The sequence below is a fragment of the Neopsephotus bourkii genome, unplaced genomic scaffold (assembly GCF_033783945.1).
Source record: "Neopsephotus bourkii isolate Nb327-2 ecotype Australia unplaced genomic scaffold, CSIRO-AGI_Nbou_v1 NB_42, whole genome shotgun sequence".
Classification (NCBI taxonomy): Eukaryota; Metazoa; Chordata; class Aves; order Psittaciformes; family Psittacidae; genus Neopsephotus; species Neopsephotus bourkii.
In genome coordinates, this window is record NW_026900559.1 from 1,171,592 (window position 1) to 1,243,680 (window position 72,089).

A 72,089-nucleotide genomic window follows, 5' to 3' on the forward strand; every position below is an offset into this window, starting at 1 on the left:
GTCCTTTAAATTTTAATAATGCATGCAGGATCTGGGATATACATCTCCCAAATTCCTCCATGATCATCTGCTCAGCTAGACAGACAGTGTAACCTCGTTCTTCTGCTTCTTGAGCTTGCACCAGGAGACAAGCACACACTGCTTTCACTTCTTCCAAAGATATACATACAGCTGGTTGCCTGACAGGGAAAAAGAAACTGGTGAAATATATGAAAGATATATGAAAGAACATATGAAAGAAATATATAAAGAAACATATGAAATATGAAATATCTCCATTTAAAATACACAAAATAGTTTAAAGGGCAGACTACAAAATTCAGTTAAAAGTTGGAATGCACAGAGCTGGATAAGAGTAGCTGCAGTAGCTGATGGAAGATACATCTTTGTGGGAATTTCACTGTGTGATTCAAGCAAAGGCGTAACTTGGCACCACCTACCCCATCAATACACTACCAGAAAGAGAAATTATTAAAGTATTTTAAAACTGGATCATCAGAAAGTATTTTTTTAAATGGTATTAAATTAAGAATTTCAAGGTGATGGTTAACGTAAAGAAAATTATGTATGAAAACTGACAATTTTAGAGCCTGGAGTAAAGCTCCCCAAAATCAATGACAAGTTGGTTTAATTAATTTTGTCATTAACAGGTGCTTCTATTTATTACATAAATGATTATAAACCAACCAAAAATAGATATCAGGCTACAGCTATGTTAGAAAGCATTAACAACATCAGGCTTTCTTAGAATACTTTACAGTTCGAATTGCCAACACATAAAATTGGCAGGAGATGGACGAAAAGAAGAAGAGATGGGAGAGGAGCAGTGATGTAAGCATGCTTATTAATTGAACATCAGAGAAATATTAACAATTTTCTTAGTACTTCTTTGGTCAAGGTTTTGTTAGAAATGAATGCTTGAACACAGAAAACTTAAGAACAGAGAAACTGAAGGAAAACTAAAGTAGCTAAGGAGGAAAAAAAGTTCAGAAAATTAAACATGTGATAAATACATAAATAACTGCTGTTTTGTAAGCAGACCTAATACATATATCCCCAAACTCTGAATACTGTCTACTTAAAGTTACTATCTACTTAAAACCTCTCCTTTAGATAATGTTTTTATTTGTAGAAACAAGATGGCAAATGTTATGTGATTTTTTTTTTTATATAGGCCATCTGTCACTATTTCTTATATAACAATAAACAATGGCTACACAAAAAATTAATGAAGCCAGACCAATGAATTATGTATTGCTATTTCCAAATAATCACCTGTCTTTCTGCGATCTGGGTAACATTTTGAATGTTGATGTTAAAACTGAGCTATTTTCTTCATTATTTCCAAAGTCCATGTAGTTTAGCACATTTGTCTGGGTTTTTTCATCCAGAGTTTCTTCATGATTTTTGCAACCAATACATTTGCAAATAGAGGAACACATAAATTTAGCCTGGCAAATAAAAATCACTTAGAATAAAAATTACATAAATCTTAACCTAAACACAGATTCAAGCAACTATTGCAGCTATACCACCAGGGACTTATTCTAAATGCTCTGGTCTCAGATACACCCAGAGCAAGACCATCAATATCAATACAGTAAGAAAGCAAGACAGTTCTTTTTCCATGGATTCTCTGCAGAGATTGATGTTATGTACACAGACATATTAGTAATCCAATCAATTTGTGCATAATTCTGCAAGATAACAAAATATAACGGATGCAAAGAAAATACCAGGATTAGCAGAAAACCGTTGCTCATTTCTTTTGGAGCAAGGCATTGATTGAGAGCTCCCTATACTGAAAATTTTAGCTGATCAACTTCAGTGAGATACAATTCTTTAAAGACATGACAAGAAAAAGATGATGCCTCTTATATTCAAAAAATATTGTGATGAAAAATGCAAAGAAATAAATAATTCATTTTAGCAACTGCTAGTTACAGAATACAAAGTTAAGGAAGTAACCGATGAGAGGGAAGTTCACCTGACGCACCTCGAAGCACTCACAGTAATTCTTGAGGCATTCTGAGCGCTTGCAATTGCATCCTTTGTTACGGTGAGGTATTTCTTTCAGTTCCGTTTCCTTAATCTTTGGCAAGAAAGCTGCTGGGTTTCTATCACAATATGCCTGAAACAAAAACTGCTAGACTAAGAAATTCAAAGAAATGTTTTCAGACACCTGAATGACTGTGACACAATGTTTAACAAATATTTCTTGCTTTCCACTCTCATTATTAGTGGTATAAAGCCCTTGGATAAAGGAGTCTTCCATGGCATGTGAGAGCAGGAACCAAAAATTCCAGAACACTAAGCCAGCCTGCTTCTACCACAGGAAGAAACATATTGTTTTTATGGAATAATCTAAATCTACTGGATCAATCTACTGTTCTCTTGGGACTGGTTTTCTTTCACTGCTGATGCCAGTTCTCAGTGAAGAAAGAATCTTTGCATACATAGTTACATGCATCTCAGAAGTTTAAAATACATCTTCTTTTATTAATAACCCAATACAAAGACCGTTCACTCACATCAGCATTGGATTGGAGCAGCAGGTCATGTACCAAGACCTCTCAATGCCATGGACTACTAAAGGACAGGTAAAGAGGTTATATACCCTTTATGTGCAATATTTATGGATGGTACAGATATGCTTTCGTCAGTGACACAGATCTATCATGCTTTACAAGATGACACCTACAGCAGTGAAAGGACTGCTTAGACACCAACAACCCCATCAGCTGAACTACAGACGAGCGTCTGATTTGAAAACTAGTTGTTGCATATTGACAGGAAAAACTGCTGTGGCTTTGACTGGTTGGATGTGGCAAAGTCTAACTCTAATTAGATCAATGTCCTGTACTATCCCCAAATTATGCAAATGATACAAAAACTGTTTGGAGAGTTGTATACAAGAAGCACAAAGCTGTTCATATATTCTTCGAGCATCAGCAGTAAAATAATACTTCTCATTATCACTTTAACATGTACAAAACATAATATACGCATTAGATTAAGTAATTGCCCAGATTGTGCCGTTTGATATACACACAAAAATTAGCCCACATATTATTCTTTGTTCTACTCCACCAGTCTCCAAATGTAGAACCAATCTGCTTCTCACTAGTGCAGGGTTCAGTGTTCCTACCAGCAGAGCCAACTTAACATAGGTCAACCAGAAAGAGTAACATGGACAGCTGTAGAAGATCTACCAATGAGAATAATAATTTGGTTAGTAATAATTTGTTTCCTTACTGTGTGATTTTGGGATACAATAAATTTTCCTTCAAATGAAAAAAAAATCTGAAATTAAATTTGGGCTTGAATAAAAAATATTATTCATCTAATACATCATTAGGTTTAACCCAAAGTATCAGAAGTTCTATTAAAAAAAGGAAAGAAATCCCTAAATTTCTTTATGTAAGAATAATAGAGACAACATTTAGCTTTATTTAGAGTAAAAATAACATATTCCAAATATTGTAACTACTGGAAAAAACAATACCACAGTATGTTTTATACATGAAGCTGATACCAATGTGTACTGTACTCTTTTTTTTCACCTTAATGGTTTTAAATCTCTCAGTTTCATGAAGCTGATTGTTGTAACAGTTCTTGCAGTTGCAGTTGTTGCAAAAATCACCATTGGCAAAGCAATCACAGTATCTATGATTAACATGTAAAATAACATAAGAAATTTAGAATCTTAACTGTTTTAAGTGTAAACATTTAAATTCTACTTCCAGGAAAAATGTTCAGTTTATACTAAAGAAAAATGTTGCTTCCTTTGAACTTTAATCACAACCAAACCTGGACAAAGACCCTCTCTCTCTATCTTAATTTTACATTTTGTAAAATACACCTACTTCGTCTATGAATCAACCTTTAATTATCGTGTGTACATCTCTGTGCATATTATTTATGTCCAAAAGCAGCAGCAAGAAAGAGAAAATCCATTTAATATATAGCATTTGCAGCCTACATAGGATTTTCCAGATATGCTCTGAACAATTCTTCTAGCTTCTCTTTCAATTTTCATAATTTGGATTATAAGCAGTCATCTACACCTCTGCAACAAATTCTGAGCTTGTGTGACCCTAGTTTACATCAAATGGGGATTTTTCTAACTCAGTTTCAAATAACTAATTTTTGGCATGACATTACTGTTCATTTTAAAGAACACATTTCTACATTTGTCCTTTCATCATGCGCTGTTATAAGCATTTATTAAATGCTGATAAATTATTACTTACAATTTAAGACACTGAGATCTTATGCAGTTACATGGTTTCTTAGACTTTGTAACCCCTGAACCAAAAGGTAAGCTAAAGGGGTTGGAAAAGGAAAAAAAATTAGAAAAAAGCTCTAAATAAAACTATAATGAAAACTAGTTATTCTATAGTTTTGAAACAATAAATACTGATTTTATTTTTTACACCAATATTGGTGCTACTTAACAAGTGTGGCCTCAGAGAGTACGTGAGAAAAAAAGAATAAGCAACCCATAATTTCCTGCTATCCACCACAGCTGCCTGCTGTGCAACTGCAAAGCTCTCTCACCTTTCACACTGGACTTGTGTCTTATTTAAAAATGATCCACAATTAAATATTATTAAAAGAAATCCATTAGTGTTAGAAATATAGGCTAAACACGTGCTGATTAGATTTGGAAACGTAACCTAAAACCCTTTTACATAGTCTGGACCACCAGCATCTGGCATCATGACTAACAAGATACATACAGAAAGCACTCTTACAGAACTGCATTTTTGCTACAAGAGAGAAGCAGCTATGTAACATGAAAATGTTATTGCCAGATTAAAATACAAGTCATTACGGATATAAGATGTTTCATGATTCTTACCCCTCTGAAGTCGTTCTCACTAGCCCATGCAGATCTGATTCTAAATTGAATGTGGCAGTGCTAGCTACTGGTTGCAAAGGTACATTTTCAAACTGTTCAAGATAAAATGCATGAATCTTGTTTATGTTATGTAAAAAAAAACACCAACCAACAAACCACTTTTGAAAGTTAACAGAAGAAGTAACACAAAGAAAAGGCTGCAGGGATAATGTGAATGCCAAGGCTCCTAATAAAAACAAGTAGAAGTAAAAAGCCACAAAAATGGCATGCATCTCTTCCTGGAAACCATTCAATATGTTAGGAATCCCAATTCTCCCAATGCAAAGAACCAAGAACAGTTTTCAGTGCTGCAGTATCGGCATGCTAGTTTCAATTTACTGATAATTCTAGTTGCTTTTAATTCCTGTAGTCAGTTGAAACTGGCTAGTGACTTGATGATTTACATTAGGTTAATCTGCAACATGACATCTAATTGGAAGAAGACTGAGCAAAATTAAAAAAATAATCAGCTCACAGACCAAGAAAACACACTAGAGGCCTGTTATCTCTTCACACATATGATTAATAAGGGCCTGGTTATGTAGAAAGACAAGGGAAGAACAATTAGGATTATGCTGGTACTACCAGTAATAGAGGAATAGTAAATAACTGTAAATAGGTGACTAATGTATCTTATCATAAAGAAGAGGAAAATTAATATATCTAAAGCAAAAGAAGATATCTAGGAAACAACTGATTTGGGATAAAGCTAGAGAATTACAAGCTTGACTACATCACTGCTCCAGAATGTTTAGGCACCTGTTTGCAGATACACCACCTCTAGGGATTAAAGACTCCCTAGGTCATTATTCAGCCTGACCCTTGAGCTTTTTCTTCCTTTTTTTTATAATAGTGGCTATCCACAAACCATTTGCTGTGTTTGCACCAATATCGCATCTTCACTTCACACAAATAAAAAGTTAACAAAAAATTGCAGTGATTCTTGCTACCAGCTGTGTTGGAAGTAACACATGAGAAACCAAACATCTGCAAAGACTTTCAGTCTTCTGTTGAATTTACATCAACAGAAATTATAAAGACTTGACTTTATGACTGTTAAATCCTAACCAGGAGAAAAGAGTGTGGAAAAAAAACTACTGGAAGGAAATAGTCCCCTTCTTCTGGTAAAAGTCAATGTGCTTTCCTTCACCCCCAAAGAATCTTAAAAAGTTTATTAGAAATTATATATTCTGTATCATACCAAAATCAAGGTTTCAAAACTGAAATGAATTTATTTTTCTTATGGAAATAATATTTTTAATTCTGATATTCTAGAAAATGTTGAAATCAGAAAACTTTATATGCAGAAATCATACTGAGCACAGAAACAAACTACCTAAACTCTCTTTAGGAAATGCATACAGTTATTACTTCCCAACATAGACTTAACAACCCTTTTCAAGAAAAGGAAAAAGAGTGTATAATGAAATTGACAAGTTTAAAGGACAGATCTTCCTTACCGTTTGCTCATTTGGAACCAGTTCACCCAGAAGAGGAGAAATCTGCCCCAGTACAGCTGTTACAGGATAGTCCACATCTGAAAAGAAGACCCTTACCTGAAGAACTACCCATGGTGTAAATAATTTAATTTAAGCATACAATTTTTTTTAATGAATCATGCATGTAAATTGGTATCTTCAACGTATTTTGTTAATTAAAAAAAATCACCTGAGGCTGTCTGCCTTCTGTTAGCATAGTTCTGAATCCAAACTGACTCTACAATAAACAACGTCAATGAAGGACCTAGAAGTTTTCTCTTCAGAAATGTTTTTTTCATTGCAAAAGAACCCAACCCACAAATAAAAACCTGACCACACAAAAACACCCCTGATAAACCAACCACCAACAATTTTTTGGCTAGGAATTTGACCATAGGCTGTCTTTACTTTATGACATCAAGTAAATTTAAATTCAAATGCCATTGACTTAAAATATTTTGATAAGAAGAACATCAGAAACAATTAAATATATTTATCCTCAGTTCTTATTTTATAAATTTCCAGAGTTCTGAGAGAGCATCTGGAACAGAGGTCTTTAGCTTATGGAAAAAGAAATTACTAAAAACCTATGGAGAAACTATTGCTGTAAGTCTTTGTCCTAGAGGAAGTCCTAGTGAAGACCTGCATGTAAGATACGAACATCCTAGCTTTTGCAGAAAAAAGCATTAGTAAGATTACAAGTTGAACCTTATACCTGTACTTACTTCCTTCCCAACTAAAGAAAGAAAATGCAAAGGTTTTATTTCTGGACCAAATTCTTTTACTTGATGTAAAAACCTAAAAAAAATACGCCAACGCATTCCTCCTCAGCTTTTTCTTCCCTACCATTACAGCAAATGAATGAGAGTTTGGATTTTATAAAGGAACATGAGCTTTAACATGCATGTGCCTGGTTTACTCTTCTGATGGCTTCTGGCAAACATAAATAAATAGGCTCCATACCTAGAACATTTGCTCAGAAATGCTCACACTCAGCACCTATTGATATTGAGAGCAGCAATATCTGTGCTTGTATGGTGCTATTAAAAAACTTCGTTTCTCATTTCCATCAAAGTGCACCACTGTCATAAAGTTATAATAATACATAATGAAATAAACAATGTTATTAATGTGTTTGAGAAAGCTGTATTTGGGGAAAAAATATTTATTTAAATTAAAACTAAACTACACTCAAATACTTTGCTGCTGCTAAGATTAAAATGTGCAACTACATTTAAATATCTTTAAGTACTTTTCATTAAACTACATTCTTTATCTTTAAGTACTTTTCACTAAACTACTTTCTTTAAAAATTGGTGGTATTTCAAGTTCACATCAGTATGTAAATATTAGTGGGACATTTTGAATCCCAAGACTAAAATAGACCCACTGCCCTCAACGTCGCTCCTCTCAACGCTGCTCCCCGTTTATAAAGAGACAGTGACACACGGTGGCAAACTAGGGCAAATGCAAATGTATGTCCGTGTTTATGCTAAATGCGCTTTATATGGGAAGTAATGCCTATATTAACAACTTTCCATAAATTCAGCATATCCTTTACATCATTTTTATTACACTGCAGTGCCTAGCAATTTTTCAGTTGCAAAGTAAAGTAAAATAACAACTGGTGATAGCTACATTATCTTTGACTCACGTCCTGCTGTTCCTGCTTAAGAATATAAACACATTCAGTTGCACATTAACATACTATCTGACAGGCTAGAGATAATTTAATTTTTATTATACCTGATTGAAGATAATTATGTTGGTTGTGAGACTCCGAAATTAGATGGACTGGGTTTAGTTCTTGTGTGCAACAACTGTTTATACAGAGTGTTCGAGTACCTCCTTCCAGCTGGCAGATAACCTGGAATGAATAACTAATGATCAGCTTTCATCTAAAAACTGTAATTCTAAGCTAAAAAGGTTTTCATAAGAGTACCAGCTGTCTTACAAAGCTGCATAATCACAGACTGGAATCAAACTAATAGATCATTATGACATTAGACGCTTGCTTTTTGCCCCTTAATTTCAATTTATTTTTTGAAGCAGCTACTGAGATCTAATGCTGTAGCTCCTCAGCCTAGGTGATACAGATTCCTGATTCTCTAAATTGCTCTACGGGGCTTTATAGACCTGATTCTAGCTATTTACTAGAGCTGGCTGCAGATTCAGTTCCGTAACCAGAACATGCCATTGAAATTGTTCATGTTTCATTTAATTTATTTAGCTGTAATTTTAAATAAAAACTTTTCCTTTGGATGAAGTAAACTTCACATTGGGGTTCTTTGTTTCCAGCTGTCAAATAGAAAATAATATCTATATAAAGTAGCACTATAACAAAATAAAATACAGACTCTGAATCCAAGAAAGGGACTGCCTTATTATTTTTGATACCACATTTAATAAGTGTGATTTCCTGAAGTTAATTTTCTCTAGCATACAGTTTTGCTATCAATTACAGGATATAATTACCACAGGGTTGCAACCATTTCTGTGTGAACATCTGGATTCCTCCGTTACACTATGCAATCCTAATAACTTGCAGCCAGAGTCATCAACATTTGAACTCTGAAAAATTGCTCTGTCTTGTCGATTCTCAGTAAAATTACTAACTGCCTCTCTTATCTCATGCTGAAATATAAGGTTTTAACACTTAACAGGCATGCTTTAAAATTTACTTTAAATTCCAAGCAAATACAAGAAATTTTAAAATTTATCTGCAGAAATAATAAGTTTCAAAGTGAGGATTGTATTCAAATATAATACCAAGAATAGTTAACTTAAATGTCAACAGCAGAATTACTTTTGGCTATATTTCAAGTAAAGATAGTCTTGAAGAATAACAATGAACAGTAGCATGCTTCACAGTAGCAATGGCATTCATTTTCTCCAACATCATAAAGCATCAATCGATTTCTAAACTGCCTTGGAGAAGTTAGGCAATAGTCACAGCAAATTATGCAAAACAAAAATTAATCTTGAATTATGTAACTTGACTGGGGATCATTGGGTATTAGTCTAAGAAGTAGTCATCTGAGACTGGACTGCAAATTCAGTTATACCTACATTCTAAAATTAACTTTTGTTACAATGATCAACTACTGTATGTCATGGCATTTCAGAAATCTCCCTTTCATGAAATACCTGAATTTCTCAAGTTTGTCTTGCATATGTCAATGAAATTACATTTGAAAAATTCAAGCATTTTAAGAGACTAAGTTGCAAAGAGCATTCTGCCCCTCTACTCTGCTCTGGTGAGACCCCACCTGGAGTACTGTGTCCAACTACAGAGTCCTGAGTACAAGAAAGATATGGAGCCTCTAAGTACTTAAAAGGGGCCCGTAAGAAAGATGGGGAGAGACTTTTTAGGAGGGCCTGTTGCGACAGGACAAGGGGTGATGGTTTTAAACTAAAAGAGAGAAGATTCAGGCTGGACATGAGGAAGAACTTTTTTATAATGAGCATGGTAAAATACTGGCACAGATTGCCCAGAGAGGTGCTAGATGCGCCATCCCTGGAGACATTTAAGGCCAGGCTGGATGCGATTATGGGCAACCTGATCTAGCTGAAGATGTTCCTGCTTGTTGCAGGGGCTTGGACTAGATGACCTTTGAAGGTTCCTTACAGTCCAAACTGATCCAAACCATCCTCTGATTCTACCTCTCCATAGGCCAGGAATGTTAATGTAAAAGCCAGATTTTCACCCTTATCTCTGTTCCTTCATATGCACTGCACATGGCATAAAGGCTCAAATACCAATCAGCTGTCCAGTGGTATTTGGCAGAGTCCCACTGTGTTTAGGTGGCCTTAGGAGAAGTCCCATACACACACACCCCCAGCAACTGGCCTGAACTGGAATGAGAATGTGCAGATGGCTAACAGGAGGAGCCAGCAGGAATAGAAAAAGAAAATTCCAGGTGCTATTCTCCCTTCCTCCACAATGTAGCAGTGTAAGGAATCTACAGAGCAACATTTTTCTTTCCCTCTCTTTTCTGAACAGATCAGATAAGACACTATTTGAAAGAACCTTTTACCCTCTGGCACATAGAATAAATCACATTTCAGATATTCAACACTTGGACAGATCCTTCCAATAATAAAATCGTACATGCATACTTACTATTTCATCATAGACAGAAGCACTAGTCTGAGGTAAGCCATAGATATCACTCGCAGATTCTAGTACATAAAATAAAGCATGATTTATTTATAAAAAGATCAGTGTTTTATACCAAGAGCTCCTTTACAGGATCAATAAAAGAGATTCTGGTGTCACTACATTACATTCTTGTAAAAGAAGTATTTAATATTCTTTTGTAACAGGCTTGCTGGGAAAAACAGACTTCATTTGGCATCTTTTTGATGTCTTTAAAAGGTTTATTGTGATTGTTTCGTAGAATTTCTTTAGCTTCAAGATAAACTGCCTTGTAAGATCAAGCCTAGCAGTCAGTTTAACCCTGAGCAGGACAGTGAACAGGTTAAGGGCAGAATATACCAAACACCTGCTCAAAAGCTTAACGTCATCAGCAGCATCAGTACAAACCACCCAACTTTCATAATCTCTGTTCAAACTTCAAAGTGAAATAAAAACAGTGTTCAGCTTAATAAAAAATAAAAAATGTCCTGCAAGAAGGAATATATTCTTCACAGTCACCTGAAGGAATTGGGAAGAAAGAGAAAATTAAAAGGAAGACTGAACTAAGTGGTTGAAGCAACATCAACACACATGATCAAACAGTGGTCCAATCTCCTTTCAAACATCTTAGTCTACATTACCAGAGAGGCTCATACTACGATTTGCCAAATCCCACAATTAATATATTTAGCTGTTTAAATCCTTCCCTAAGCTTATAAGAGGAGGGGAAAAAAGAAAAGAAAAAAAAGTCCTTCCCAGTCACTTTGTGAACTTACCCTTTAAGCAATTTGTCAAGTTTTGTAACTGCATAGTACTGTTTTGGATTCCTTTAAATTGGTCAGAACAAATACCTTCATTCTCACCTGCAACTGGAGGTATGAATGATCTGAACACCTGAAGAAAAGAATGTTTTATTTCTAACTATTTTATGTATGATTCACTTTTGAAAAGCAAAATGAATAAACAAAAATCTGCCTTAAAGTTACCTTGGAAATTGGGAGTTATTTAGATTTTCATTACATAATTAAGCACATAAATGCTGCAGCCCACTGAGCATTACCAGATACCATTTTATACTCAGAATATTATTTCTGCTTTTTCTGTTCAAAATACAGTTATGGTTTAGATCTAATGCATTTATAACTATAATAGCATCATACTTAATACCTACAAGCATATTTTCAAAATCAAACCAAATAAACAGAAAATGGAACAAAACCAGAAATCAACAGTTTTCTAGTTTCAAATAAGAATTGAGATTGTTCAGACTAGAAAATCCGTTCTCTATCTGTGTGTGCTGTGCTTCCTCTTCATATTGACAGCAGTTTAGGAGGGCAAGCAAGCAGCATTGAAACAATCAATCAGCTTGCTTTCTTTCAATAAAATTATTTATAATCTCATAGAATTTTGTCATAATCCTTCAAGAAACAGGGCAGATTAAGGAAACCTGCAGATTTAGTATGATGAACTGTAAGGATACTAGAAAGAGAGCTGGTCAGAAAGATTCTTTCTCTAAATTTCATTTTCAGCTCCTTGTACAGAGATTAACAAATTTTCCCTATCTTCAACTTAACTTTGAAGAAAGCAACTGTTATTTCTTAATCACATCTTTATTTTCTAGAGGATTCCACCAGTCTTTTGTATCTTAATAACATTTCAAAAGATTGAAGGTCTCGATTATTAAACCACTACTAAAAATACTGAGTGCTCTGTGTGTCCTGAGCATTATTGTGTGTAAAAAACCTTCCAAGCCAGAGATACTTCAAAACTATATCGTAACCTGCAATCAAAAAGAAAACCAGAACACATAAGGTAACTATCACAGCAAACCTCAAACACCTCAGGGTGAAATGCCAGTAGGAAACACACTGGGCTGGGTAGCAATGATTTCTGTGACAGAACTCTTCCTGCACAGGCAGCCCCACTGTGTATAGTAGGTTACTGCAAGGAAAAATCAGACCTGATCTTCAACAAAGTGATTTTTGTGAGGTTTTTAGTGCTTTTCATTTTGGAATCTGAGAACAGCACTGTTTGTCAAAATATTTATGTGGTCAATGGGTATGCTTAAATCGCAAGATAGCTTCACAAAGGAAGTTATCTTGAGATCTCACTGCCCCTTTAGAAGCAGCCTGCAATAAGCAGGTGGATTTGGTCCTGTGAGCATCACAAGAAGCTTTATGCTCCGTACCTTTCTAGATAGTAATTGATCAAACATAGAAAATGTAACTTCAAACTATACAGAAAAACTACCAAACATTGAAAGCAATAGGAAACCGCTCTCTTACAAAACTACTTTCCCCATGAAGACTTAACATTACCAGCTACAGTTTACTGCTGCAAAGAAGTTACTTTTTAACTCATTTGGACTATAAATTTTAAGATGACCTGTGGAACTAAAGAACAAAAGTTAATATTCTATTTGTACTTTGTACAACTGTCTAATAGTTGCTAATACAGACAGCAGCATACAAAACCAAAGTGGGTGTATGTGTGACGTGATAAGGTTCTTTTAATGAGCAAAATAACTACCCAAACACTTAAAAATATGGTTCATAACACTGACAAAAAAGAACTGCAGGCAGAACCACATGTTCAGCTGCATGCTACTTCTGGCAATATAAACTAGAAATTTATTTCTGTATTTACTATTAAGTTTGTTCCAGTAAAAAATTTTAACTTTAAACATTATTTGGTTCTTGCGTAAGTTTTAATGTGGCAATTCCTCACATGTAATCACAAACAAGCATGAATGTATGAAAATTCCTATTTCACTTAATCTTACTGGTATCTCTCTGACATTCTGACTGGCTGTTCCTTCAGGAGAGAAAATGCTTGAAGTTGGAACACTGGGATTTTTATTCTGCGTCACTACAGAAGAAAGAAGGGGGACACCATTTGAAGGCAGGTAAGGAGAATGCATATGTTCAGCTTCTTCTGGAGGATTTAAATCCTTGTATTTTTCAAGATTCTCATCACAGCTGTTGTTTCCATGTGGCTGTTCTTCAACTTCTATTACTGTATCTTGCTTTTCACTGGGAAGTGTATACTTGAAGTGATCTAACAAAGCCTCTTCCACATTTACAGTGCATAAATGATTGCCTTGACTAGAGCACAGTCCGTCTTCAATGGGATTATTAATTACTGCAGTTTCTGGATTTACATCTTCAGAACTAACAGGACTATTTTGACTAAATATTACAGTCACAAGCCCACTGTCTATTACATCAAAGGATCTCTCCATACTCATGGACAGACCGTCAATGGCTTCTTTTTTTTTTTCCCATTGAAGATAATTAAATTTTATATTTTTATATTCTTCTGAATAGTTTTTCTATTCTTCTGAATAGTTTTTCTATCTAGAAGTGAACGAAATAGTCTTAATCAAACAACACGTACATATAATAATGAAGATTAACCCAATTAACACAAAACTATGCAATTTATGATCTAGAAGAGGTTGTTGGTGTTCTGAGTCTGTCAGAAAATGCAGGCCACCGTGCCAACACAAACAAACTGCTTTTACCAGAGCACGTTCTTTGTGCATTTCAAACACATTAACAGCATTCAGGCTTAAATCAGAATTCTACTACTTGGCTTTACTAGTCAAAAGAATAAAAAATTTTGATGTAGTACAGTTAAGACAATTTGGCTGGGAAAGCTGGTCTTGTTCAGCCTGGAGAAGAGAAGGCTCTGGGGATACTTCAGAGCAGATTACAGTGCCTAAAGGAGCCAACAAGAAATTTGGAGAGGGGCTTTTGACAAGGAATTGTATCGACATGACAAAGGGGAATGGCTTTAACCTGACAGAGGGGAGACTGAGATGAGACATTTGGAAGAAGTTCTTCCCTGTGAGGGTGGTGAGGCCCTGGCACAGGGTGCCCAGAGAAGCTGTGGCTGCCCCATCCCTGGCAGTGCTCAAGGCCAGATTGGATGGGGCTTGGAGCAACCTGGTCTAGGGGAAAGTGTCCCTGCCCATGGCAGGGGGTTGGAACTGGATGAGCTTTAAGTCCCTTCCAACCAAAACCATTATGCGAATTTATGATAATTATAGTTTTAAGTTTGTATAGTAAGTACCACATTAATACCAAACCTTATCTGTCATATCACCAGTCCAATAAGCAAAGTGAGCCAAAGCACCTCTCCTCACGCATCACGGGGCCCCGTTATGAATACTCCTCTACTGCCACCACCACTGTTCCTAGGTTCGGACCCAGCCAATATGGGGAGGGCGAAGCCGCCCATGTCTCCGGCCCGGCCCGGGGTCTGTCATTGCTGAGGGCTGTTTGACCCACATGCACCGATCACCCCCGCCACCTGGGCTGGACAGGGAGACAACCCCCGGCCGGAAGCTCCGGATGCCCTGCCGCCCCCCCCCCCCCAGGGGATCCTCCGGCGGACAGGAAGGAGGCTCCGGCCGCTCACCCTGCGCCACAGCAGCGCCTCTCGCTTCACGGGCGCCGGCAGCCCAGCACCGCGCGGCGCGACCGTTAACGGCCGCCGTGCGCGCGGCGGCGGCCGGAGGTTTGTTCGTTAGGATGTGAAGTACAGCTGGGCTGGGAAATCACACCGCCCTACAGGGAGGACCCGGCCCCAGGCAGGGGGCTGTGTGTTATCACCCATGTAGTGAGAGCACACCGAAGTACTGTGTCCAGCGCTGAGGAAGGTCGTACTGGTGAGAGTCCGACGAAGGGCCATAAATATGACTGAGGGCGTATGTATAAATATGAGCATCTGTATGAAGAAAGGCTGAGAGGCAGGACTGTTGAGCCTGGAAATACAAAGTAGGAGGGACTGTACAAAGAACAGGAGCCAGGCTCTTTGCCATGGTGCCCGTTGACAAGACCAGAGGCAATGGGCACAAACTGAAACACAGGAGTTTCCTTCTGAACATAAGGAAACCGCTTTTTTACCATGTAGGGGACTGATCACTGGCACAGGTAATCCAAGGAGGCTGTGGAGTCTCCATACCTGGAGATACTCAAAACACCCTTTGGACATGGTCCTGAGCAGCTAGGTGGTTGGACCAGATGACCTCTGGAAGCCTCTTCCAACCTGAACCATTCTGTGATGCTGTGAAATAGCTGACATCCAGCTTCTGTGCTTCGAGCCCTTTCTACAACTCAGTCTGTAAATACAGGAATTGCCACCCCAGTGCCACAAAGATTTCTGAGCTGAGAAAACACTCCACTACCTATGGCCATGTAAGAGAAAAAGTTTCCTTGAAAGGAGAAATTGAACCTCAACTTTTCTTTTTTCTATCAATGTCTTCAGTTTCGGGGGGAGGGGGAGTGGGGTGTAAGGCACAATAAATCTTTCTTTTCTGTGACTAGAAAATTTCCATACAGTCTTTTTGTTCAGATTAAGCACAACAGGGTTTACAACTTCAGTATCCAGCTTTGGTGGGCAATGTGTGAAATAGAAGCAGGAGCTAACAGTATCTAAGAGATGAAGTGTGAAGTTGAAATCACTGTATTCTTTCATGTAGCTAAGGTTGCAACATCCAGAAAAGCAGCAAGCTAAATGGCTGTGAAAATGATCTATCACACAAAAGTGGCAGGCTGTGTAGAGGGCTTGGGGTGGTGTTTTATATACCAATGTCAACTTTCTATGCCAGAACTAGTTCTCCGCTGCTTTACCATTCATACTTTACAGGTTATTCGCTGTAAAGATCAAACTAGTGCTATTCACTAGCTTGTAACCAGGCTGTTTCACATAAACATTTCATCAATTACCTGTGTCATACAAAAAAAAGCTCATGTAAAGCAAGACCTGTGTTGTTTCTTCTTTCTACTGAACCTGAAAAAAAGAGAAGTCCGTTACCACACTCCCTAGTAATTAACAAGACATGTATAGGTTACTTCTAAAATAGACTAAGTAGGCTCCTACTGCCATTCTGAACTGGATTTAATAGCAGTGATTTCACAATTCCAGAAACAGCAGCAAGAGAGCTAGGAAGAAAAGGTACTAGACACTGTACTAGGTAATGTAATTGTGAAATTTTATTTTACTTTTTGAAGTCACTGAAGAGCGTAGGAAAGAGCAACAAAGCACTGGATGTAAATAACCAACCATAGATGGAGAGTAATTGAATAAAATACAAAAGAAGAACACAAACCTGCTCAAATTAATATACTTTTATATGAGAAAACAGCTGGTACAAAGGCTGAATTAGAAACACAAATTTCAAGGTCAGTCACACACTTCCTTAGTCTCTCAAAAGACCCAACCCTTTAAAGAATATTTAGTTAGGTATGGTGTTAGCCCTACATAATGGTAGCCTCTAAAGGTACTTAATGCTTTCCTAATTTCTGGAATGAAATAATGGCAATAAGAAGTTTAAAAAATGCACATTTGAGGTATTCCACCAATTCTGCCCTGGTGTTAAATAAACAGGTCAAGATATTATCATCCAACCTGACTTTTACCAACTACTCAACCCTAAGCTCTTAAATCACTAACTGAGAATAAATGAATCAAAGTTTTAGTAACAAGTTAGTACTTTTCCTCAAAATTAATATGAACAAATATATGAATAATCCAGAAATATATGAATATTTCTGGAATATGAACTTTTAACTTTATTATAGAGTACATTGTACTAGAAGGTTCGTTTAAATCTAGGTAATTTCAGTCACATTTCTATGGCTTTTGAGCAAAAAAGCAGTTTTACTGTATGTACACAATATCAAACATCAAGATTTAAATTATTAAGAACCTACATTCACTGTGGATTTCTAAGATTTACATCCAAAAAGCATAGTTTATTTACATGCTTTGATATTTTAAAGAAAATGAAATAAAATCTTATATTTTTAAGAATTACAATCTATCCCAAATTAAAAAGATACATTTGATCCCACAAAATGTTTAAAACATTTATAATAGAAAAAAAAAGCGCTTTCTGTGCCAACTATTCTAATTCTCTAAGGATGTAACATTGCATTGATAACTGCACTAACTACAATTAGACTTGAAACATGTAAAACCTGAGAGTCATATCTAAACTTTTTTGAAGAAAATCCTACAAGCCCTAATGTTAATTTAAGCACAGATTGGTCAGTGGTCGATAAAAGAAAAGGTAAAAGGGGGGGGGGGGGGGAGGGGTAAAAAACCCCAGTGCATTATTTCTGCAGCTCCCAAAGAATATATCACTATAAAATTGTTGCAGTAGTTTGATAAATACCAGGCCTGCCAGCCACAGTAAGGCTTATTTCAAAGTGTCTAAATGAGTGTCTTTGGCCAATTCGTGTGAAGGTTCCTTTCTAAGCATGCATCTGGGATCTTTGAAGTTTTCCACCTCAAACATACATGTACAGGTGTTTTAATAGCTAGATCAGAGTAAAAATGAAAATAACAAAAACATTAAGAGGCATAGAAAGTTAAGAAATACTGGCCAGAAAACATTCAAAGTCAAATGAGAAGTTTTGTACCATCCCCAAGGCCTTTTAAAATCAGCATAGCTGTAGAGCATCATTCACTGTATTTCCAAACAGCATGTACCTTACATTTAAAACAAAATAAAAGGCTTCTTGTACTAACAGGTACACTTTACTGCACTGCAGGATTTGTAAAAAGAAACCACACCTAAAAGCCTAGGGAAGAGAAGCATTACAAAGTTACTCTATTTTGAGTAGCCCCTTCATTTCTGTGCTTGGAAACATTAGGCTCCTTTTTTGAATGAAATAACTTTCCCCTTCCTTCTTGTATCCTTCAGATACTGCTTGACCAAAACCATCCCCTGGGAGGAGTTTGAAGTGGCCAGAATTTTCCCATTCTGGAGCTATTTTCCACTGCTTTAATAGCTTGTCTTTCTCATGCAGGTGGTTGGCAAAGTAGTAGCGGTCCTTCCAGGCTGAAAGCAGGCAACCTGCAATTGATCAGCCTCCGCAGCAGCTTGCTTCATAGGCTATCAGACTGGTTGCTTTTAACTAAATTGGCATTCCCTTGGACCCAGAAGCTCTCACCTCAAATGACCAATGATACTGCTCACCAACCTAAACAGGTGTATCTGTAGATCGGAAACAAAATTATTCCTGCATTTCATTGGGACTCGTGGAGCATTTCATTAGAGCTGCAAACCTAACTGCACCCGCCATATGGCAACATGTTCAATTCTACTCATGCCATATCAATCTAACTTACAATTTGAAAACTACATCTAAAATACTATTACTTTACCTCCTTCACCACTAAGACAATGTAAAACCAGCTCCCACAATCAGTTTTTTTCCTGGGTTTAGGATCTCTCCTTTTTTTTTTCTTTTTTTTTTTTTTTAAGGCACTCAACTGAACAAGCACACAGGTCCATTTATTTGTAGAGAAAGAAAACGATGTGTCAAACATGCTTGTAAAGTTGTAAGAAAAATGTGGTACTGCTACTTAGGCAACACAGTTCACTACCTGATGTAGCACTACTACAAGAATGTTGTGGGGTTTTTTTTTCCAAAACCCCCAAAGTTTTTACAACTTTTTGTGTTACAGTGGGTTATATGGGGGGGTTTTCTGCTTTACAGAAATTTCCTTTTAAAAAACCTAAAAAACCCCAAACAAATAAAAAACCCCAAATAAAACAAAACAAAACAAAAACACCAACCACCCAAACAACAGAAAATAATAAAGGCAAACAGCCACAAGTTTTGTCATTCTTTGACATAAAGCAGCAGATGCACTGAAGAACATTCTGCTATTAATACATAGCAAATCGAACTTTTTCTAATATTTGCATTTAAGATGGTGTGTTTTATCATTCTGATTCTGGAATACAAGTAGTCTAATTTCAAGTAAGAAAAGAGCAAGTGTGTACAAATTAAGAGAAAACTGCAGGAGTTAGAATATACATGGCTTCATGCAATGATACTACATCACTAGGAACAGACAAGATTTCAAAAGCCATCTTTTGTGGAACAAACTCTTCCAAACTACTGAAAAAAATTAATGAAACATTCAATACAGTGCTAAGATTTCAATAGGTGATCAAGAAGATGCTGACTCAGTTTCTTCCCCAGCTACTGTTTGACAAACCTTGCTTTCGTTCACTGTACAGAAGAGCTCACATTCCACAACAGGCGATTGCTTGGTACCAATAAGGCAAATCACTTGTTACAGTTTTTGCTAAGGTTAAATAAACGCATGATGTCAACCATTGCTTTTGCGATGTTTTTCCCAAAACGATGAGAATCCTTTAAAAAGGAACAAACAAAAAAACAAAACCAAAGAGTTGTACTGTCAATCAAGAGTTATCTTTTAGGCAAAAGAAGGAACCTTTTAGCATTTTTTAATTTTGAAGCTTACAGATACTAGAGTATCTATTTTACCACAAAATGAGGAATTTAAATCACAAAAATATTTAATGTTATACAAATTAATCCAGTCTTCTGCTATTACTGACTGTGTTCATCATTATGCATTTACTTTCCTGTAAGCAGAACTAAGATCATCTCCTTTTGAAAACAGATGCCTCTATAACTTTCTGTGGCTTTAAAATATCTGGATTTCAGTACTGTTTTCTTACACAAGATTCTGCAAAAGCTAATTTTCAGAAAACAAAGGAATGCTCAAAAAATCTCTCACTAATGACATAGAAATACCAAAAGAGCAGAAAAAGATTTTCTGAGTTCCTATGAGAACCCTGATTTTTTTTGCCATTGAAAAATTACCTAAAATACTGAAAATGAAAATCACAGTTATCTGAGTGTAAACAAACTATGAACTTGTTCTGTTTATTCTAAGTGTGAGATGAAGGGGACAAGGAAGAGGTAGGATTAGAAAAATAAATACTTAGCTACGTTACAGGTTTTACTACAAAGCCCCTAGTAATATCAAGGCCATGCACATGAAATGCTGTCTTTTCTGTATGGACCTTTGACCAGTAAGTAAAACGCAGGGAAATCTAACATACAAGTTAGCAGTCATCTGAAGAACGATTTGAACTGTGAAAAAATAAAATTGTATTTCCTCATCTTTAATGATCAACCAAAAGCACCAAGATGTTTCAGACAAGTTAAGGTCAAAAAAGGAAAATTAGTTATGCTATCCTGAACAAACTCAGCATGTTTATTAAAGTCATAAAAACCTAAAAGGGAAGGATGATTTGCATGCCTCTGCAACAGCAGACTACTCAATAGATGACATCTACTACATTCTAATAATGGGTGTTATTCTAATAAATTTTTCATAAAAATCATCATGTAACAGATTACAACTTATGTGCCACCTTCTTTCAGTATTATTTAAACCAAAAAGATCTGAAGAATAGGGAGCATACATACATACATCTTCACAATTGCAACCAGAGAAAAATCAAAGCAAAACCGTAACAAAAAAAATCTTACTGTTTATTGGACAGGTATAAGTCATTTTACATGAGTTCAAAGGAACTATTCATATGTAAAGACAACTATGGGCCACAGGCTGTGTTTATGCTTTAAAGCATAAGTGAAATAGAATATGGCTTCCTTGGTTCATAAAGGTATTACTTTCGTAAAGTGAAGACAAAAAAACCACCCCCAACAAAACAGCATATGCTGAGGAAGAAAAGGCAAATTGTAACTGTATGTTGCAAATCCTACTAATCTCATTTAGAGAATTTGTAAAACAGTTTCATAAGCAGATATCAGAACAGATTTATTAAACTGTACAAAAGGATTGATTCTTACCGTCTGAGAGCAAGATATTTTGCTGGAGACATGAAAATGGATAGAGGTTTCATCCAAGATGATATAAGAAACACCGTAACCATCATCAGCCACCTAGAGGAAGAAGAGAAAAAAAAAAGTTCTGAACTTTTTTCCTTCCATTCCTAAATTATCTTATACATAACTACACAATTCTTACTGTGCAGTTTTTAAAACATGTTGCAATTTCTCCTTAAGCAAAACTTAAGCTTTCGCATTTGATGCAACATTTCTGAAGATTGATTCTACTTAAGAAAACAGTTCTAGTCTCATCTGAAGTGCATGGAATTAACATTTTCTGAATGTATGTCTGTAATATTCCCCAGCTTTAGGGTTTTTTTTAAATAGAATACTTGTTCAAAGACCTGCTGTTGTCAAAGTCTGGTCCAAAACATCTATACAGCTTTCATGCTTAAGTATAAAGGAATCATAGAATGCTTAATGTTGGAAAGGACCTTAAGATCATCCAGTTCCCACCCCCTGCCATGGGCAAGGACACCTCACACTAGACTACGTTGCCCAAGACTCTGTCCAACCTGGCCTTGAACAATGCCAGGGATTGAGCATTTACCACTTCTTTGGGCAACCTGTTCCAGTGCCTCACCACCTTCATAGTAAAGAATTTCTTCCTTATATCTAGCCTGAACTTCCCCTGTTGCAGTTTAAACCAATAGCCTCTTGTCCTATTGCTACAGTCCGTGATGAAGAGTCACTTCCCAGCCTCCTTGTAGGCTTCCCTTCCGATACTGGAAGGCTACTATGAGGTCACCACACAGCTTCTCTTCTCCAGGCTGAACAGCCAGAACTTTCTTAGGAATAAAATAATTCATTTGCATACCTGAACTTACTGTTTCATGAGATCACTCTGCAGATGTAAACAAATACATTATATAAATGCAAAGCATGCAAGCCTTGTGTTATGAAAAATTACCCAAAGGCAAAGTCATCTAACCCTCCAGCAAAGATATGATTCTGAACACCCATATCGTGAACAGAGCTCTGGTCCAATTTCAGTATTAGCAGCATTAACTATCCCAGGTTTCAGTCTGAGATTATACTCTAAGTATACCTAGTAAACACAGACTATCCTGCTGCTACCCTTCTTCCCTTTCCTAACTCAAAGGATCACAACCTTCAAGAGCTTTGCTGTCACTGCTGCTAAGCAGCCTCAAAGTCTGCTCTCTGTTAATGTTACAAGGCTATAGTCTACAGAACACTTGGAAAATAAACAAACAAACAAAAATACCAACCAAATAACAAAAACAACCACGAGTACACACACATGGAAAAGCCTGATGTACTGAATCTTTGGGCTACTTCTGCAAACCAAAACACAGGTTTTTTTATTTTTCATTTTGGCCAGTGTGCGCTGACAGACCAGAAAGCCAGTCATATACTGGGCTTCATCAAGAGAAGCATGTCCAGCAGGCCAAAGGAGGTGGTCCTGCCCGTCTGCTCTTGTGAGACTCCACTGGGAATACTGTGTACAGTTCTGATGTCCTTAACATAAGAAGAACACGGAGCTGCTAGAGCAAGTCCAGAGGAGGGCCACGAGGATGATCAGGGGACTGGAGCACCTCCTGTATGAAGACAGGCTGAGAAAGTTGGGGCTTTTTAGCCTGGAGAAGAGAAGCTTGCATGGAGACCTCATAGCAGCCTTCCAGTATCCGAAGGGGACCTACAAGGATGCTGGGGAGGGACTCTTCATCAGAGACTGTGGTAATAAGACAGTGGGTTCAAACTTGGCTATAAGAAAGAAGCTCTTTACTGAGAGGGTGGTGAGGCACTGGAATGGGTTGCCCAAGGAAGTTGTGAATGCTCCATCCCTGGCAGTGTTCAAGGCCAGGTTGGATGGAGTCTTGGGTGACATGGTTTAGTGTGAGGTATCCCTGGTCATGGCAGAGGGTTTAGGGAACTAGATTATCTTAAGGTCTTTTTCAACCCTAACCATTCTATGATGAAGGGAAAAGTAAGCAGGGTTATTTGGAAAGACAAACAACTGAACAAAGGAAATCAGAGGAATGAAGAAATAGTAAGAAGCAAGCAGTTAATGTAGCATTAGAAAAAACAAAAGGAAAGTGTTAGAAATTCCTGTAGCCAAAAACCTATTTTACTGCCAGACCACACCTTTTTGGAGATTCTAAATACTGACTTTATAATTGGCTGGAGCAAGCCAGTTTCTCACGTATGAGCAGCACTGCAATAGCCAGGCTTCCCTGATATTGAAATTTAAACTCATTCCAACCTCAAGAACTACTAAAAGCCGTATAAAATGTGAATAAATAAACAATAACAAAACAGCAACCAGAAAAACCCCCAAAACAAAAAAACAAACCCAAAATTCCAGATTGACAAACTAGCCAGATGTCCTCGGTTTAGCAGTAGCAGTCATTACCGTAAAGTACAATGAGACACGAACCTTAGCCCAAGCGCCACACTTGAAAAACGCTAACAGAGCAAGTACCAGCTCTAAGTAAGGTGCGATATACTGAAACTGTGAGATCAAGAGAAATAACTTTGAGAGCCAATAAATCAGCATTGCGATGAGTGACCGTTAATTCCCAAATAATGAATGCTTATCACAAATACTATTAGACACACTCTGGACAAATCTGTTGTTATCTCAAACCCTCATGCCCTACGCTGGGCGCCAAAAGAACTGTCATGGTTTAAATCCACTCAGCCACACAGTTTCTACTCCCCCCTACCTCTTTCTTTCCTTCCCCCACACCTGCTCCTGAAAGGATGGGGAGGAGAATCGAAAGAATGCAACTCTCACGAGTTGAGATAAGAACAGTCCAGTAACTAAGGTATAACACAGACCACTGCTGCTGCCACCAATAATAACAATGATAAAGGAAATAACAAGGGAAGAGAATACGATACCACTTGCCAAAATGAGCCTGACCGAGAAAAGAGTGCCCTTCCGGGTAACTCCCAGTTACCTCCCCAGGCATGATGCGCTGTGGTATGGAATACCTCTTTGGCTAGTTTGGGTCAGGTGTCCTGTTCCTGCTTCCTCCCGGCCTCCCCTCCTCCCTGGCAGAGCATGAGACTCACAAAATCCTTGGTCAGTCTAAACATTTGAGCAGTAACTAAAATCATTGGTGTTATCAGCGCTGTTCCCAGGCCGAAAGTCAAAACACAGCGCTGCACCAGCTACTAAGAAGGAGAAAAATGACCGCTACTGCTGAACCCAGGACACCAAAATATGCTATACCTGTCATCCTAATCTCTGTGTGGCAAAGAACAGTCCTGTGATCCCTCTCATTATTCTTTTAGTAGAAAAGCTTTTCGGAAACAGATTTAGTCTAGTCTATAGCCCCATAAATTCTGTTTAACAGATCTTGTTAACAATAATATTGTCATAATCAAACATTCAAATTCCAGAAGAAGACAACAGAAAGTCAGCAGCTTGTGAAATCTCTAACAATACGCTAGTTTCTTGAAAGTCTACAGAAGCTGTAGAACATGGTTTTATTTTTGACTTAGCTACTATTCACACTTAGAAGGGCAAGTAGAACAATATGAGTGGCTTAATTTGGAGGAAAGCATGAACAATTTTTTAAAACTTATCAGGAAATACAAAGAACATAACAAGTATAATTACTCTTACAAATCCCAACCTTAAAACCTAGTTTAAGTAATAAGGCATTTGTCAGTGTAATAATAGCCTGATGTAGAGAATCTCTGGGCATATGTAAAGTGGTAAGAGCCCCCATTTTATCAAATCTCTCTGCCATGTAGGCCTGTAGCACATTAGATAACTGTGTCTTTCCTTACAAATAATCCATCCTTGCTCTTGCAGGGGGGTTGGACTAGATGATCTCTTGAGGTCCCTTCCAACCCTTGGGATTCTGTGATTCTTGTAGGGGGATATGACAAAAAGGTGATGCAGGTTTTTCTGAGCATTGCTTACATAATGAGAAAGCATTAAGCACACTCATTTAATAGCATGTGTTTCACCTTTGATGTACAATATTAAGGTGTTACAGATCTGAAGTTTTTAAAGTGGCATATTCAAAATAAACTGGTTTTAAAGGAGTATTTGTATTTAGCAAACATACCGGTCCAAATCCTCCACCACAGGATAACATTTCAGGATTCTTCTTTAAATCAATGTGTTGCTGTGGTGTCTGACTTGTTGACAGCCGCCAAGGTTCTGACAAAACCTTTATTAGATATGAAACATGCAAACAAGTATCATGCAGTGTTTAAGAACATGCAACTTTCCCAAAATCCAATCAAGGTAAGTTAGAAAACACTCACTGAAGCAATAGTAAGGATGACTCTAGTTCCCACTTCAACAGAATGAGCAACTAAGAAGGGTTAAAAGAAATAGCTAAATTTGTCCTGATATGTGAACTGTTAACATATGAGGTCATGATGTCAGTTCCTCAAACAGAATAAGAGTTGTTTCAGTAGAAATGCTGTTTCAAAACAGATTAATCTGGTCTATAGCCAGGGAAGTTCAGCATAACAGATCTTGTTAATGACAAGATCGTTAACAGCCACAGTGAAATCTTGGTAAGATACTACATCGAGTTAGAAGCTGTTAAACTCTCTAGCAATACAGGTGTAACTTGAAAGTCTGCAGAATCTGTAGAAAGTAGTTTTATTCTTGACTTCACCCCTAGTCACATTTAGGAGGGCAAGCAGACAAATGTGAGTAACTTAATTTGGAGGCAAACTGGAACACATTTCTTATTAATCAGGAAACATGAACAACTGCAGTATAATTACTTTTATAGAGCACAAGCTTAAAATCTAGTTGAATTAATAAAACATTTGTTATAATAATAAAACAGTGACATCAATGTTGTGCATAAAAAAAAACCCAAAAAATCACAATATACAGTTGCTTTAATTCACAGTAAAAGAAAGCGATTTTGTCACAGTTCCAAAAGAGCATTCTTGAGAGAAAACACAGCCTTTTTTGCTTCCTTGTAAATGTGTACAAACAATAAGCAATGTTTGGTTTTTTTTGTTGTTGTTGTTTGGGTGGGTTTGGAGTTTTTTTCACTACTGACTATATCTTTCTTGCAATCCTTAACAACTTGTATTATACTACAAAGCTCACAGAAAGCATCACTATAGGCTTATTAACAAGTGCATACATAGAGCAAAATGAAGCTAACTTGTAATGTGTCAGCAGATACTAAGCAATGTTAGCTCTTAGCTTTTTTCTTAGGAAAACCTGAGTTCTACAACTATGTCAGCAGATACCACAAAATGCTAGGTTAAAAAAGGATTTTTTTGCTGTAATTAATAGTTATCAATAAAAGTCACTTACTTCCTTAAGGAAGGGAGAATCTACAGCCAGGTACTTGGAGACGATATAAAGACAGAAGAGATGGCGGTCAATGCCAGAACCAGTCATGGCAAGACGATACAAGTGCTGATGTTTGGCTGCAGCAAGCCGAAAGAACTTCAGCTTATTTTCATTCTGACAATGAAACAAAGATGAAGAAAAATCAGTTAAGTGAACTGTATGGAGGTATGGAAACTAAGTTACAGCAATGGCTCTCAAGGCTAGAACGTCTAATGGTCAAGTACATTATATAACTAGTTTCTAGAGACGGTGGTCTTAGAGTTACAGAAGAACAAATCTCAACAGGATTTAAGAAAAGATGGAACTGCATCAGCCATTTTAGAAGGCAGACTGACAACACTGAAGGTATTGGGTTCATGAATTCTGGTCATTTTTCAAAAGCCTTCTCTTAAAATCTCAGGAGCAGGCAATTCCAGTCAGAAGTCATGCAAACAGGAATGGAAAGCTTCATTAAGGGGAGTTCAGATTGGATATTAGGAAAACGTTCTTCACTGGGAGGTTGGCCAGTCACTGAAACTGGTTCCCCAGGGAAGTGGACAGGGCAACAAGCCTGTTCAAGGAATGTCTGGATGATGCTCCTAGTCATACAGTTTAGTTTCAGGTAGTCCTGCAAAAAGCAGGGAGTTGGACTCAATGATCCTTATGGATCCAACCTGAGGTACCCCATAGTTCTATGAACACTGTATGAATGTTGCAAGAGCTGAAAGTGCCTGTTCAAACCAGTGAGCCATTCTGTTGAGATTTTATGATGTGGAATGAACATACCGAGTGTATGGCAACCTGTCACTTCTTATCTCCAGCATCACTGCATTTTCCACCACTTATATGGGATATAGCGAACAGCCTATATGGCTTCAGCAAGAGAAACTAATAAATCACTTGTAGTCATGCTAAATATGCCCACCCTTGGCATCTAGGACTAAAGTTTTGTGGATAATCCATGGAAGATACATGCCTCAAGGAAATTCCAAGGGAATTCCAAGAAAAAAGTAGAACAAACAGTAAAGGCAGACAACTCTTTTGGAATAATATATAAATGCATGTAATATATCTTCATAACATATAAAACCCCAAACTTGCACCATGAAGGCAGGGTTCCTCTGCTCTGTTGCTGGTAATTCCAGATGAAGGGCAGTAATGAATCAACAAGTCTGAAAGAATCATGTTTGTAGTAACTATAAAAAAAATTCAATGAGCAGAATTATGTCTATTACGTATATATATATATATATCTTGCCATGTGTGGGGTTATCTTACTCCTTCAACAAAAAAAGTAGATGTTAACTGTGGAGATGTAACAGCACTTTGTTTTGACATTAGGACTATGCCAAAATTGCTTTCTATACACAGGGTAGCTGCACCATACAGCTGTGTATGACACCATGACACGGCTGTATTTTCAGACTTGAACTGGTCTGATCACAGCTCCCAGCGCAACATATTGTGGGGGATTTTACCTACACACAACTCCCAGAAAGAGGAGGGAGAAAAAAGTTTGTTTTTTTTCTCTGTGCATCTGTTTATTTGCAGTAACATTTATTCATAGAATCATAGAGTTCTTTGTTTCTGAAGAAAGAGCTTCAACTATTCATCTGCTTGGACTTCTCTGCTCCAAGATCTGACCAACTAAAACTCTTTTCATTATGTAACTTACTTTCAAAGACTGTCAAAGTGAAAAAAAGAACCTCCCAAAGTAATGGCCTGGGGCTTTCAGGCTTCTCACTATTTCCCTCCTTACTCACTATCATTACTAGCAGAAAACATTTCCGAAATATGTTTCTATCTGAAATTTAAGTCCATTACTTCTTGGGGCAGCTAACAGATTGTTCCCATCATCTCTGCATCAGCCTTTCTTATCCTCTAGAGTACAACATGGCTCCCTATCTCTTCCACAGTGTTCTCTCATGTTCAGGCTAGGCAGGAATAACTGAGTTCAAACTCTCCTCAGAGACACTCTCCAAGGGTTTCTAACCATCCTTCTTTCTCTCCTTTAGACTCTCTCCAATCCATCTTTCTCTATAAATCCATATCTCGAGTGTGGTGTCCAAAACTGGACACACCACCCCAGCTAATGCTGTACAGGAAAAATGTTCAGGGACGACAGACTACTAAAAATAAAGAGCAAGAGTAATTTAAGTGAGGGCTCTGTTTTTCCTAATGGCATAGCACTAAATGTTCATTTATTGATTATTACAGTCCTAGATCTTTTTCATTATAGCTTCTACCCCTTGCAGCTGTGACTCTGGCTTGGATGCAATACCTTGAGTACATTCCTATTTAACAAAACTCCCTTTTTAAATTTTTATTAATTCTGAAGAACTGAAAATTCCATTCAGCTTAGCAAAACTTGCTAATATAATGATTTATTTCATCAACTGTGTCTAAAACCTACAACTAATAGTAGATTAAAATAACAGACAGCTCTCACCCTTCCCACTATTGTTTAGGTTTTCCAAACAAAGAAGTGTTTTTCCTAGACCATGCTTCTTTTGCCACATGTCACATGTCAAAATGCCACAGGAAAGATGCCTGTGAGTGATACTTGCTTTCCTATCGAAAGAAAAGCCTAACTGGTAGGAAGTTACTCATTTCACAAATCTATGTTTGAGTTTTACAAGTCTAAAAAAAATCTCACAACTATTTTCAGTTTTCTGGAGTTCAGGAACTGTAAGAAATAGCATATTTGGCTAAGTTACTGCCATTCTCTTTAGGTATAGCCTTGAATTTTTTGCCATATTGACAATGTGGACAATGAACTTTATGCTGCATTACCTTCCTAAAAAACAAAGGCATAATTTCAAGGGTTTAAGAACTATTTAAGAATATATACTGATATCTAGTGATAATTCACATGCCTTGTGGAATTATACAGAACAATACCATGAACTTACACTTTCAGTTGGGTCTTCCATGGATCGAACAAAGTTACATGACTCAACAGAACATGAACGAACAGTTTCAGTCCTGCCTTCTCTGAACAAGCGTGTCATAGAGGCTTCATACGTCAAAGAAAATTTTCCCATGTCCTTGAAAAGGGAAAAGAATCAGATCTTAAGGTTTTAGCCAGACTTAGCCTCACCTTCTTAATCAACAGTTCAAGGAAAGCACACAGGATATCTACCTCTCCACAAATTAAACTCAAAATTAAGTTTTTAGTAGCCCATCATTAGCAGACTTGCCTAAACATAAAGGCAAAAATAAGATTAGTAGCAGGATTTGATAAATGTGAATAGAACAACCAAACTAGCAAGGACTATCCTCTCTGATTTATATTCAGTCTTCTTCAGCTTATAACGAAAGATGACCCAAAACCTCGTTTAAAAGTTCAGGGACTTCCTAATTAAGACAGCTGTGGTAAATATTTAAGAAACTAACATTCTTAAAAATATTTTCAGTTAAAAATTTAAGAGCATGGAGGCACATGCCAGTGTGGGGATTTTCAAGATATGTGAGAACTGAAAACAATTTGCAAAATCTAGGGAATGTGGCTTCCATATTTCTGTAGATGTGCACAATCTACAGATTAAAAGTTGACAAATGACAAAATTTTATCTAACACATCTTAGAAAGTGATGTATATAAAATACATATCAGAACAGATTTAGACAGCCTGTCCAGTTTTAGATATGGAAGATGGGTGTTCAAGTTGAAAGAGATGGGTGGATAATCAAAGTCTTTGCTGTGTAGCTACCATCTAAGACAGACTGCAATGTTGATAGCAGCCAGGAAATCTGGGTGCTTTGGAAAAACATTTGGAATTACTTAAAAAGCCTAGAATAGTCTCTAAATAGCAATGACCAAAAAGCAAAATGAAAAACATGGACATTGCTATACTGGTGTTTTCTGAAAGCATGCTACACAAAAGATGAACTAACAGAGGAATACACAGGCAGGCATTTCTGTTAATCCTTTTTGAGAGTGTAGTAGTGACTACTGAATTAAGGATGAACTCCAAACTGAAAGTTTAACATTGTTTAGAACATGCTATATCCAATTTAATGAGATTTTCTAAGTCAGAAACAGACTGTTCTTCTTACCCGATAGTGAGCAAGCTGCAGGGCAAGTTGCACGAAGGCATCAGGGCTGGTTTTTGTTTTCTTTATTAGTCCCTTCCCAAAAGTATCAAAGTAAAATGAATTGAAGTCCACATCATCTGCCAGAGCTACGGCAGTGCTCAGAGACCTCTCAACCATTTCTTGACACTAAAATAAATAGATACACAGGTGTGCATATGTGTGCATTAATGCTTTTGAGAGAACTGTTGAAAGAGTGCAAGTATTTTTAGTTGATAACTAAGAAATGTTGCCTTTATGCATGCCAGAAACTATTAACAATAATCTCCCTTTGGAGACCGACGAGATGCTACCTTTGGCAGAAAGTTAAAATTCAAAATACTAATAGAAAGTTTTAAGCAATACACCTCTGGACTCCAAAAATTAGGCTTTAAAAATCCACCAGCATTTAGACTGTTCAGATCACTAGAATGACCCACAGACGTAGAACAACAATAACTGTGTGACTTCCAATCTACCATACATGCTTAATTAAGCATATCACCAACCATTACCTTTTTATTAAAAATTAAAATCCAAATAGATGGTGGCAGTGTGTCTTCAACTCAGGACAAAAGAGAAAATAAATCTTATTAGACATCTATACAGAATTCTGAACACACAAAAGACATATAATCTCAAGGAACCATTACAGGAAAGTATTTGTTGTAATGACAGTAATGACTTCAATTTCATTTTAATACAATTACTATTCAAAATAGGTGGCTGCTTACTTTTGTCATGTGGCCACCCAAGAAAGTTTCTAGTAAAAAGTTGGCATTTCCTGACAAGGATTTTTAAAGTGACATTAAAAACCCCTGATACCTTTCCAAGTAAACTGAGTTATGTCCACACATGAAGTACATCTTACAGGATACAAAGGAATTTTAAGCTGATTTATATTGTTATGAATAAATACTTAAATGATTTGACTGCTCAGAAAAAGGGTGAGCTTCTTCCTCAAACCACAACCTGTTCTGTACTTACTTCTTCTGGAATTTCCCACTGCAATTTCGTAGGAACAGGAATATTTTGATTGGTATCTCCTTTGCAATGCCCGTCTTCTGAATAGCCCAGTTCAAGATAGTCAGTTGCCATTACATTCTGGAAAGAATGATACTTCTTCAGAATTGCAGCACATTACATACTGTGGTGGAATTAGGATTTCATTGTGAAATCAATACAACCCATTTTCATTACCCAGTGAAATACAAGATACAATTCATTTCCAAATACTAAAAACAGCTGCAAGTGAAGCCCTATGGTTTACCTCTTATTTGAAGAGCATTTTTACTTGCATTCTGAGTGGGAAAAATACCAGATATGCTAACATCAATTACACTTGTACATTTTCTTAGATGCTACTGAATTAATCAAAATACTTCAATTAGAAAGCTACCTCCACTTACCAGTAGTAAAAAAAAAAAAAAAAACAACAAAAAAACAAACCAAAAAGCAAATCTTAGAGGCTTAGATTTCACCACTTCTGATCAATTTACATTCTAGAGAGTCTCAGCAAGATTTGCATCCCACTCAAAATAGATTATTTTATATGCACACTAGAGTTCTTAGGTGGAGAAGTAAAGTATTTCCAACATGAACAATAGAACTTGGAACAACAGATAAAATAAGCTCAGTCTTACAAGATTTCAAACAACATCCTCAATGTAAAAAATAACAAATAAATGATGCAGGATTATCAATAAACTTGAAGCTGCTTAATATGGAAAGAAAAGGCTTGACAGAGATCTATTGCATGTTTTATATATAGTTCTAATCTATTATTTTAATTTTCTCACTTATTTGTCAGAACATGTCAAATATTAAAAAAAGCTTAATCCATTCTATAGGCAATATATAAAGAGTTAACAACAGATAACATTTTAGGAACTGAAATCCTACTTAGCTTATTTTATTCTTAGCAGAAAATGAGCCAATTAATTGTAAGTACAGAGATATGAACTAAAGCATGCAACAACACTCAAAAGAAACCAAAGGAACTCTTTTCTCATTGAGCTAATCTAAACTGTACTGTGAAGTCAATCTCAAATCAGTTCAGCCTTCTTTCTTCCCTGGTTAGAGAATGCTCAAAAGAAAAAAAAAAAACAAAAACCAAAAAACCAAACCGTTGTGGGGTTTTTATGTGTGTGTGTGTTCTTACATAGATGGAAACACTCATATAATAAAATTGGTAAATTACCTGGGGTACCATCCAGACCCAAGACCCGTTTGCATACGTAATAAAATCACAATCAGCTACTGTTCATGAAGTAGTTTTGAGTGATTAAATCATGTAACTGTTTATATGTTTAAGCTTCAAAAAGAAAAAAATTAAATAAGATTTCAAGGAACAAGCTAAGGTCATGATGAACAGACCAGACAAATCTGCATTTATTCGATTCATTGTAAATAAACACAAGAGATAACATCAATCTGCAGCTCATCAAACAATAGCGTGGAGGAAAAGTTTAACTCTGTGCCATTTGTTTAAATTTTGAAAGAAAGACTGGGATTTTTACAATGCAAGAAAGCTTAAGTGCTCCAGGAGCATGTATATACGCAAAATACAATGCTGTATCAAATCTGTTGATTTTGAATATTATAAACAAGTTAAATGGGAAACTATCACTTTTCTCTGAGACATCTACACTCATTAAAATGCAATAAAAACCTTCCATTTACACTTTTCTTTTAAACTAGAGGCGGGGTTTTAAAGTCTCCAATTGCTATAGACACCAGAATGTAATCACTCACAGCAGCGTGAACACAAAGGATCAATAATAACTGGCCATCCTCAGGACCACTGCACAGACCATATCCCATTATTTCCTGCGTTAGCTTTTTGTATGAAACACCTACCTCCCAGAGGTGTCCAACAATAGGAGCATCTGCCCATGAGTGCTCTGCATTCAAACCCATTTTGCCATTTTTGAATATTATAAGAGTGAATGATTTATCAAACCACCTACAAAAGAAATTAAGATTTCCTGATGCTTTTGTAATGTACAAAACTATTTTTACACTTTATTTCACTCAAAAATTCTTATTCAAATGCACTAGTGGCTTCTCCCTCATCCCCCAGTAACAGTTTATTTAAATCTTTCAATATATTAAGAAAGTTTATTAAAAAAAATGAGAAAGACTTTTTACCGTGACCTATCTAGACAGGATATGGGGCAATGGTTACAAACTTTAAGAAGATAGATTTAGATCTGACAGAAAGGAAAAATGTCTTTCAACATAAGAGTTTTGAGACACTGGGCAGGTTTCCCAGAGAAGCTGTGGTTGCCCCATCATTGGAAGTGTTCATAGTCAGGTGGACTGGGCTTTGAGCAATCCCATGTAGTGAAAGATGTTCTTGCCTATGGTAAGGGAGGTGGACAAGATGATCTTTGAAAGTTGCTTCCAATGTGAACTATTCTGCAATTCAATGAAATTTATCAGCTTATAAGTGTCTAATTCATATGCATTAGTCACATGAATTACTGAAATTCTAAAAAAAAAAAAAAAGAAAAGAGAAAAAGGTGTTTTCAATACTGTACCTGTCATAACATTTGCCATGTATTAGGGATTTTGCATACATATCCAGTGACCTTACTGGGTCTTCTTTTGTGTACCCTCGTTCGATGTCATCCAATGTTACAAAAAAAGCTGCTTTTTCAATAGCATCTAAGGAATGTTTGTTCTTTCCATGGCTAAAATAAGCCCGTCGAGCTTTAGCCCATGGTACTCTGCAAAAAAGAATTTTGTTTATTGACAGATTATGAGAATTGGACATTTTATCACTCTTAAGGTCACTGTGAGATTACTGCTGCTTTTACCAAATTTGAAGCAACTACTTTCATTGCATTTAAACTGTATCAGCAGATAAAAGTTCTGAAAATACATGTACAATGCAATCCTATGAACAAATTCAACATATACATGCAAAGCTTAACCTAAATTCAATATTTCTGCAGCATGTAATGCGTATACATAATCTACATTTATAACTGAAAAAAAGAAAATGTTTATTATATGGAAGAAAATAGTAATAATAATGAAAACAATCAAATAAATATCAATTGCTATAACATCTAAACCTGAGTCTGGACAATTGTCAAAAAAAGTTTCACTGGAAATGCCTGAAACAGAACAGAAGTTAAAGAAGTTCTGAATAATGTAATTTCTGTACAGTTGCATCATGTATATTTACAAGTTTCTGTGGTTTTCCAAATGAAAAAGATATCTGCTTGTTTTAAAGCAGAAAGTGAGAAAAAGAAAGCACTCCTAGTAAGAAAGCATACCAAAATCCACAGTCACTCCCACTTGTCCAGAAACAATTAGGCAGATTGATCTAAACTTGTCATGATTTAATTGAATTCAATGATTTTGTACTTAAAACCAACTGAATACATAGTGCTTTATTTTGTAGGTGAAAATCATGAATATGGAGTAAGTTACCAGATTCACATTCTTGATCTTAAGTTTTATGATTCTGTTAAAATGCCAGTGAATCCCAGAGTAGATATAAAACTCTGGTAGTTCAGTATGTGTAACACTGTAAAGCTTCCAATTACCATCCATGATAACCACAATTAAATCAAACTCCTCCAGCTAAGTACACGTAATCTGTATACAGGGATACCACTGCAAAATTACTTTCAACTCCATGTAGTTACAAATGACTGAAGAGATTTCACATCTTAGTAATACGCAAAATCAGGGATGAAGGTGTAATCAACTGACTGCAGACTATTTTAAAATTCCAAATCCAGTACTTAATTAGTATATTATGCAACTATCTCTAAATATTGAAGTCTATTTAAAAAATAATAGCGTTCTTACCTATCTCCTGCAGTAAGAGCTGCTAGTTTCTCTTCACCAGCCTGAGGCTCTGAATCATCATCAAGAATTCTTTGCATCTGCTGTTCAATTTCTCTGGGTTTCAACAGTCTGCCATCATGGTACAGCCATACTTTGAAGTAACGGCCCTTATGATACACAACAATGTGTCTGCTGTCTTTCACATGCTGGAGAGTATCTAGAAATTGCAAACACTTCGTGAAAACAAAGCTGAAGTCTCAAAACACTAATGCACTAAACATCAAATGCCTACGGCATGCCCTACCAGTTAGCCACAGTTTATTTATTTTAACAAAGTAATATAGTGTGAGATAAACCAATCCCCTATCTTATTTCAGCACAAGGATTCCTGCATGAAACAAGTCAAATATGCAGATTTGACAATCATTTGTGCGTGTAGTACCACAAGTTTCCACACTGGTGGCCAATATTAAAAGTGAGCACTAGTACTGTAGTCTCATTTATGTAGTCAACAAAAGAACACACTAAATGAATCTGAGGAAAGGTACTTTTAAATCATCTTCATTCAAGTTCTAGACAATTCACGGTATAATCTGTGGGGAGTCTTAAAAGGGCCCAAATTAAGTACCATAAGTTCCATTCATATGTATCGTGACAGGTACAGAATGAATGCTCCATTTGTGGCCAAGAAGTGCAGTGTTATGGAAATCAGTGAAGCAGAAAACCTAAGCCACAACTTTTTCCTAACTTTATTATTGATATGGCTTAATTGTCATAAGCCTAAAGTTCATCTTGAAAGCATTATGTGAAGGTTTCTGCAGAAGCCAGGGAAAGCCCTCAATTGATGAAAACTGTCAACTGAATCCCTTCACTACCTTAAAGAACTGTTATATTACTGTGAATCTGGGAAGAACCATTACTGTACTTAAATTTGAAAGAAATTGAGGAGAACCATAAAGAGGTATGTTATAATAAGGTGTTATAGTTAGAATGGGCTATCGATACACTTTTGTGCAACACTCATTTCAGACTAAGAGAACACCAAATCCAAAGTTAATTGCAAACAGATCATACTTTAATTTTATTGAGGACAGGGAGGAGGCAAGGGTTGCACTCCCAGTACTTAAAGTACTCTAAATAACAATAGCTCATATAGTGCACCTGTATAATAGAGATTTTAAAACTTGCTAGTTTACTTAAGCTACCAGTTCATGTTCAGGGAGTAATCACCACCTCCATTTTGCAGATAAAGGTGTTGAACCATAACCAAGAAATAATTCCTCAATAATCTATCAAGGGCCAGCAACCAAACGAAGAGTAAAACCCTTTATGTTTTTTTATTCTTTAGTTGAGTGCAACTAACATGCCCAAAGGCAGCTTGAAATGTAGGACTGAGTTACAGATCTCAAAGTCAAAATAAAATACATGCTATTTTCAAGTGACAACCCCAGAGAAGAATCAGCCTCAAGATCTCAGATGATGTACTGACCATCAAAAAACAATGGTGTTTTTATGTTGAGATGGAACAAGAAACAATTTATCATTAACTGAAGTGAAATGTTTTTATGCGTATAGACAGTGTTAATGAATGAGTGCAATGAGAGGATATGTACTCCTACAGTGAGAAAGTGTATATGAATTGTCAGAGACTTTGTTTTTTTTTTTGACTGAGCTAACATGATTGCTTGTGATCGTGTACACATCCTTAGTCTTCCACAATAAACAAGGTGCAGGAACAGATTCAGGAGAGAATGACGCTGCTGTAAGTCAACAGAGACACCCCTCTATTCACAATTAAAATGTGAAAATTTAGTTACTCATAGCTTTGGATAATCAGCCCACTGCTGGGAGTTAGGGCAGGGAAGGAAATAACAAAACTCAAAGTATGTATTTTCTTCATGTATTACAGAGACAGTTTTGGACACCAGCTTTATTACAGGTGATTTCACTTAGCTCGTGTCTTACAGCATATGTAAGGTAACAGCACAGGTCAAGGTAACAGTGATGTTGAAAACCTTGACAGGAGTAAGACTCTACCTGCCTCTAAACCATAGACATTCACATTGAGAACACTTCATTGGGATGTTGTTGTGAATAGTAAACTGAAAGGAAAAAAGCAAGCAAAGGTTTTAATATAGTTGAGATAGAAGAACACAACTTCAACAAACATAAACCCATGGATATCAAAGGACCCTCAAAGAGTAGAATGGAGAAAACTAGAGAAATTTTTTCCTTTTAGGGCATTTTGAAATATCTAGCACACTGTAGGAGTTCATTACTTCCCAAGTAGTGGAACACAGCATTGATGTGTCTGTCAGATCTTTATCTGGGAAAAAAAGGGAATTTAGCACAAAATACCTCCAAAACTGATCCATTAAAATGCTTATTTTCCTTGGCTGGTCCTGCTTACCTGATTCCTCTCCTGGGATACGGGAGGTGTTAAACATCCGTTCCCACTGAGCTGAGCAGAGTGGAACAGTGGATCCCATCAGAAGAATCTGTTCCACAAATACACATTAAAATGTTCATATATTGGGCATATACAGTTAGAAAAAGGAAAAACAAGATCTGGTCAAAAGGCTGTAGGATATTAAGATTTACAATATATAAACTCAGGATTCCCCTCACCCCCATTGTGTTTCCTTGAATTACGTGTGGAATATTCCACTGACATTCCAGTAGCTGTATTTTTTCCCCTCCTACCAAAAGCTCACCCTTGAGGAGGGATGACTCAACCTAGCTAGCATCTGAAATCCAAAAACTTCTCAGTGGCCAGTCCAGATGCAAAATTTAAACATGCAGCATGCATTACCCCTTGTTTCTTTTACAGCCATTTCTGGGTGTGTAGGAACAAAAGTTCACATTTCTCAGATTTGTAGTTACATACAATTAGTCACATTCCTGACCATCAACAAAACTACTTGTTTCCACAGTATTGCTCCCTACAACATACAGGCCCTGAATAGAACAGAAATTAATGGGATTTACCTTACTGATCTTTGCTACCTAGAAATTAGTGCAACACAGGATTTTATCATCATCTATACTTCAGCTGCCACTGGCCCACTCTTGGCCTCAAGGTCCAGTTCTTTGTCCCAACCACCCCTTGTGCTCACACTACGTGGTAACTCAGACTTAACAGACTTTCAGACTTCAGGGGATCAAAAGTACCGTTGCATGCTTAGTACCTAACAATAGTATCTGTTACATGGAATGCTTAACATATTCAAGTACAAGTCTCAGTCTTTTGGGCAAATACATACATTAATTCTAAATACTGCAATTAGTTGTCATGACATAATCCTGTACTGCTGATAATTGGTATTTCCTGCCATATGCAATTCAAGTGATAACCCAAGATCGAACAAAATTTGTGGTTCCAAACATCTTACATGTGGTTCTGACAATAAGACATTCCTCTTCTCTCCATTCTGAAAACAAATCAAGCACTTGCAGATTATGCTAGAAAAAGACCAAAGGCCACTTAAACTAATATACATACTGGCTTGATTTCTTGCCTGTCCAGTTTTTTCCGATAGAGCAGGATGGCATGGATAGCGTTACCAGCTCTAGCTGCCTGCATGGTTGTGGGAGATAAATAAAGGAAGTCCTATAAAGTACATAAGAAACATAAGTTAATTATTACCAGACTACATTTAAAATAAAAAGAAATACTGATAGTACTTCTCATTCACTTCCTTATAGTTTATTCTGGTTAATATGCAAAAAGCTTTAAAATATATTAAGTGCACTAGTGCAGTGAGTTGATGACTTGAAACTTAAATTTCTTCAAAAGCCAATCTCCTTAAACAGCATCAGTCCTGAAATATAAATGATAGATGCCCATCATCCCAGTAGAAAAGACAAAGCTACTTAGAACTTGAATCCAAGACTACCAAATTTCTTCTTTCTACTTTAAATTTTAATAGGTTTTTACAGTTTTACTTCCTGTAAAGACATCTGTGAATATGAGCACACACCTTGCTGAATTGTGTTACCTGTGAAGTTTTATATAGAACTTTTGAAAGCATTGCTTATTGCAATAAGCACAAAACTGTGTAGAGTCACTATTACATAAGTTTGCCAAAGTGGCAAAAGTTTATTATTAACATAGCACTGTACTTAAAGGCCTTGGCTGCACATTAAAGTTTTTTCCTAAAAGGAAGAAAAACCAAGGTCACTTACTCAGTGGCAATAGATTTCTAAGCAGAAAGATACAATGAAATAAACACCTGGCAGAAATTTTTCTGTGCCTTTTTGACACATTAGGTGTTTATATTATTTACTTACCATTGCAAAATAATTACTATTAACCATTATTGGTCCACGTCCTCTAAGGTAGACATATTCTTCCCACCAATCACTAACCTACAGTAGGAAGACAAAACCAGTAAAATCTCATTACTTCCACAGTTTGTCTTCTATGTTAATGACTCCACAATATAACATTCCATACAGATGCAGAAAGGAAACTGCTAGCTTGCCTTCCTACATAAAAAAGAGGAACAAAGAAAAACCTAATTTGTGTTAAACTTTAGGGAAAAATCAGGAATTATCTTACAGTTCCCACTACGATGCTGGGTTTGGATTTTCTTTTTGGTAAAATCAAACCCAAACAAGCAACACAAAACAACAAACAAAAACCTAAGCCTAAAATCCAAACCACATACACACACAAAAAAACCAACCCGAACCAAACCAAAAAATCACAACCAAAAAACCCCAAACAACCCCCCACCAAAAACCAAACCACAGAACAGACAAAAAAAGCAATCATAACAGCAAATTCAGCTAAATCACCTGCTCCGGGATAATGAACACAAAATGAGGATTTATTGTTCCCAGTTCCATTCTCTAGATTGTTAACCAAACTATGCAAGTTATTTATGTGCAAATCAGGTGGTCTTCAATGCATTTTACAAAAATATTAGGTGGTTTCAATTGCCTTCTTTTACATTTAAGAAAGATGAAAGTTAAGCCAGAAAGGGCAACAGGCAACAAATTAAAGTCTGTTTATTGAGCAATTGAGCCTCCCTTTTATCTACTTACATAGTTTGTGGCCCACCAGGATTTTAGCTTCAAATACCACTGAAGCCTTGGTCCCAGATTAAATGCAAAATCTTTGGCAAGACCCTCCATCCTTCTGAACTCCTCATCATCCATAAGTGGCCGAACTGATTCCAGATACTAGAATACAGGAGGAGAATCAGTATTAGTATGTAACTAATACATCGCTTTGCACCATTCCTATGTAAAGCATTTGAACTGTAGGCAAAGATTATCCAGGCTCAATTCATAAGGTTGCAAAAACCATGTTGTTAAAATAAGAGTATACACTCTTGTAAACTTCTGCCTGCAAACTACAAAAATTACATCTTTTTTCCAGATATTTGTCAGCAAATCACAAATGGAAGAGACTACTTCTCTAAAAATATTTTCCACCCAGAAGACATGCAGCTTCTTTAGTATCAGGTAGTGAGACTTTATTGTCTCTAGAAATCCAACCTGTGGTTTCTACGACAAAGTGTCCTACTTACACATTTTGCTATAAGCTTTTGTGTCATAAAACACATTTTATGTTCAAGCTGTGGAAGATAAGAAAACCAAAAAGTTTCAAAACCCTGGAAATCACACTCTGTTGCATATTTTTACATCAGACATCACATCATCCAATATGAATTACATTAGCTTCAAATTGTCACCAGTTTCAGTGGTTTGTCACAGCCTTTGTTTTAATTTCTATGCAGAAGTTTTCATCCATGACACCATATTAATACCACCATATAATACTCTTATAAGACATGGTAAAAAAAAAACCAACAAAAAAACAACCACAAAAAAAAAAAAAAAAACACCAAAAAAAAACCCAACAAAACACCACAACCAAAAAAAAAATCAAAAAACCCCAAACCCACAAAAAGCCCAACAATTTCAAGGGCATATAAAGATGGATTCAATGTTACTGAACAAAAAGGAATTAAAAAATATACACACCCTATTGACTGTGTCTTTAACAGCTGGAACTGGCAATCGTGGTAAAGATGACTGGAAACTGTACAGCATGGGTTTACGTCCTGAGAAGAGTTTTACAAGTGTCTGAAGAAAAGTGAAAACAAAATACACACCTCAAATTACTAAGTTCAACAAAAGAAAAATGGTGGAGTAATAAAGTGTAATTCATGAATAAAGTGTAACTCAGTTCTTTTCCCTGGTAAATTATATAGTACTAAATTTAGCAAACTATCATATTTATCACTGTTTCACAAATAAAAAGGCACTGACATAAACTAACTTCCTACGGGTTAAACAACATGTCAGTGGAAGAGAGACAGTTATAGTCATTCTTGACTACTGGTCATTAGGCAATATTGTTTGTAAGTGCCACACCTTTCTCAACAGAAAATGAAGACAGTTACTTAGCACTTCTTTTCTTTATACATTTCCCTCTGTAAATATTTTAAAAAAGCAAGTCTAACAGTTGATTTTTTACTATATAAGATACTGCAAAATATCTATGTTGTGCTTGAAAACAGGAATCATTAACCAAGCCCATGCAATAACCATGACCAAGCTACCAGCTTTAGGCTTTTTTTCCAATTCATTTTGAAGGCATAGAATAAAATCAATTGAAATGACATTCAGTATTGTCTTTAAGCATAAGCTTAAATTAATAACAGACGACTAGAAATCCTAACATTTCAACAAAGAATTAGGATAGCACTTTCTGGGGAGGACAAGATTTTTTGGTGCAGTTGCAGCCCAAGTTCTTCCAGCTGTACTTGCATGTAGAGAAAAAGTAGGTGTATTTGAGTCACACAGCCTCAAGGCATTGGCAAATACTGAAGTTATTCTTGCAGCATTTACTCTTTCTTCTACAAGGCCATCCTGAATAGTTTAATTACAGTATCAGAAGGATGACAATAATTAGTAGAAACATCTACCCAACAGCCTGTCCCGTGACACAGAAAACACAAGAAAGGAAAAAAAACCTATAGAATTTTATTTTTAGTTTTAAATGCAGATCAGCTAAAATATTAAACATTAAGAAAATAGGTCCTTACCATCCAAACCTTGGTGCCTGAAGAAAGTTTGCCATGTTCAGCAAACACCCAACCGTGATAGGAAAGCAGCATTTTGAGAGAGTAGCGCATTGTGACAATAAGGGCAACCCAAAGCCCTGTGCCAAAAAGTATTCCACTCACGATGTTCTGTGTTTGGTTTGACATATAGCCACTATTTAAAACAAAAACCAGCATGTGCCAGTTAACATCAGTTTAAGTTCTGAAGAGATCCTAGTATTGCAAAGCAAAGTCTAATGGTACTGCAGGCAGGCATTGCACAAGTTCCATGCCTGTTTAGCCCTTTTTCATAAACTCCTTTCCAAACACTCTCCCATGCAGTAAGATCAAAGGCCACAGAAGCTGCCTAATGTGCTTCCCAAAATTCAGAAAACAATGTAGTAATACTGGTATAACAACCTACTCTTTTTATGCCCTCACATATCTGCTTATTGGGCTTACTCTGTCACAAACATACTGTTCAAACAGTGATTCACTTTCACAAGATTAGTTTTAAGAGTAGCTACAAGAAAATTGGTTTCCTTTAGAGAAACAGTACCTTTTCAGTCTACTTACGTTGTGTCAAGTGTTCGGTTGATTTTAGCTATTAATCCTAAAGAAGGATCAATTTTGGCATACATTGTTGACATCACACCCACAAGTACAATAAACCAGCTAGATGGGCTAGCAGGGAAAACGCCAGTGATAATTCCATTCTGGAAAGAAAAGCCTTCACATAATTTTTTCATACCAAAGTGGTTGACTTCATATTACCATGGAAGGAAACAAAAAATCAACACATTTAAGTCATTTAGTTTTAAACAGTCCTTCTCATAGCTTTGTAAGATTTTTATTAAGACTACTTTTAAAAATATGCTTTTGAAAGAGATGTTGAAGTTAGCCTGTATCTTATCTAGCTTGCTACTAATAAAATACATACTTACCATTTATGATCCCATAAACAAAATAATAAATTCACAACAATCTATACCTCAACAGAAACATTACTACTTAGCATAACTTATACAAGATAGATGTTCAGGAACTTTTTGAAAACAGGAGAGATGCTCCTTAACTTGAAAATTTAATTTTGGCAAAGAATACATAAAATCAAGAGTGTAGTCTTGTACCTTTAAGTAATGACACTAAAAAAACGCAACTAGTTATATTTATGACTTACGTTAAAGGATTACATAATTACATGAGGTGTTACGAAAAGAATAAAGTATATTAAATATACCATTAATTTCAACATCCGTTACATCTTGCTTCCACAGAATAAATCAAACACAGGTACCCTTTCAGTCTTTACAGCATCACCCCATGTTACTTTCCTCAGCATTCCTCTTAACTAAAACTCATAAAAGTCTTCCACAATAAAGAACTTTATTCACCATAAAGGAGGAAAGGAAAAAAAAACAAAAAAAAAAAAAAATTTTTTTTTTTTTCCCTAAACAGAATTTCAACAAATCTATAAACCATTAAATAACTCTGAAGTTTGGTGGACTTCATGAATTTGAAATACCTTGAATCTCAGGAACTTTTTCTTCCATGAATGGACACCAGACAGGTAAATTTGTTTGAGTGCCTCATGGCTCATTCGCAGGTCAATCCCATCTGGAGTTACTGTAAACTGAAAAGCTACTGCTTGGTAAGCTTCTGCCATCTTCAAAGTGAGTTCTGTCAAAACACAAAGTTTAAAAACTATTTCTTTTTTGTCAAAGGAACCAGAATCTAGTCCATTTCTAGCAAGATACCTTCCACACTCTAATTCTGGGAAATATTTCAAGTATGCCAAATTTACTTACAGTACTTGCCTCTTCCTTACAGGCTACGCTTGCACTTCAGTCTGAGTATCTCTATGTCAATTAAGGTACCTCTTCTAACCACAGCAGCTGAAAATGGAAGCAAAACACTCATGTAACTCAGGCCTTGGCAGGATCATAGCAAGCTGTATGTCGTGTGTGCATGCAATATATAAAAATTCAGAGAAGAAAATTAGAGCTGTAGTATTTAGAAAAAGTAAAAGGCAGGTACATAGCATCTGTGTAATGATAAAAGAGATGCAGAAAATGTTTTGGGTTTTGGTTTGGTTTTTGGTTGAGGTTTTGGTTTCGTTTTTTTTTCCTAACATTTTGAAACAAAAGTTATTTAAAGTTTTCACCTCAGCTAGCAAAACAGAGCTGCTTCAGGCCATGTTTTCCTCAGATACTTTTTTTCATATATTAATTTCAAGCTGATTTGTCCCAGCAATTTGACACTATAGCCTGAGTGCAGACTGAGTGCAGACTGGCAAATAAATGCCAAATCAAAACTATGCGGAGTTGAGGAAACAAAATCACAGCTGTTGGAAAGATGACCTTCACACAAATCTGAAATGAAATGTAATTCAAGTGTAGTTCAGTTTAATTACCCACAAATATCAGTGACCATGCCAATATAGACCATCACAATGGGTAGGCATAACTGGCTCAAATAAATACCACTTGAAGTTAAAACAAATATAAACATGTAAACAGAATCACAGTTACATCCTAACTTTCTCTGAGGATACAGCCAATTCAAAATGAAATGTACATTCATATATATCAGCTGACATTCATAGCTTCTTTCTTTAACCAGTATTTTTACATAAACATCCTGGAAGTTACCTGTGCTCGTCATTAATTCAGACTAATATTGTTTGAGCACATACAATCAGAACATAGATTTTTGCAGACCATATAACACTGAAATGGTCCAAACTACATATTCTTGAAGAGACCATCAATACTTCAAAGTATTTTGCCCACATTCATTTCTTAGCTTACCAAAAAAACATCCTCTTAGAAGTAGAGAAGTCCATAAACCCATCTGTAGAGCAGGATTCAAGGGCAAATTTTACTTTCACATTTTTACTGGTACAAAATACAACGCTACCAATACTAAATGTTTCAAGGTAGCACTGGCATTTCTATTTAAACGAAAACCAAAAGAAAGTACAACTACTTCATGCCTTTTGAATCCTAAGGGCTGAAACTTACATTTCTTTTGCAAACCTGAAGCTTAGGCTTTGTAGTTAAATTCTGGTAGACAGTCAACCCCTGCATGTGAGAGCTATCATTGTGGTTTAGCTGAGCACTTCAAAAGCAGGCTATTAGACCGTAGTACTGCTCCTTTAGTCTGTAAACATTCTACTATGTCAGTCATCTGAAGCATGAAGAAGAGTGCAAAGGTGTATGAGTAGACAGCTAGGGAATATAAGAACTGGGAATGTTGCAGTAATAGTAAGCTTAGGAAATAAATGCTCAACACAGGAACAGAAGGAACATTAGGCAGAGAAGAATAAGGAAAGTGCTGTTGCACAAAGGCTGCTGACTAATAGGTAGCGACTGCTTACAACATTAAAAGTGTGTGCCCCTAAACCAGCCCCCAGTGCTCAACCTCTGCAGTACTGCTATAGTGGCTGATAGTAATCCACACATCTCTTAAATCCATCAGCCACTGCTCAGGTTTTAGAGGCAGAGTCCTGGGTGAATCAGGCTTCTGGGTTTCCAGAAGGGTAGCTAAAGATCACTGTGTTACACAGATAGTATGCAATTTGATCTATGCATGTACAGTGTCCGATTAGGACAACAAAGAAATCAAATCAGCTTTGAACATCAGTTTCAAAACCTTTAAGACAAGCCCTGTATGCCCTAATAAAAGCTGCTATTTGTAGTAATTAATGACTCTGTCACTAAAAACTGCTTATTCACAGGGGCCTTCCTGGAGGCAAGTATCAGGAAGTCAAAGTCAGCTGTTCCTTCATTCATTTAAATTGTATGCTTGGACACTGAGACCAAAACTGCAAGAGAGCAATAAAATGGAGACAGGCTGCAGCAATCCATGGTATACCCTGCACTTAACAGGGTTTGCAAAAGGCACTCGAAGTTAAGAATTCTTCATATGTTTAGCAATGACGTAGTGCTATTAAGACTGGGATAAACAAACAAATGAAAACCCCCACATGCTCCCAACAAAAACAACTATCTCCCCATACAGAGAATCAGGCACCTGGATTTGTCTCAAGAAGGGTCAACAGTTCTCCAGTTCACTCACTGGATTTTGTATTCTGGAATGCCAGTGTCTTAATTACCAGGTGGACTAGTTTCTATTACCCTTCAACTCCCCTGTGACCTTCTAACTACACTCCTCTCTGTTTCTGAAGGCAAGAATTTCAAGAACCCTTCCCCTTTTAGGCATATGCATTTCTACTGTCCAAAGCAGGAAAAGATTATAAATAAAAAGTCAATAAGCTTCAATAAGGAAAATATTCCTTATTCACAAATGAGAAAAATGCTAATCCAACAAGAATTAATCCTGAATCAAGTAAACAAGCCCGGAAAACAAAGACAAGCCTAGTTCTAGGACTGTATTACTTGATCCCGAGATGTGAAACAATCAAAAATCTTGGGGTTTTTTTTTCATATCCCTTTCCTTTAGAAAACTCTCAAGCCTTTAAGATTGTTCTGAATTACGATGGCTGAACACTAACGACTTCCTGAAGTCCCTGTCTTTGAATATTTATTTTCCTCCTTAAAAGCCTATTTAATCATAAGCGGCTGCACACTTCCCCTGCTTTGCATTCCTCTGCTGTCACGTGCTTGCTAGCTAAGTAGGTAAAAGGGCACAGGCTAGAGGAGCATGCGTTGAGACTTACAAACTTGACTTGCTAATGTTCGTAGGACAGCGCCCACATCAATCAGCTAACACTGAAACAATAAGTTCTAACTTCAGGCATTTTGGTCAGCAAAATATTTCTGTACAGCGTATACCAATTAACCCCATTCCCAACAGAGAGCTACAAACAAGAGCTTTTGATTTTATTGGGAGTTTGGCTGAGTCCTGCTTAAAGGGGAAAAACAATTCACAATGATTTCTAAAGGTAATCTAAAAGTAATAGATTACTTTGATAACAGCTATTTTCTTTCCTTTCAGTGTTCTCTCCTTAATGTATCTTAAAATACACACTTGTCCCTTTAAAGCTGGAGGGTTGTGCTGGTTTTGTTTTTAGTTAAAGGAGAAAGTTGCCTCTTGCACTTTTCTGGTTTTACCTCAGTTCTGACATGCTGTAACAACTGCAGATGTTTCTCCTCTTCCCTTTTCATACCTCTGCTTGAGCCAATCCAAACTTACCACATCTTTTTCCATTGTTATAAACAAGAACTGCTGGGTTAAATGTCACTTTTAAGTCAAGAAAACAGCATACCAGAAGGCCCAAGTCCTGACAGACCTAATGTTCTGAAAAACTATGCTGCTATGACTACTATGCATGAAGCTTCCTCAGACTGCTATTTCTGCAGTTTCATGATATTTATACTATGAAGATGGAGGTTTAACTCACAGACTGCTCACAGACCTTATGATTTCAGGTTGCAGACACTGAATATTCAGCTCTGTACTGGGGTTTATGTGCTCCTGTAACCACAGGAGGAGATGAGGGCCTCAGTCCTGGAAAATCTGAAGCTAAAAGAGAGTGTAGGATGCTTCCATTTAGTCAGGCATGCAAGAAGTCACCTGTGGTTGGTAATGTTCCTCTGAAGAACATAACACAGAACACAATGTCTAAAAGACAGTGAAAGAATTGCTATGTGCATCTTAAAAAGCACCAAGCCATGATACAAAAATTAAACGTATTGCAGTATATTGCACAAAACAAGGAATTAATTCCTGAAGCATTAATTTTGGAAATGCTATTGAGTTTGTTTCTGTAGATTTCATAACCCTAATCCTGAAGTATGATGGCAGTTCTGAATTCTGAAGCACCTGGAAGCCCTCGTAACATCATACAGCTGCAAGGTACCACCAATAAGGAAATGAGAAGCAAAAAAACCAACCTTAAAGAATTCACTCCCTTTTAAAAATAAACTTACAACTTCAAAATTTAGCTTGGCATTCAGGTTTCACATAGGGATAGACTGCTGCAGAAAAAAACAAGGGTACTGCATCATTTACAGTTACATTGTTTAAGGAAGTTTTAAAGATGGGAATTGAAGAGAGATAGTGGTTGTAAGTACGTTAAAGCCAAATTTAGTTAGGAAACATACTTAGAACTATACTAAGATTTCCATTTAAAACTAGACACCTTGAATTCAGAAGTTCTTGGGAAACAAAGCAAGTGCTCCAATGTCTTTGTCCCCAGAACAGTTTATTTCAAGGAAAAAAGGGGGTGGAATTCCATTTCTATCAACATGCAAAGCAGTAAGAGTTACTGCTTGAATGTTCCAAGCAGTCATACAGAACAGAAAACAATTCTGGAGCTCCAACAGTTTCTCTTAAGAAGAGACTTTTCTGAAACTTGTTTAAATATTGAAAACACTATTCTATTACCAGAAATCTGCATTTTCTGCTGTCCTAGAAGACAAAAACTGTTAATGCATTCTGTTTTGTAGAAATCAGTGAGTAATTCTTTATGCTCAAATCTGTTAATTTCATACCAGACGCTAAAGCAAGAGAATTCCAAAGCTTTCATACCACCTACACAAAGTAGGTCAGACTACCCTATGTAGTAAAGCACAACAAAGCCAGTACCAACATCCCAAAATAACTTCTAGTGAATAAATTTACTTCCACACTTTGCCACCAACCACAGTTCAATGGCAACACTGATCTACACAGGCATCCCAGATGTAGATGCAGTCTACAGATAATCAAGTTTGCTTAAGTTTGTTTCTGTTGAAAAATACTCAAAGTTCTCCAACGCCCCAAAAATGTATCACTTAAGCAACAGGACCTATTCTTACGCAAATGCAAAGGGTTAGTGTCTTCCAAAACATTTTTTATAAGTGCAGCTGCCTTAGTAACATTCATCAAGTATGTCTTCACCTGTCCGAAATCTGCAGAAGTTCTGAAGTTTATCAGTTTGACACTTCCAGATGTTCGATGCAGAAAAGCGGTAGCTGTCAAAAAGTTGAGGAAAAAAGAAATAAAAATGGAAAGGACCAAACTGCAGATGGATTTACGAGTACAGGGGCTGAAACAAGGGAGGAGCTCACTGCCACCCGAATGGACCTCAACAGGCTCTGGAGAAACAGGCAGGCCGAAAGCTTATAAAGTTCAATAAACAGAAGTGCCATGTCCTGCACCTAGGGAGGAGTAACCCGTACACTAGTACACACTGGAGACTGAATGCTGGAAAATAGCTCTGCAGCAAGTTGCACACAAGCCAGGAAGGTGCCATTGCAGCGAAGGCAGCAAACAGAATTCTATGGTGAATTAGGAGAAGTGTTACCACCAGACTGAAGGGGGTGACTCTTCCCTTCTACTCAGTGCTGTCGAGGGCCCATCTCAACTACTGTGTCTGGTTCTGGGCTCCCCAGTAAGAGAAAGAGATGAAACTATTGGAAAGAGTCCAGTGAAGAGCCACTAAGAGGATTAAGGGCTTGAAGCATCAATCCTATTTTTAATACAGTTTTAATGGTATACCTAGCAGAGATAGGTCACGAAATTTAATGTAGGAGTGCTAAGAGTTCTGCTTAAAAAAAAATTAAAAGAAATTAAAAAATAATAATGAAAGAAAAATCTTACTTTAGAACACTAAGGCCTGAACAAGAAATCCTGCGCTTCAGTTGTTCTAAATGAACAGAACACCCTGGAAGTCAAATTGGTAATAACAGTCAAACACTGAAAAAGAGCAAATCTTCTACAACTGACAAAAATGTACTATTAGTTTGGAAGAGAAAAGAAGCTGGATTTTGCAGTAGAATTTTTACAGAGATTTTACATGAACTTTTCAGGCAATGATTCATCTTAATTTTTCAACATTATTCCAGTAATTTTGCCCTCACTAGAAAGCACCAGTGTGTCATTTTACAAGGTTCTTAAGTGTGTGTTGGTATTTTAAACACTATTATGCTGTCCAATGAGAGTCTGCTAGCTCTAAGGCAGCAGGTAGATTTCTGGAACTCAACTTAAGTGCCATATATATAGCAGTGATATGGAAGCAAACAGTACAAACTCCTGATGAAAATAAGCTATTGAAATTCAATGTTACATCTATATACCCATCTAGAAGAAACATTGGTTTTATTATTGGTAATACAGGCTTTCTTAATTTAATAGGATGAGTCAATATGAAGTCATTAATGTGTTTTCATGGAGTTTGCTATAAATGCAACAGTTTCAGTCACTACAGTGTATGCTCTACAGTATATACTGTAGTGTCTGACTTCAGTAACTCAAGGTCCCATCTGCTCTTATGGGAGTAACTGTCTCCCCACCACTATCTGACATAAATGCCCAAATAATCCTGCTCCTAATGCTAGAGGATCAATTAAGTAAGGCAGCTGACCAGAGAACATCAAAAGGGTACCAAAACTGCTTTTACTCGTGTGTATCTAGTGCTCTTGAGATGCACAGTTGAACAAAGTTAAAACTAAAGCCAAAACATTCAGTTTAACAGAACCCCAAAGATCAGAGAGGTGTAGAATTTTATGTCTTTCAAAGGAAATACAGGTTTTGATCTACAAAATCTTCAGTAAGCAGTACAAAATGCACAGCTCAAACATTTACACATATGACTACAAAGACTGGTTCCTTTTGTATCTGTTTCTTGGATAGCTAATGCTACTTTCTTACAGTAATGCTACACTTTTGCAATAAGGTAACAAGGCATCAAAGTCTCAGACAGATTAGCCAGGTTATTCACAGTTCACGTGATATTCTGCAAAGCACTGACTTCTGAACTTGCTATAAAGATTAACCAGATGCTGTTATTCTCTGGAGAATTTCTATGTCTTCCTTGCATACTAACCTTCAATAATACCTAATCATGCTTAAGCATACAAGATACTGATACCTGTTGCTCTTAAGTCTTACCAATAACTCACCTACCTTGTAATGGTTAATCATATTCTACAGGCACAAATTCATTACAAGAACTCTGAAAGGAGTTAAGCCAAATAATTTCTGAGCAATAAATTGTCACATAGATTAAATTAATTCAACAGGGCTTCTCAGGTAAATATAATGACTATGGAATAGAAATAAATCAGAAATCAAAGAATTGCTCTCCTTTAAAACTTGAATTAATATGGCATTCAGATCAAATCATAACTAATTGACGAAAATGAAGTTAAACTGACAGGCCCTTCCATGCTACTTTAGCTGTGTCTGACTTATGCAGTTTTAAAATTAAAATCAGTTTAAGACTCCTAAAAGCGGAATTTGTTGTTTATGTGGCAGTTCTCACAGGGTCTCCAAAGTAAAATTATTATGCTATGACTGAAGTGGCTTAGGTCACTTGAAAAGAGACAAAAGCTTCTCCTCCAACAGCAATCATTTGGCATATAATTTTTCATCTTTGGTTATTGCTAATCATTGGCTCCAGACATTCCCACTCTAATCTATAGCCAACAGCTGTGGTCCCTTGGAATTGTAAGAGCCTTAAAGAATCTCTCACATCTAAAAAATTAAAAAATGCTGTAGTTCAAGCCAAAGTGGAGAACTAAATACATGTATTTTCCCAGGTACAGCAACACTGTGACCTACTGCAAACATCACTTACAGCATACAGTTTGGAATCAGAACAGTTAAAGAGCTTGCAGTAATTTGGCTGTCCTACTGACAAACCTATCAGCTTGTGTCTCGTCCTCAGCAATTCTCCAAGATCAGCTGTGTGTGAATATTAGCTACACTCTGCAGGCATCTCCTTTGGAATCTTGGGCCAATTTCTTTATCCCCTTCCCAAGTAGTAAAGTGGGGTGAGTATATATGGAAGGGAAGAGATAACAACAGACAGATCAGTGAATGAAATGTAAGCATACCTGAACAGCTGTCTTCTTTAAAAGCAGACTTGAGATCTGTTTCTCACACAGAAATCCAATCTGTCCAAAAAGCTCACTGCAGCAGGAATCTTGAATGGGTTAGGAAACAATAAGAGGCAGATTCATTCCAATACTTCTAGCTCTCAATAGACATCACACTACAGCAATGGCAGTCAGTTGCAGCTCTGAAACAGAAAGTCAAGAAAAACAGATTGAGCTTTAATTCACACACAGCTTTCAACTGCTCAGAGGGACTGGATCAGACTGGAAGCACTTTAGAAATACTGACAGCAGTGGGGTGAATAGTCACAAACAGCAGTTCTGAAACACTGTTTTCCACTGCACTGGATAAATGTACTGTCTAGATCAATCTGTCTTCATTTAACAGGATTGAGTTGGTGAGCAACTGTGGAGTGAAACTTTGCTCGTCTGCTACTCATTTAGTAATTTCTGAGGGCTCAATAGTGAACACTAGCTAGTGTGATGAGCAAGTTGATCTCAGCAGCTAGACTCCAACTCTAGTTTCAGACTTCAGTTTGAGACATCCAAGTGTTTGCCTGCAAACTTTTAACATCCATTCCAGTCAACACATGCCATTAAGTTTTCTTGGAGAGATGTTCACAGAAAAGTTTTCACTGGTACTTTAAGCAGAAAAACCACAGATAATAAGTTGTCTTCTCACCTGATCAAACTTGTCACAGCAAAGTAGTAGAGAAGACTAGCTATAGTAAACAGTGTGTTAATTACTAGGCTACCACAAAGGAATAGCAATCCCTACAGTTTCTGAATTATATGGCCTCTCATCTTCTCAAATAGGATGGTCCTGTAAAAGATGCTTTAGAAATGTACACTCCAATAAAAAAAGGGACTCCAAAACACTGACATGCTCCACAAATGTAATAAAAATATTTTTTTTTACAACTGTCATATTATTTACAGGTTATTTCCCCCCTATACAGGGTAGGACATCCTATACTTTTCCTAGAACTTTTAGGTTATTCTAGTCTCTATTGCAGTACATATTATTATCATACACACCCCAGAAAGCTACCTTGTCCGATTTTTTAGAAATTCAGAATAATCTTGCTGAGTAAGAGATAAGCATATAAAACTAAACCACAGGCAGTTATCATATAATGCAGAAGCCTCCCTCACCCCTTTAAAAAGTAGGCTCTACATCTGGGTATTTCTTTTTAATATTGCTATAAAAAACAAAACCAGGCATTGAGATTATATGAATTTTATCCCTTCTCTCACTCTTCTTGCATTAATGAGCTTCTATGCTCATGCAGCAAATAAGAATTAGTGTCTTCACTGTAACAGCAAATATTTCTGGAATGGCAGGACTTCTAAGAGACATGCATGATGTCACATTTTAAGACTCTGCAGGTCCTAGAAGAGAGACAATGTTTGGTGACCAAAGGCAAACTGAATGAATTGCTCTTGCAGGAGATACTTTACTGTACAAGGTGGAAAGACCTGAATAAGGTCTTTCCAGCCTGTACAGGGTTGAAAGACTGAATAACTGGTTACAAACATTTTTTTAAATATTTAAATTGATCATTCAAAATCCAGGCTTGCTTTTCAGTCATTTAGATCTTGTTTTTCTGAACATTTGGAACCAAAGAATGGTTTGGGCTGGAAGGGACCTTTAAAGCTCATGCAATTCCAAACCCCTGCCATGAGCAGGGGCACCTTGCACTATACCAGGTTGCTCCAAGCCCCATCCAACCTGGCCTTGAACACTGCCAGGGATGGGGCAGTCACAGCTTCTGGGGGCAACCTGTGCCAGGGCCTCACCACCCTCACAGTAAATTCCTAATATCACATTCCTAAAACTTCCCTGTATCAGTTTAAAACCATTCACTCTTGTCCTGTCATATTCGACATTCCTCATCCTGTTTGACGTGCCCTTGTCAAAAGCCCTCTTCAGATCTCTTGTGGGCCCCTTAGGCACTGGGGGTGCCTAGAGTCTCCCTGGGGCCTTCTCCAGGATGAACAAGCCCAGCTCTCCCATCCTGTCTTCATAGGAGAGGTGCTCCAGCCCTCTGATCATAGTTCAGGACTATGACACAGCACGCTGCAGAACAAATAAAATGGTTTGGGAATATTAAAAAAAATACAGTTGGGGAGAGAGGGAAAGAGAAGGTTGTTTGTTGTTTGTTTTGTGTTACAGACAACCATTCACTTAGGTCGCCTTTTACCCAAGCTTTTCCAAAACCCGTCACGCTCGGGAAGCGCCTACCCCTGCACGCAGCAAACGAGCACGGTCGTGCCCAGCACACAGCTGCTCGCCGGCCGCTCCAGAGCCGGCACTCGGTGGTGTTCACTCTGCTGCGTGCGCCGCGCCGCACCGCGGGAATCTGCCGGCTCAACCCCTTCCCCCCCGCCGCGCCTGCTCACGTGACCGCTCCCAAGAAGTAGGGGAAAGGTCGCGCCGCCGCAGCGCCGCGCAGTCCAACAACGGCCCGGCCCCGCCCCGTCCCGGGCACCGGCCCCGGTCTCCCCCTCCGCCGGCGGCCCCGGGGCACTGCCAGCGCCAGGCCGCGGCAGTCCCGGGAGAAGGGCCGCGGGCCATGGAGGAAGCAATGACATCTCAAAACCAGGAGGAGAAAGAAAAGGTGCACTTGTCTTGTGCAACTGAACTGTTCCTATTCCGGTTCAGTGCCAAAACCCCTCTTGTTTGACGTTAGTTTTCTTTCACCAAGATTAACGTTTTATACCTGGAAGGCGCTCTGGAATCAAGGCTGTGACTTACCCAAATTTGAAAGCTAACTAGATCTGAGGGCTCTTCAAGTCACAGCTGTGACAAAGCCCTGTGCCTGCGTAATCATGTAATACATTTCCTAAACTAATAAAGATTCACCTAGTGCTTACCAGTATCACCCGTGCTATTATTAACTGGTAATTATTAGTTTACATATCAGTATGGTCAAAACAGGAAAAGAACCTGATAATTACCACTGAAGACTACAATACATCTTTTATATAGCATCCATTCACAGTGGCCATAAGACATAAGAGCTTCTAGATCAGGAAACTGAAGAGGTCTGACACTCAGGAAAATACAATTGCTTAAGGAAAGGAGAAAGAAAGCATTAGATCTTCCCATTTCTCAGTGCTACACTCTTACAAACATGTGATAAGGAAGCAGTAGTTTTCTGTCCAGTAACCTCCTCTGGACTGCAGAGTTCCAATGTGATTGTCCTTTAAGTGCTGACAAATTGCCAGGCAAGAGGAAGAATGAGATATTTGTTTTGATGCTGCTTTGCACTTCTCTCCTTCCAGACAAGGTGCTTCCTGTCACAGTCCCATCAACACTAGTATGGATCTATTACAACTGAAGTCATATTTTAGCTTGGCTGTTTTTTTTGTTTGTTTGTGTTTTTTTTTTTTCTTCTATTTAAGCCAAAAACCATAGTGGAACTAATGAAAGCTGTGAAAAAATGAGGAAAAAAAAAAAAAAAGTCCCCAGATGCTGCAAAAATCTTAACATACCTTCTGCAACAAGTCTAATTAGCAATCGCAGCCAGTAAACCTCCCACACCATGAACAAAACCGACAGAAAGTGGTTTATCTCAAAAACAGTTTGCAGCGACCGTAGTTTTTAGAGGTTTCATTTCTTGCAATCACATGAGCATATGGACCAGTCTTTCACACACACACTTAGTATTCAGTTTCCGCACACTTGCAAACGCCCCGCTTGCATCAAGCCGCACGCACACTTCTACAGAGCTGAAACTCATCCTGGCAAAGGGTCAAAGCAGCGCCACTAACCCGCGAAGCTGCGGGTCACCGCTGTCATCTTCGTGGATCGGTGACTCTCCTGCTGCCCCGTGCCTCCTCCCGCTCCCTCATCTGCGGCAGTAGCGCACTAATCCACACGCCAGGGGAAAAGGCAGGCTGGGTGCCAAGGACACCGTAAGGGCCTTTCCTTCCTCCCTCACTGGCCCGCCGGCATCGCCGGGATGCAGCCCCGCTCACACCACCCTCCCTGCATTGTCACACTTTCCTCCCGCAAGGACAAGCCCCGTTTAGGGAAACAGCACCCGGCACACTCGCACATTTACCACGCAGCTTCACGCTTGCCCTAATAATAATTAGGTTAAAACCAGACCAACCGAGCCCGTCCGCCTGACTCTGGTCTCGTCCTCCCTCAGCCCCAGCGTGGACGGCGGTGCGCTTGTGGGCGCGTCCTGGATGGGGAAGGGAGGAGGGGAGCGTGGGGGAGGGCGGAAGCCCGCAGTGAATCAGCCGGGCACTTCGGAACACGGCCACCGCTGTCCCCTACCCCGTTCCCCTGAGACACCCAGAGGCTCCAGGTGCCGGAGCTGAGCCCAGCCGCGCCGGGAAAGCCGGCGGCCGTGGACCTGCGCCCCACATCTACAGGGGCTCGGTGCCGGCTACCGGGGCTCCCCGCGCGCGCGCAGACACACACCGCACACACACCGCACACACACCGCACACACACCGCACACACACCGCACACACACCGCACACACACCGCACACACACCGCACACACGCTCACCTGCTGAGGGAATGGCGGCTACCGGCACTGAGGCAGGGCAGGCTAAGCAGGACAGCGATGCGAGCAAGGGGCGAGTGAGCAACTGCCGCTCCCTCACACACCCCGCTTGCCGCCCGGTCCCCCATTGGCTGTCGGAGGCGGGGGGGCGGGCCAAGGACGGGGCAGGGGACGAGGCTCAGGGAGCTGCCCATGTGGGCGGAGCGGAGGCGGGAAGCGAGGTGGGCACTGATAGGCGGAGAGGGGCGGGTTGGGCTGTAATTGGCAGGTTGGGCTGTGACCCCGGGACATGGGGAAAGGGGAGCCCTGAGGGGGCTGAGGTGGAGGATCTGAGTCTGCAGCAGGCTAGTTCCTGGAGCCACCGTCTCCGTGATCATACAGGGGCCTTGGGGAAGGCAGAGCTGGGGACTGTGAGGAGAGGCCTGGGGGTGTAGGTGTGTGTGGGAAGAGGCGCACGCTGGGAAGCACTGCATGCAAGGAACCTGTTTGGTGGTGCTGTGAAGGTCCTGCCATGGAAAACAAAGATCTACTAGCAGCTTTCAGTCCCAGCCCCTTCTGCATGAAGCCCTATGCAATGGCTATTCTCTACTTTCCCAGGCTCTGGGAAGGCGGAGGGTTTGGTGTTGAAGTTACGTGCACAACAGCACCGTTGGTGGGGCTGTGAATGGGTTTCCAAGGGAAGATGAGGCCAGCAGCTGTTACTGCTGGTGCCTTCCATCTGGGAACCTGTGCTGGAGGTTTTCTCTTTTGGACCTGGGTTCTGCTACAGTGAGGGAGATCCTTAGAAGGCAGCACACGCTCAGATCCCCATGTTGATGGGCCTTGCAAGGGAAGGAGCAGGCCTGCAACAGCTTTATGTCCTGGCCCCTCCTGAGCAGGAGCCCAAGCTGGAGAACTTTCTCTTTTGAACCAAAGCTTTGGATAGGGTGAGGGGCAGGTGTGAAAAAGAAAGTGAAAAGCACTAGTATTTGTGATTGTGCGAGTGGACTGCCAAGGAAAATTGAGAGTTACAAACAGCTTTAGCCTTGACCTATTCTGAGTGGGGAACTTCAGTGGAGGTTCTCTCTTCTGGCCTGTGGCTAGAGTTAGGCAGCAGGTTAGATAAATACTTTGGAGGCTATGCAAGCACAGAACATGCGTGAGGGTGGGGCTGTGATTAGGGCCTCAAATGAAGGTGAAAGCCACTAACAACTCTCACTCCTGGCTCAGGTCTGCATGGGAAGCCTCATTGGTGGTTTTCTGTTTTGAGCATGGGTTCTGGCTAATTTGAGGTGGTAGGTGAATGAGATCCTTAAGAGGCAGCACAAGCACAGAGCCCCTGTGTTGATGGGGCTGTGTAGGGGCTGCCAAAAGGTGTAGGCCAGCAACAGCTTTCAGTCATGGCCCTTTCTGTGTAGAAGTCCTAAGCTGGATGTTTGGAGTGAGGCTGTGGAGCCCATTTGGCCTCCCTGGGAAGATAAGCCAGCCTCCCTGCTCCAACAAATACTAGGATTTGAAGGAAATAAGTACAGTCAATACATCTCAGCAAAAGTAGTTGCATTCTTTAAAAAATACAAAATCATTAAAGTAATCAACATAAAATCATATGTATCAGCCTCAGTTTGAAATGAGTACTTTTTAAATTTGTAATGGACTGGTCACTTTCAAGAGCTCAGAGCTTGAATATCTGAAGCTCTCTTTAATTTTGGTATGATAATAGCAGGAATACTGCTCTGAACCCAGAAGGAGGTTATGGCCCTGCCAGGCTGCAGTGGTGTGAGTATGAAGTCTCTTCCTTGAACTATTATGAGTTGGGATTCATACATTTTTCCCTTGTGGGCAGACCCACCCACCACATACTTCGGCCTGCTGCAATTTCCAGGATGTGGCTGGAGCCTCCAAAGCACACAAACATGTGACCAAATCCAGAAGCATGGGCACTAGAGATTAAGCCTCTCCCTTACACTTAAGATCATGCTATGCCAGTGAAAAGAAAACCTCCTTCTGGTCAGAATTTTCCTTTCTAGTATTCTCATCCTAATGATGCAATTTAAAGATGTTATTCTTTCAGAAGTAAACAAAGCCTAGATGAAAGCAAGACAAGGATGAGAAAAAGAAGATAGATTCAGATCTATTAATATGAGCAGGGGAGAAAGAAAACAAAAAATAAATCACTACAAACCCAGCTATACCCCCAGATTCAGCAATATCCATATCCTTGTATTTTTGGCCATAGTAGACAGTTACAAGAAGGTAAATAATAGCTTAGAAGAAACCCCTGTATGTTTTCTGTTATGTATAAATGTCTTGTTGGCTGTCATTATTTTTTTTTTTTTCAGTCTTCCAGGTGCCTTTTCCATTTGAAATTTAAAAGAATTTGCTCAAATCTTTTTTTTGCTTATTATACCAGGAGTTTTGTACATATCTATCTTCAGTCTACATTTTCATTTACACATGGAATCAGGAGGGATCAGTCATCTGGGAATAGATGCAGGTGTTAATTATTTTGTTTTCCAAGTAATTGTGCAAGCTGTCATGAATTAGGGAACACCAAGATAGAGTGCTTACTACAATATGATTCTAAACCTCCTGCAGCTAACCTTAGTAAAGACATGAAATGTTTTGCATTACATAAGGCTGCGTAGATTGCAACTTGGCAAAACCTGCCTTGGCTCTGTTTAGCTGGCAGATAACCCTGTGAATGGGTCCCAGTGGTACTGACTCTGATTCCTAGGTCAGCCTCTCTTCATCTATTAACCCACAAAGAGCAAGTCAGGTACTTTTGTAAGACTGTTCTAATCAGAACATTCTGTGCCTTTTATTGTGGCAACATGCACTGCTGAAGTTCTGTATCTCCTTTGCTAACCATGTTTCTCCAGTTAAGGGTGTAAGATGATTCTGCCTCTCATGGCTGCAACTGTGGTCACCTAGAGGCCTGCAGTGTGGCCTGTGTTCCTGTAGCAGCCTTTCATTGCTTTGCAAAGGTAAGTCAATTTTTCCCCTGTAACTGACGTATTTTTAATTTCTAAAAAAATATTACAAGTCTCATCAGCACAGCCCACATGTGTTTGGTGCTGTAAGACTTCCCTAGTAATTAATTATGATCTTGTAATCCAAAGAAATCAAAATAATAAATGACAAGTCATATTTATCTGTGCCTCCGCAGACTGAAATTTCAGTTTACATGTTCCAGACCACTCCTATCTTCCAGGCCTCCTTATTGCTATGAGTCAACCATCTCAGGCACTGTCGTTACACTGAGTAACACCAAGCTCTGCCAGCACAGTAATGTCTCAGACTTTGATCTGCCTTGGTCTTTGTCCATTCTTAAATACTTTCTTGTGAAGGTACAGTAACAGCTCAACAGATATTTAAACAGAATAGAGTGATTTGCCCTTGTTTTTTTAACCAGATAAAATGGATACTACTAGCCTCACTTGACAAGTTGGCAAAAGGGTTATCAGCCTATCCTGTGGCAGTCAGATCCAGCAGAGACCACAGTGTGCATCTGTGACTGCAACAGCAGAAAGATGCTTTGGGAAAATAAATATGACCCTCTTCTCCTAAACAATATAATTTTTAGAACTGATTATTTGCTTTTAGTTTATTAATTTTTCTAGAATGGAATAAGCATTTTATTTTCAAATTCATTGATTAAGGAATTGCAAAATCATCACTCAGAATATACCACAGGTTTTGTTTAGAGTTTATTAATGAAAATGAAACAAGAATATCTCTCCAGTGCTCTATCAAACTAGGTAGACTTTATGGTCACCTTGGAAAGTGAATACTTGTAGATGCTATTTAACTGGAAAGTGAATACTGTAGGTGCTACTTAGAAATTACACACTGACAACTTCTTGGGTGGTGAAAACCCACCTCATTGCCTCAGCTCTGATCCAAGAATTCTCCATGGCTGGGGTTATGCTCCCAGTATTGCTATTTTGTACACCCAAGATATTCTTACCCGTATTAACATTACCTCTGAAGAGATGACTGTAGGACTAAGTGAACATATGCACTAATCAATATCCATTGAGAAGGGGATAGGTCTAATATGCTGCTTACCAAAATGTCTAGATACTTAAGTTTTTCAGGAAATGCTAAGTTTACAATCAAGCAACCATGGGTAGACTCCATTGAGATTTTATAAAAGTGACTGAGCACCTTCGGCAGAAGAGTCCAAAAGAAATTAAGTGATATCTGCATACCCAAAGCACCATATTCCAAGCAACTGGTTATCTCTCCAAGTTATTTTTAACATGTATTGACCGTTAAGAGTAAAATGAATAGTAGTGCCAAGGCATACAGATGAGATAGCCCTTCTGGGCAAGCTTGTGGGGGATCCTCCACTCAGAACGGGATGTATCAAGAGACTGTTTGATAGGGACAGCAAGCGACAAATCTGCCCCCCCCCCCCCCCCGAATTTTAGATATGTTGGTTTTAGTTTCTCCTTCTAATGTTTCACTTTTTTTTCTCTAACTCTGTGTATTTCTGACTTCTGTCTTTGTCCTCACGGTCACGTTGGGTGAGGAATACGAATCTCCTGGTATCATCCCAGATGTGAGACGATGAATGACATCCTAGGTAGGAAGGACATGACTTACAATCCTCACAGTGTGTACCTAAGGTTATGTTAACAGTAGCAAAATGGAGGCTGGCCAGACTTTGAATGGAAAGTATGTAGCTGGAGGTTTTCTAAGGTAAGGGAACAAGTGAAAACTACAATATAAAGGTCAATGTGTATTAGAAAAAGCCATGGTGAATGTTGCAACCTAATAGTGGTTGTGTTTGTGATACTCCCTAAACTCTGATAAACTTTGACAAAGAAAAATCTCTGGCTTCAAAATACCATTATTTTTTTAGCAAAAAGTAGAGGTTTTTGTAAAGATTAGTTGGAAAGTTATTTAGAGGCTCATTTGTTCAGATTGAAGGATCTGGCAGATGCTTTTGGGAAGACACGGTTATGTGCACTAGTGAAATATTTAGGAAAACCCACTGTCACTTGAAAATCTTTCACTCAGACTGTCAGTTGCTCACAAACTGATAGCACAGTTTTCCTTAACAGTTTCACTTGTGAGGTGTAACTGAAGGAGTCTGTATTTCAGATTTATTTTTTTTTCTTTGGTTTTCCCCCTTATTGGGCAACAGATACTGTATATACTATTTCCTGCTGTAATCTATCAGATGGAAGCAGAACTTGTTTGTTTCCCATGTAGGTCTGCAAGGACACCATAGTCACAGCAATCAAACATAGACCCATAGTGCCCAACTACTGTTTCAGGAAAGAAAAGGGTATTTCAACTACACAAAGACTGAAATGTAGCTAACTTCCAGTATAATATTCATGCCAAAGTAAAAATTCTCTGTGTTGTAGTTGCTGTCTTATCGCAGCAGTAGATTTCCATAAACAGGCTGCTATATGAGCTCAATTCCACAGACTTTTGAGATGTATAATGCATAGCCAAGAGATTTTAAGACCCTGTAGATTTGCCGCATATGCAAGTCTTGTCTTCAGTCAAAGCCAAATGCACACATACACACTACTAAAACCTACCTTTGTACCTTTTCTATTGAATTTCCTTATCTTTCTGTATCTGCAGCCATAATAAAGCATGATTTATTTGCAATGTATTTCCTTTAACATCTATAGTACCACCAACTCAAGCAAAGCAGAGTGCTGAGTGGGTAAGAAGAGGGAAAAAGATTCTCCAGAACTTGGAGCAGGACATGAGAAAGTAAGAGGCAGCTTGGGCATGGACAATGTTTGCTTGGAAGAAAAGCAGTTTAAAGTCTTCCTGCATAGTTATACTGCACATCCAAGTTACTGAAGCAGCTCCTCACCTGCAGTAGTGGTGTGTAGGCTGCTGCTAGGGGCAGGTCTAGCATGGCATGATGCTCTGTGTTGTCCTTGCCACAACTGTTGGGCCTCAGCATCCTCCACACCTGACCGTCTTCCTCATCAGATACTCTGGTATGCTTGCGTACTTGTTGTGGTAGGAAATATCACAGCAACTTTATTGATTCATTGTGCTAATGCATAAAGGTATTTTAGTTACTCACTCTGCCTGTATGAACTTTGTTGGAGATTCTGCTATCCACTTTCCTCACCTCCAGCCTCTTGTTGTCTTTGCTGGCCTTGATGATACTAAAACTTCTTGCATCCTTAGTGGGAAGAGAGAAAACACATGCATTTAAAAGGCAAGCAAACATTGCCATACCTCTCTAGTGGTCTCCAGGAACATTGCTGGGGGTGAGTGGAGCAGCACAGCTGACAAAGCAGTGTCAGATACTCACAAATAGTACCCCAAATGGGCAATAGCCACAGTTATGCTGAAATTTCATAAATACCTATGACACAATGAGAACATCCTGATACGAGACCTGGCTCTTCAAGAGTGAAGCAGCATAGTTTGATGAACTAGTAAGTGGACTGTCCAATAATGTGCTTTAAATACAGTGTCACAACAGATGGATCCCAATTATAATGCTCAAACTACAGCTGCAAACCCAGGGTCTATATTTTTAACTTTTTTTTTTTTTACCTCATCAGAAACTGACACCAACAAAGAGTCAATGGCTGGTTTTTACTAGAGAGGATAATTGTTCAAAGGCGGGAGACATGCTAGGTTCAAAAGTCAGTTTAAGGTTGTTTTATTCTCATAGTCTTCTGTTCTGCTCTTTGTATTTATTCTGCTCGCTGCACAAGGAAGCCCCTTCCAGAACAAATCATCATGCTGGTCTTTCTTCCTTGCTTCATTGGCAAAATGCAAATTTTTATAATATTTTTATAATTTAATATTTCCTGAGAACATTGTTGTGTCTACATATCTAAAAGCAAAGCAAGTCTAGAAGTGGTTTACACTTAGTGCAGGAGGCAGTGAAGTTTGTGGTACTCTTTACATAAACATAAGCAGATGAAAGATTGGCTCTGTGGGTAAATATCTTAGAAAAGCATTATAATATTTTTCAGGTTTTGGAGAAATTGAAGTATTTAGTCATGTTTAACAAGTTCATGTTCATCAAACCATCCTAGTGAGTAATAAGCATTGTTACAGACAGTGATTTTTTTCACTAACCTATTTGCCAGCGTTAATTTCAGCTCCTATTAAGATGGGCAGCAGAAAGTAAACCGAGCAATGCACAAATACTTTTGTGCTGTTCAGCTGACTTTCTGAACTTAAGTGGGCATCCACTGGACTTTGTGAGTAGTTCAGTTCAGTGAAGTTCTGCTCAGTTATTGTGGTCATACACCAAGCACAAATTCTGTGTATTCCAACCACACATTGAAACCACATGAAGCACTAAGAACAGATAAGGAAAGGTAACTGGAAGCACAGATCAACTTGTTTCACAAACAAGTTTTCCAGGACCTGAAGAATTATAACCCACGTGACTCTGTGGGCTATTTACTAATCTGTAGGTAAGTCAGCTTCCTAAGTAAGCCCTATCTGCCAGGCTGCTTATCAAAATCCTGTCAGTGAGGAAATGACTATAGCAAAGCCGCATGTTCTGCATGTTGGAGCTTTGCACCTTCATCTGTAAGAATAAGTCTAGTTTGTATCTGTGCCTGGGAAACTAATGGATTTAACAATCACAGACATGACTTAATCAATTACTAGAATACCACCACACAGAAATATGTTCCTGCAGTTTAATGAAGGAACAGAAGGCTCAGTGAAAAAATGGCGAAGATAAGAAAGCCATCAGTATATGGAATTATTAAAAGTATACAGAACTGAAATGTCTCAATGTTCTTGTATATGACAATATAGAAGAAATTGAAGTGGTCACAGAAGGGACTGAAAGTGTACCTCTCCTTCAAAGACTTTTTTGAACTATTTCAAATGCGGAGTACCAGAGAAATATTGTGAAACATCACAGAATGCAAGGAAAGACTGCTTTCTACCAAAACCCATGAAAACAGTAGAACAATGTTTCTCAGGATATCCTAATGCAAGCCTGATGGTTGTAGCAGTGTTGATGACTCTACCAGAGACTGATTTTAAGTGGATTTCATAGGAAGCTAATATGACTTGATACAGGCAGATTTTGAGTTTAAAAACAAATACACAAAAAAGACTTTTTAAAAAGAATTCATGTGGGAACAATACATGCTCTAGAAGAATGCCATGCTAAAATTGCCACAATAATAGGTCCCTAATAAATGGTCTTGTTTTCATGAATCCTGAATTTGATTCAGGATTTCACACTCATTCTCACTTTGAATACTTGGTGAGGTACTGCATTGTCTCACATTAGGTCCTTAGTGTGCAAGCAGCAGCTGCATGTTACTGAACACGCACATAAAGCAACATGTTCAGAACCCGAGGAAAAAAATACTTCCGTCAGTTGAGGATAGGGCTTACTGCCCTCATGTGGTTATTGCTAAACAAACAAAAAAAGGCCTTCTAAAATCTACACTTCGGGATTTAATAGAATCACAGAATGGTTTGGGTTGAAAGGGACCTTAAAACTCATATAGTTCTAGCCCCCTGCCTTTGAAGCAGCTGTGACTCGTCATACCTTAGTACTTGACTACATGACTCAGCAAACTTACATTGTTCGACTGTTTCTGGGCTTTTCTAAGTTTGAGGAGATATTTTAGCTTTTCTGTTTGGAGAGAGGAAGGAAAAGTTGTGACTGATTTTTTGCTATTTCATAATTTTCTCAGCAGCACAGGATTACTTGCATGGACATCAATGTTCTTAAAAACCCCCGCATGAAATGTGATTAAACAGTTTCTGATTACTGCATTTTAGAAATTAGCTAAATATACTTCTATTAAACCTCTTTGAAAGTTTAAATTTTTTTGATTGTTTGTTTGTTTGGTTTTATCTTTATGAGAACTCCTCCACATTGCAGGCTCCTCACAGATTATCTGCAGTTCTCACCCCTCTCGTAGGATTTGAGCTTAACAGGACTTCCAAAGAGAGAAGTGCAGAGTTTTGCTGGCCTTCCTGTGAAAGTGCAAAACGCATGAGTATCATAGAATGATAGAATAGTTAGGGTTGGAAAGGACCTTAAGATCATCTAGTTCCAACCCTCCTGCCATGGGCAGGGACACCTCACACTAAACCATGTCACCCAAGGCCCTGGCCAACCTGGCCTTGAACACCATGAGGGATGGAGCATTCACAACCTCCCTGGGCAACCCATTCTAGGGCCTTACCACCCTCACAATAAATAAGTCCCTCCTTATATCCAGTCTAAACTTCCCCTGTTTAAGTTTTAACCCATTACCCCTTGTCCTATCACTACAATCCCTAATGAAGAGTCCCTCCCCAGCATCCCTATGCGAATATGTTTGGGCTGTTTGGAGATTACTTAACATCATTGTTAGCTTATATAGAAAGGCTTCTGGCTGTGTCCATCACTACTTTCCAGCAGCTGTAATAATAATGTAATGCAGATAAGCTTGCACAATCTTTTTTTTTTTTTCCTCACAGGGTGCATACTTTCATAATCCTCCTCTAACACCTAATTAGACAGCTAGACTGATAACATTATTAGCCTCGTCAGCTCATGGTTGACCTTCCCACATTGTACCTGCAGGCTTTAAGTGGAAATGTAACCCTCTAATGCAATGAGATGCCTGTATTGCATGAAGAGCCATTATCCACCAAAGACATCCTTGCCTGGAGTTTTGCATGTAGATCCTGTCAGTTGGCCACACTCTTTACCTGAACCAGGTGTGTTAAGTAATGCATGTGGCATGTGCACATGTGATATGCATATGACAGTATATCTGTAGGGTAAATATCAGCTACACAACCAGACTTGACTGGGAAAGTTTAGGTATGTTCTTCATTTCTGCCCCTCCCTCCCAGGTGTTCCTGCTGCAGTCAAGAATCAGTGAAGATCTTTGAGTCTGCCTTTAAAAACAAATGGTGGGGACAAATAGAGGGAGTCTTTCTCAAACAGTCTGTCCTTTCAAAAGAAGGCCACAGGCACAAAAACACTTGGCACCCTTGCAAAAAATGGACTCTTGAACTGGACAAGATATATGGTTTGAGGTTTAGCAACTTATTTATTTCTCTCTTTGTAAATACTGGTGCTAGGACACTATCACCTACTCTGGTGTTTGAACTTCCACCTGCTGACAGACAAGGTGGAAAAGTGTGGCTCAATCACATCTTGTTCAGCAGAATCCTACCAAATACCAACCAGACATGGTGGAAGTGGTTTAGCTACTGTTGTTCATAGAAGTCAAAAGAAAAAGAAAACCAAGCAACATGCTTGGTTATAAAATTAAACAAGAAAGTGTCTTTGCTGGTATCTCAGCTCTCCAGGGGGGGTTCAGGGTGGCACAAGCTTTTCACATGGCCCCTAGTCTGCACTAGTTAAGCACAGCACTGGTGGCTTCATGTACATGGGGATTTTATGATTTCTGCCATGGAAAGAGAAACCGCAGTTTATTTTGGAGGCTAAAGTGGGAATTCTGATAATAAAAAGAAGGGCATGTAAAACCAAGCTGTTGTTTTTTAGGCCCAGCAACCCGGCTTAATTAAAATCTTTCATCATCCAGGCAGCTGTCACAGCTGTATCTGCCATCAAGGCAGAGTTCATCTTACCTCAAGGTGACTCACTGACACTAAGTTCATTATGTCTGATCCTCAGAGCGTTGGCAGCATACCCTCCTCCAGGGAGCTGGAGCACAGCCCACAGGCATTGCGATCACAAAATCACAGAATCACAGAATAGTTAGGGTTGGAAAGGACCTTAAGATCATCTAGTTCCAACCCCCCTGCCATGGGCAGGGACACCTCACACTAAACCATGCAACCCAAGGCTTTGTCCAACCTGACCTTGAACACTGCCAGGGATGGAGCATTCACAGCTTCCTTGGGCAACCCATTCCAGTGCCTCACCACCCCCACAGTGAAGAACTTCTTCCTTATATCCAATCTGAACTTCCCCTGTTTAAGTTTGAACCCATTACCCCTTATCCTATCACTACAGTCCCTAATGAAGAGTCCCTCTCCAGCATCCTTATAGGTCCCCTTCAGATACTGGAAGGCTGCTATGAGGTCTCCACGCAGCCTTCTCCTCTCCAGGCTGAACAGCCCCAACTTTCTCAGCCTGTCTTCATACGGGAGGTGCTCCAGTCCCCTGATCATTCTCATGGCCCTCCTCTGGACTTGTTCCAACAGTTCCTTGTCCTTTTTATATAGCGATCACTCTCTAGGCTAAGAAAGGAGCCCTCAACATGATCGTACATTCACATAATTAAACCTTTGACACTTCAAATTAGGTGAGATGGATTCCTCCACAAATATGTTGGTGTAGTGATGTTTGTTTATGACAAAATAATGCTTGCCTGCTCCCACTGATAACCACAATACTGTACTGTTAGCCCAGTTTCTTCCAATGTGGGTGAAGCGTTCGTTAGGTTGTGGAAGTCAGAGGTATAAATCTGGTCCTCTGATTGTAATCTGTGTTGCATCCATATTGTAACTGGAAAAATTACCTATTTAATGAGGAGCAAGGCTGTGATACAAAACATTAATGTGAAATATTTTTCCTTAATGAAGCAAGAAAGTTGCAGTGACTCATTTTAGCTTCATCAAAAAGACAGGGCGTCCCAGGAAATAGCTGTGCTTTGATGGAGTCTCCTTTGAAATCCAACCCAGTTCACTTCTCTTGGCTACAGCCACGGTATGACAATGCCTAGGAGCTAAGGGTGAACTTTTCACATGACATGCTCTGTGAAAGGCATTGTCTTGCTGGGTGAAGAAACTACACAAAGATTTACACACACACTACAAGACAGCTGATTGCCTTCACTATGCCAAGTAGCTCATTCAAGCCCATCCATGCTCTTCTGGGCTATAGCTCATAGTGCACACACAGCCTAAAACATCTGCAGCATTTCTGTGAAATTACTGGCTGTACTTACTGCACCTGCATTGTGGTCACGTTTAAATACACATAGTACTGTCCGGCTTCTGAGGGCAGACACTTACCATTTGTGATGCTGGATTCTCACCAAGCACAGAACCAAAGTCAGTTGCAGATCCTCTCTCCTCCCAGGAGAGGTCAATACTGTGAGATATTGAGTCCCTGGCTTCAATCCAGCAAAACACTTAAACCCTTTACATGCATTCCTTGACAGTATTCATGTGCTTAAAGATGAACCTCTATTTTGATGGCGGCAGGAGAGGATGCCAAGTCCTTAACATGCTGTGTAACGTCTAACAAACACCAAGAGCAGCACTAATACAAAATACTGTATTTGAACTTCTTATGTTAAGATTTTCAGGTGTTCCATCTAAATGACAGTGCTGAACTTTATCAATGCTCAAAGAACTATATTCAACAGTGATTTTTATAGTAAAGTCTGCTTTTAGGTTTTGCAGTCTAGACTCGTTTTACAACCCAGAGAATAGGTTGTAATAGGGCTCAATTTCCAAGACCATCAACCCAAAACCGCTGACAGGCATGACAAATAAGAGAGGAAAAGGTGAAGAATATGTATTTTTGGAGCATGTCTGGTATTTGAAAGAGCTTTCTTTTGCTAGATGCCACCACCAGTTAATTTTCAGAAATCATTTTAACAAGAATATATATATTTAAGGTATAGCGATAAGAAGCAAAATAGTGTAAGGTACTGTGAGACATGCAGACTCAGCACCAAAGGCACAAAATTGTGCAAGAATCTTCAGTAACTGATGACTTATTAAACTAAGGTGTGCTGATGGACTACAGGGGCTGGTTAGTTATCTATTTCCTGGAAGTACTTAAGTATTCTCAGAAATATTTAGTTCACTTTAACTGAACTATGTTGACCATAACACAGAAATATCCTACAGGTTAAAGGCAAAAACTGGCAAGCATTCCAACAGCTGGGGAATCGCAGCAGCAACTGGTGTTCTCATTGGACTGTCAGCAATGTGCCTTCGTGGTTCTACACTACGGGTATCTACACAGCCCTGTGACTTGCTGTAGACTGGTAGCTGAACATTTGGAAGGTTGAAGTATTTCCCTACATCATAAACTGTGGTGGAAACCGTCTCTGCCATTGGTGTTATGATCACTGGTCCCTGCCGGGATTCTGGCCAAAGGGTCATCAGTTCAAAAGTCTTCATTTTGGAACACTTTGCAAACATTTGTAAATATGTTCTGCAAAATCCGGTTCACAGAAAATGGTGAATGCAGTTTGTTTTGCAGAAATTAGATACTGACACCCTGCTGGCCCCGCTTGCCGTCTCGCTGAGGAGCCCGCTGCAGGCAGCGGGTGAGAAGCTGCTGCCAGCAGGCTGGGCTGGCTGAGCACAGCAGGAGGAGGTCTGTGCCCCAGCAGGGCCCTTTCCAGCATGACCTGTCTCCTCAGGAGACATACTTGTTATGTGGATGGGTTTATCCCTAAGCAACGCAACTATTACATGCTTACTGTCATCCTGCTATTTAATAATGAAAGGTTTCTCCTGTGTGCTTGTTACCCCTCAGCGGACACCGCTGCAAAGACCTGCATGGAAGCTTAGAAAAGAAACTGCAGAACTGAAAGCACTAAGATACAGCTCTCGTAATACTGAAGAAACAGCTCCTCCTGAAGGCAAAAATCGGGACCTGTGTCTCTTTCAGTTACATGAACTTCGCACGGTTTTGCATTGCATATAAGAAAATATACTGAGCCGTAAGCCCAGAAAAAGGAATATGTAATCCAAGGAGTGCAGTCACAGAAAACCAAACCAAAGTGTAAACAAGCTTCATTTACAGATGTGGAGGAGCTCCACAAAATACAAAGGGAGTTCACATAAATACCCAGTATGGTAGGATTCTCAGTATTAGGAGTGGGTTTAATTGATGATTTTCCCAACATTTTCCAATGTTATATGTGCAAATATATGTGCTGTGCACACACAGACACACCTACATAATCTCGAACATTTTCTATTGGTGAAATGTGGGGATTAGCCAGTTTTCTGTGAACCCCGCTGTTCACACTGACAATATAAATCATTATATTCATTTATCTTGGAGTTAATTATTGCAAAATATCTCTAAAAGACTCTGCCATTTGAAACCCTTGTAATTTTTTTAACAAGTAAATTCTTTATGTAGGAAAGGTTTTTTAAAGAAATTTATTGAATGTTCTCTATGTAAGTTTTTGTGTTAGCACAGACAACCATCTCTTTTCCTTTTTCCTTTGAGCTGACTTTCCAGTAGGATTGATTCAAGCAGAGATTACGAGACCTGGGCTTTTGTTTCTCCTTTTTGAACAGTTTCCTAAGAGTAGCGGAACAAGGGAAAAAAATATCTGTGGAGGATGTATTATAGTTTAGTACACCTTTAGTAGTATCTCAAAAAGTAATTACTTTTGAGGTACTTGGGTTTTAATAGCTCCTAGCAGGCACTGATCTGTTTTTGTATTTCCCAATACTGCCTTCATTCAAATAATGACAGTCTGAAAGATTCAGTATTTGTGAACAGCTATAGAAATACCTATTTTAGAAGGCACTGGGACTGTATCTGCCTGTGAAGAAAAACACAACTTTGTTTCTGACTTGTTTACTTAAACTTGTAGAAGCAGAAAATGTAAGCGCTACATGAATGTTTCAGCCCCATAAAATGAAAAAGCACTTGAGCTAGGTTTGGGGTTTTTATTCTCAAAGTAAACATCCTCTAATTAATCTCTTTGTATTTCTTAAACAAACCAGTGGTGTACAATAGAATTTGAGTATGTTGTGGTCAAGATTTCCTTTAAATTATATAGTGTTTAAAAAGGTGGGAAATATCAAAATTGAGAAATAAAACTTAATCTTGAGAGCTAATATTTAACCAGTCATGTTCTTTCATAATGCCTGTAATATGTCATGTTTGTTTGCACACCAGACTGTCTTGACCTGTTTTGATTAGTCAGGCACTCACTTTGTTCAGATCTATATGGTGTTTCAGATAAACCTGCAAGAATGTATTTTTACAAAGAAAACTTTTTAAAAGAAACTTTCTGGTATTCTGCATTAAATACATTTATTTACCAGTATGTACAATGGCTAATTTTTGTATTTTCACATAACTTACACTGTGTATGTCATAGAGGTTCCAGTGTTTGTCAGTACAGAACATTGTGAGGAAATACTAATTTGTTTGAAGCAAAGATGTCTTTCCCCACCTAAGGTCAGACTATAGAGATTATTTAACCTCTATACCTAACTATAAGCAACCTGTATACAGACTATAGAGGTTATTTAACATAGGGAGTTTCCAGCACTGTTTAAATTGTATTTTTACCTTTAATGCTAATATGAATTCAAACAAAAAAAAAAATAAAGCCATAGAAAATTACTATCAGTCCTGACTTTACCAGACCAATAAAAATTTTCTGCGCATAATTTTTCTCAAACTGAAAACTCA

The 72,089-nt window shown here is 38.3% G+C and overlaps 1 protein-coding gene and 2 long non-coding RNA genes across 10 annotated transcripts; 1 reads left to right on the forward strand and 2 right to left on the reverse strand.

Annotated features, from left to right (window-relative positions):
• Positions 1-1,271: 1,271 nt before the first annotated feature.
• On the reverse strand, positions 1,272-44,120 carry CPT1A (carnitine palmitoyltransferase 1A). 3 transcript variants are annotated; one of them, XM_061347008.1, is made up of 22 exons: positions 43,966-44,120; positions 43,017-43,156; positions 42,444-42,615; positions 41,377-41,478; positions 40,432-40,569; positions 39,673-39,750; positions 38,885-38,992; positions 37,793-37,880; positions 35,404-35,599; positions 34,119-34,307; positions 33,436-33,541; positions 31,564-31,680; positions 30,562-30,726; positions 29,416-29,550; positions 26,486-26,638; positions 25,260-25,364; positions 21,175-21,267; positions 4,865-4,956; positions 4,254-4,325; positions 3,564-3,666; positions 1,997-2,131; positions 1,272-1,451 (listed from the first exon to the last, which is right to left on the reverse strand). In XM_061347008.1, the coding sequence occupies exons 1-22, from the start codon at positions 44,104-44,106 to the stop codon at positions 1,272-1,274; spliced, it is 2,808 nt and encodes a 935-aa protein (XP_061202992.1). In that variant the 5' UTR covers positions 44,107-44,120. The 3 variants fall into 3 exon arrangements, with proteins under 3 accessions (XP_061202992.1, XP_061202974.1, XP_061202983.1); XM_061346990.1 differs by lacking the exons at positions 1,272-1,451; positions 1,997-2,131; positions 3,564-3,666; positions 4,254-4,325; positions 4,865-4,956 and adding an exon at positions 19,141-19,698; XM_061346999.1 differs by lacking the exons at positions 1,272-1,451; positions 1,997-2,131; positions 3,564-3,666; positions 4,254-4,325; positions 4,865-4,956 and adding an exon at positions 19,141-19,698 and having other exon boundaries at positions 43,017-43,203; positions 43,966-44,118.
• Positions 44,121-44,158: 38 nt separating this feature from the next.
• Positions 44,159-56,862, reverse strand: LOC133208974 (uncharacterized). Of its 4 annotated transcripts, none has more exons than XR_009724543.1 (3): positions 56,756-56,862; positions 52,226-52,410; positions 44,159-44,335 (listed from the first exon to the last, which is right to left on the reverse strand). It is a non-coding gene; the product is annotated as an uncharacterized LOC133208974 (long non-coding RNA). The 4 variants fall into 4 exon arrangements; XR_009724553.1 differs by lacking the exon at positions 44,159-44,335 and adding an exon at positions 50,008-50,052; XR_009724548.1 differs by lacking the exon at positions 44,159-44,335 and adding an exon at positions 51,036-51,342.
• A 4,338-nt stretch (positions 56,863-61,200) lies between these two features.
• LOC133208695 (uncharacterized) lies at positions 61,201-70,766 on the forward strand. Of its 3 annotated transcripts, XR_009724487.1 has the most exons (4): positions 61,227-61,319; positions 62,386-62,470; positions 66,288-66,424; positions 70,182-70,766. It is a non-coding gene; the product is annotated as an uncharacterized LOC133208695 (long non-coding RNA). The 3 variants fall into 3 exon arrangements; XR_009724491.1 differs by lacking the exon at positions 62,386-62,470 and having other exon boundaries at positions 61,201-61,319; XR_009724492.1 differs by lacking the exon at positions 62,386-62,470 and having other exon boundaries at positions 61,298-61,435.
• Positions 70,767-72,089: the final 1,323 nt, after the last annotated feature.

Bases quoted from the DNA above. Each gene is read 5' to 3' on its own strand.
- CPT1A (XM_061347008.1), bottom strand. From the start codon at position 44,106: ATGGCAGAAGCTTACCAAGCAGTAGCTTTTCAGTTTACAGTAACTCCA. The intron at 39,751-40,431 runs GTAAGTAGATAA...TTCCTACTGTAG, and splicing joins CCTGGTGGGCCACAAACTAT to GTTAGTGATTGGTGGGAAGA. The intron at 1,452-1,996 runs GTGCGTCAGGTG...TTTATTTGCCAG, and splicing joins ATTACTGTGAGTGCTTCGAG to GCTAAATTTATGTGTTCCTC.